At 38.3% G+C, this 68,139-nt stretch overlaps 11 protein-coding genes and 1 pseudogene across 29 annotated transcripts in view; 8 read left to right on the top strand and 4 right to left on the bottom strand.

The window, feature by feature from the left end:
* The window catches only part of ada2b (adenosine deaminase 2b), a 3,198-nt gene extending 3,017 nt beyond the window's left edge, over positions 1–181 (bottom strand). For both annotated transcript variants that reach the window (XM_055231595.1, XM_033989325.2), the window contains exon 1: positions 1–181. This exon is cut by the window's left edge and continues 153 nt beyond it. In XM_055231595.1, coding sequence (XP_055087570.1) covers positions 1–148 — 148 coding nt within the window. In that variant the 5' untranslated portion in view covers positions 149–181.
* An 899-nt stretch (positions 182–1,080) lies between these two features.
* atp6v1e1b (ATPase H+ transporting V1 subunit E1b) lies at positions 1,081–5,391 on the bottom strand. Of its 2 annotated transcripts, XM_033989755.2 has the most exons (10): positions 5,301–5,391; positions 5,123–5,181; positions 4,460–4,525; positions 4,068–4,177; positions 3,900–3,966; positions 3,730–3,819; positions 3,579–3,647; positions 3,405–3,499; positions 3,229–3,316; positions 1,081–1,769 (listed from the first exon to the last, which is right to left on the bottom strand). In XM_033989755.2, the coding sequence occupies exons 2-10, from the start codon at positions 5,153–5,155 to the stop codon at positions 1,707–1,709; spliced, it is 681 nt and encodes a 226-aa protein (XP_033845646.1). In that variant the 5' UTR covers positions 5,156–5,181; positions 5,301–5,391; the 3' UTR covers positions 1,081–1,706. The 2 variants fall into 2 exon arrangements, with proteins under 2 accessions (XP_033845646.1, XP_055087469.1); XM_055231494.1 differs by lacking the exon at positions 5,301–5,391 and having other exon boundaries at positions 1,082–1,769; positions 5,123–5,294.
* Positions 5,392–5,649: 258 nt separating this feature from the next.
* On the top strand, positions 5,650–7,531 carry si:ch211-214j24.14 (uncharacterized protein LOC559160 homolog). The gene is made up of 2 exons (XM_055231675.1): positions 5,650–5,809; positions 6,752–7,531. Exons 1-2 carry the CDS (start codon positions 5,683–5,685, stop codon positions 7,489–7,491), a joined length of 867 nt encoding a protein of 288 aa, XP_055087650.1. The 5' UTR covers positions 5,650–5,682; the 3' UTR covers positions 7,492–7,531.
* Positions 7,532–9,339: 1,808 nt separating this feature from the next.
* Positions 9,340–11,442, top strand: spic (Spi-C transcription factor (Spi-1/PU.1 related)). Of its 2 annotated transcripts, none has more exons than XM_033989941.2 (5): positions 9,340–9,377; positions 9,478–9,565; positions 9,725–9,828; positions 9,917–10,016; positions 10,459–11,442. In XM_033989941.2, the coding sequence occupies exons 1-5, from the start codon at positions 9,375–9,377 to the stop codon at positions 10,932–10,934; spliced, it is 771 nt and encodes a 256-aa protein (XP_033845832.1). In that variant the 5' UTR covers positions 9,340–9,374; the 3' UTR covers positions 10,935–11,442. The 2 variants fall into 2 exon arrangements, with proteins under 2 accessions (XP_033845832.1, XP_033845831.1); XM_033989940.2 differs by having other exon boundaries at positions 9,914–10,016.
* spi2 (Spi-2 proto-oncogene) lies at positions 11,325–13,180 on the top strand. The gene is made up of 3 exons (XM_055231539.1): positions 11,325–11,366; positions 12,409–12,541; positions 12,873–13,180. Exons 1-3 carry the CDS (start codon positions 11,325–11,327, stop codon positions 13,178–13,180), a joined length of 483 nt encoding a protein of 160 aa, XP_055087514.1.
* Positions 13,181–15,653: 2,473 nt separating this feature from the next.
* mybpc1 (myosin binding protein C1) lies at positions 15,654–36,659 on the top strand. Of its 16 annotated transcripts, XM_055231383.1 has the most exons (34): positions 15,669–15,895; positions 18,547–18,573; positions 19,338–19,439; positions 20,058–20,318; positions 20,950–20,997; positions 21,620–21,661; positions 22,030–22,071; positions 22,414–22,524; positions 22,618–22,766; positions 22,827–22,944; positions 23,017–23,068; positions 23,586–23,642; positions 25,211–25,377; positions 25,448–25,580; positions 26,502–26,510; positions 26,664–26,788; positions 27,108–27,213; positions 27,358–27,524; positions 27,608–27,773; positions 27,847–27,953; positions 28,040–28,176; positions 28,249–28,408; positions 30,477–30,581; positions 30,666–30,854; positions 31,384–31,518; positions 31,687–31,854; positions 31,959–32,047; positions 32,117–32,312; positions 32,420–32,559; positions 32,626–32,785; positions 33,452–33,588; positions 33,786–33,972; positions 34,813–34,851; positions 35,755–36,659. In XM_055231383.1, exons 1-33 carry the CDS (start codon positions 15,874–15,876, stop codon positions 34,830–34,832), a joined length of 3,834 nt encoding a protein of 1,277 aa, XP_055087358.1. In that variant the 5' UTR covers positions 15,669–15,873; the 3' UTR covers positions 34,833–34,851; positions 35,755–36,659. The 16 variants fall into 16 exon arrangements, with proteins under 16 accessions (XP_033845485.1, XP_055087360.1, XP_055087364.1 ...); XM_033989594.2 differs by lacking the exon at positions 34,813–34,851 and having other exon boundaries at positions 15,654–15,895; positions 35,755–36,658; XM_055231379.1 differs by lacking the exon at positions 34,813–34,851 and having other exon boundaries at positions 21,623–21,661; positions 35,755–36,658.
* Positions 36,660–36,918: 259 nt separating this feature from the next.
* Positions 36,919–40,400, top strand: chpt1 (choline phosphotransferase 1). The gene is made up of 8 exons (XM_033989008.2): positions 36,919–37,340; positions 38,511–38,658; positions 38,759–38,900; positions 38,981–39,065; positions 39,407–39,538; positions 39,626–39,784; positions 39,864–39,989; positions 40,071–40,400. Exons 1-8 carry the CDS (start codon positions 37,101–37,103, stop codon positions 40,185–40,187), a joined length of 1,149 nt encoding a protein of 382 aa, XP_033844899.1. The 5' UTR covers positions 36,919–37,100; the 3' UTR covers positions 40,188–40,400.
* Positions 40,401–41,614: 1,214 nt separating this feature from the next.
* gnptab (N-acetylglucosamine-1-phosphate transferase subunits alpha and beta) lies at positions 41,615–50,823 on the bottom strand. The gene is given in 22 exon segments (XM_033989006.2): positions 41,615–42,488; positions 42,685–42,775; positions 43,337–43,504; positions 43,588–43,686; positions 43,805–43,890; positions 43,972–44,085; positions 44,166–44,385; positions 44,458–44,657; positions 44,738–45,750; positions 45,820–46,035; positions 46,111–46,234; positions 46,353–46,523; positions 46,646–46,825; positions 47,174–47,335; positions 48,830–48,964; positions 49,035–49,099; positions 49,394–49,596; positions 49,751–49,801; positions 49,882–50,001; positions 50,165–50,250; positions 50,531–50,574; positions 50,577–50,823. Coding segments are annotated over 22 exon segments (3,735 nt in total). The 5' UTR covers positions 50,692–50,823; the 3' UTR covers positions 41,615–42,416.
* Positions 50,824–51,708: 885 nt separating this feature from the next.
* On the top strand, positions 51,709–53,555 carry dram1 (DNA-damage regulated autophagy modulator 1). Its single transcript, XM_033989723.2, has 7 exons — positions 51,709–51,965; positions 52,225–52,292; positions 52,368–52,510; positions 52,618–52,795; positions 52,917–52,942; positions 53,082–53,174; positions 53,260–53,555. Exons 1-7 carry the CDS (start codon positions 51,835–51,837, stop codon positions 53,302–53,304), a joined length of 684 nt encoding a protein of 227 aa, XP_033845614.1. The 5' UTR covers positions 51,709–51,834; the 3' UTR covers positions 53,305–53,555.
* Positions 53,556–53,597: 42 nt separating this feature from the next.
* washc3 (WASH complex subunit 3) lies at positions 53,598–55,714 on the bottom strand. Its single transcript, XM_033989737.2, has 7 exons — positions 55,572–55,714; positions 55,285–55,383; positions 55,140–55,205; positions 54,950–55,078; positions 54,739–54,858; positions 54,590–54,654; positions 53,598–54,511 (listed from the first exon to the last, which is right to left on the bottom strand). The coding sequence occupies exons 1-7, from the start codon at positions 55,620–55,622 to the stop codon at positions 54,418–54,420; spliced, it is 624 nt and encodes a 207-aa protein (XP_033845628.1). The 5' UTR covers positions 55,623–55,714; the 3' UTR covers positions 53,598–54,417.
* Positions 55,715–61,461: 5,747 nt separating this feature from the next.
* Positions 61,462–62,399, top strand: LOC117392171 (tetraspanin-7-like). The gene has a single exon (XM_033990189.2). The coding sequence runs from the start codon at positions 61,477–61,479 to the stop codon at positions 62,326–62,328; it is 852 nt and encodes a 283-aa protein (XP_033846080.1). The 5' UTR covers positions 61,462–61,476; the 3' UTR covers positions 62,329–62,399.
* Positions 62,400–65,583: 3,184 nt separating this feature from the next.
* Positions 65,584–68,139, top strand: part of LOC117391506 (differentially expressed in FDCP 6 homolog) — a 3,645-nt pseudogene continuing 1,089 nt past the window's right edge.

Here is a 68,139-nt window from a genome sequence, read left to right as displayed (position 1 = left end):
ACAAAGACATCTTGCCCCCTGTCTGTCGAGAGGCCTCATCACGCAGTAGCTGTTCTCTCCGAGCAGGATCTGGCACCCCAAAGCTGACCCTCCCAAGCCACAGGAGGGTCACACAGGAGGCAACGGCCCACCTCTGCCAAACAAACATGTCCTTCAGTAGATCAGGGAGGTGTAGCACTGATCATGGTCTTAGATTCTAGGAATGAAAAAAACAAAAACAAAAAAACTCTTAGTTTGACTCTCCTAACCAAACTGTAGTGATTACAAATTTAAAATGTACATTTGGTATTTATTAGGGCACATTTTATTGCATCAATTAAAAAATATATATTAATCATGATTAAAAAAAATATTGCTGCCCAACTCTTTTATTAATATTAATTTCTACAACAGTTTACCACACATTATATTAATAGGCTTCTTATACCTTACACTCAGGTATAAGAAGCCTATTAATTTAATGAAAATAGACTTACAGCTCATTGCTTTTAATACTTGTGAATACCTGTGTAAAGTAAAATAACTTATATTTCCAATTGGGTGAATAAGTGTTAATTGTGAAAAATAGTTTAGTAAAACATTGTAGTTAAAAGGGCACAAGCACAATTACAAATGACCCAAATTAATCTACAGTACTTTCAGCATTTCTAATCCCACCACTAATTTGTTAAAAAAAAAAACATTTTCTTAAAGTCAAAACAGACTGTAGCTCAGAATGGATTGTCAGGATGAACACAAGACGTTTGCAATTATAACCATGACATCTGAGGATAACAGAATATTGAATTACCAAACCCATTCATAGTTTAGACACAAATCAAAAAGCTTTCTAACATTTAAAGACAAAATACTCACCAGTAAATGAACTGTAGCGTTGTTGCCTTAGTCCTATCTCCACTTGTTTTCCACAGTGCTCTCACTTGAGCATGTCAGCAAAGTACTGCGAGTAACTGCATAATTGGGGCATTTTTGTCTGACAAAAAACATGTGATAAACTAATGAATAGGGCATGAATGGCCAGTGTAAGGGGGAAAAAATCTGCCAAAATGCTCAACAATAAGGAAAACAGCAAGAGGCAATAATGATTTACAGTTTTATTATTGTGTACATTTCCACATAATGACATTTAAGCTGAGACACCGTCAAAAAAGATAAAACAAAATACAACCACACATACATATAATTTAATCTGGAAAGTTCTTCATATCTTCATATACATATAGTGCCCTCTGGAATGACATTTAGCATGGAGGAAAAATAAAGCAGTCAGTCACTGCAACATCTACTAAACATATTTTGGATGTGATTATGTGTCGTTTGGTTACTACGGATAGGATATTTTCTCCATGTGACTGGTTGGAGTTGATATCCAGCAGCAAAACTGACTCTGGAAAAACAGTGTGCTGTGAAGACAGATCCAATTAGAGAGCAACTGTTAAACCAATTGTTAACAACTCGTCCCTGACTGAATAGTGTAAACAGAGACCCTCAAGGAGCAGCAAAGTAAACCAGTCATTACAACTGTGCACCGACCATGACCACATCTGTAAATTGAAAATCACGTCCCTTAATGCACAGAACAAAAATACAGCAATACATCACACAACACAATGCATCTTTGAGCTTAAAATAATTTCACAAACAAGAAATGGATATGACAAAATAAAAAAAATGAACATGGATCTTGTACAATAAAGCAGATGCTCTCAATCCATAAATTTGCGATTTGGATTGGCACCAAAAAGAGCCACTCGGATTTCAGGCATCATCTGAAAATACATGTTATGTTAATATGCAAATGTGTTATGAATTGTCATTAAGATCAAAGAGGAAAAGAAAATAAAGGCAAACTTCATTAAAATATTACAGTTGAAACTAGAAACTTACATACACTATATAAAAAGACATGCTTTTTTGACTTTTCAGACAAAACTTCATGTTTTAGGTCAGTTAGGATTACCAAAATTATTTCTATTTGTTAAATGCCAGAATACTGAGAGAAGACAATTTGGGTTAATTAGAGACACACTTGTGGATGTATTTGAAGGCACATCTGAAACACACTGCTTCTTTGTGTAACATCAAGGGAACGTCAGAAAAAAATCAGCCAAGATATCAGGAAGAGAGTTGTAGACTTGCACAAGTCTGGTTTATCCTTGGGTGCAATTTCCAGATGCCTGAATTTGCCGCGTTCATCTGTCCTCTCTCCTAAAGCCTATGGGAATGACCATCCATCATACCGCTCAGAAAGGAGGTTCTGTGTCCAAAGATAAATGTGCCTTGGTCTGAATGTGCATATCAACCCAAGAACAAAAGCAAAAGACCTGTGAAGATGCTGCTGAAGCTGGTAAGAGTGTGTCATTATCCACAGTGAAATGAGTACTGTACCGACATAGGCTGAAAGGACACTCTGCCAGGAAGAAGCCATTACTCCAAAAGAAACATAAAAAGGGGCAAGGGACCTTAATTTTTGGAGACATGTCCTGTGTCCTGACAAAACTAAAATTCAACTGTTTGGCCTTAATGAGTATCATTAAATTTGGAGGAAAAAGGAGGACACTTGCAAGCCTGAGAACACCATCCCAACTGTGAAATACGGGGAAGACAGCATCATGCTGTGGGATTGTTTTGTTATAGGATGGACTGGTACACTTCACAAAATAGATGGCATCATGGGAAAAAAACATTATGTGGAAATACTGAAGCAACATTTCAAGACATCAGCCAGGAAGTTAAAACACGGGTACAAATGGGTCTTTCAAATGGACAATGACCTGAAACATACTGCCAAACTGGTCACAAAGTGGTTTAAGGATAACAAATTAAATGTTTTGGAGTGGCCATCACAAAGCCCTGATCTAATTCCAACTGAAAATTTATGGACCTACCTGAAAAGGCATGTGCGAGCAAGGTAGCCAACAAACTTTGCTCAGTTACACCAGTTCTGTCAGGAGGAATGGACCAACATTCCCCAAAACGTTTGACTGAAGTTGCAGTTTATAAGCAATATTAATGAAATTTATGTAAACATCTGACTTTGAAGAGAGTAATGGAAAAATTCTCAAAAAATTCTCATTCTGGCATTTAGCAAATAAATCCTAATTGACTTAAAACAGTTTCCTGTTAGTCTGATTTCATGTCAGAAAGTGATGGAAAAAAACATGTATTTTTATATAGTGTACGTAAACTTCTGGTTTCGGCTGTATATGTTCTCATTTGAGCTTATACCTGTTGAGCCATGAGGTCCAGTCTGCTCTCCAACGTGTTGGACACTTTGATTTTGCCATTACCATTATAGAGCTCAATGCCTCCAGAACTGAAATAAATACCAAAAGTCAATTAGATGTAAAATTGTAAAAAAAAAAAATCAAACCACTCATGCAAAATGTGGCAGTTTCTCTTACATATCTGGGGAGAGGTAATTGTCCTGATCAATGCGCACTTCCAGATTAGTTTTCACAGCAGCTTTATAAATAGGGATATTCTTCTGAATTGACGTCTGTAAAATTAGTTAAAATATGTTTATTCAGTGAACCATTTTCAAATTGGTGTATATAAAAACGCACACACACAGTTACCTGAACCATCTGGACATCTTGCTTACGGCAGCGAATTGATACTTTTGGCTCCAAAAGTTGATACAACCCCTTTTGATAGAAGTGTTGTGTAGATAATGATACAATTATTAATACCATATAAAAATACCTCTTGACTAAATGACTGACCAACCTGTAAAATCAAGCCATCCATCAGAGCTGGATACCTGGCTGGATCCTTTGCAATGTTTGCAAGCCTCTGACGAGCTTCATTTAACATTTCCTAAAAACATTTTTTTTTTAAATTACATTATTCTTAAAAACAACAATGCGTATTTTTATAATTGTGTAAATGCGACTTACTGAGATCATGTCGTCACGAGCTTTCAGTACCTTCAGTCGAGCCTGGTTCATGAGGTTAGACATTTGGCTGGGGAAAAAAAGATGCATTTGTCACCTTGTAGTGTCTGACAAAACATCTGTATTAGGTTTTTTTTTTGGCTTTTCTCACATTTTGGAACTGTGACTCACATTTTCTTTTGCTGCTCAATCTGCTTCTCTTTCTTTTCATAGTACTCCATTATCTTCAACCGCTGAGTTTGAACCAATCGCCCTTTCTCAATGTTGAACTCTTCTTCGGCCTAGAAATAAATATGTAAATGTTCTTTCCCTATTGCACGTAACTCAAAGTGTAAAAGACAAAAATACAAGCGTTGTCCGGATTATATGGCATGTACCTTTTAATAGATAATACATTTAAAACATATAACTTAATGTAAAGTTCAGTTTAGTAAAACTAAATATATAGTAAGGCTAAATGACATCATGTTCCATTACAAAATACTTCTACTGGAAGCAATTTGAGTATAAAACAGCAAAGATAATAACACGTGTTTAATAAAGTTGTTTTTGTTGTGTTATACCTTGGCATCAATCTCTTCTGCTTTCTCATTGGCCTCCTGTTCAATGAAGGCCATCATGTGCTTGATCTGTAGAAATTAATAATAACATTAATAATTAATATGAACAAGAGTGGAGAAGATATGGGAACAATTTTGAATTGGGATGTTTTGCAGTTATGTTCTCACTAAGCTGTGAATGCAAAGAAATTGCTTTTAGCACTATAGTGGGACATTTTTTTTATTTATGTGTTCACTCAATAACTATTTGTGCAAGGTGCACAGGTAATATGATAAGTGATATTATTTTTTGCTAGATTCATTTAACTTTAAGATTATATTTCCCGTTCTCATCAGCAGTTCCTGTTGTAAGATAATGCATGTGTTCGTCATGTGATGTGATCCATCCATCTTGAAAATGTTACAATATTTTCCATTAAGAATATGTACAAACACACAATTTACCATTTTCTTTCAGGCATGTTTTCTAATCTCCTGTACCAAATAATATATATATATTTTTTTTACTGTTAGCATGTTGCTATGTCAATGTCACTTTTGTCTACATCCCTCTTAGACGTACAATTGGGAATCAAGCGTATATGTTCATCTCCAACAAAAAAACTCGCTTTGTACATACAGGAGGAAGCAGTCCCATTCCAGCTGGAGGTTAAAATCAACATTTACCTGCTTCTGTACGTCGGCATCGCTAAGAGCCATGGCTGCTGTCAAATATCCTGTCGGGCCTGTGGGGGGAAGATGAAGAAAAAACACCGAGATACACGTGAATGAGACTCACAGCGCGTGGAGACAAAGGTCTGCTGCATATATATGTCTATTTTAGCAATAGCAATTGTCTGGGTACCTTAAAATCACAAATGAGCCTCTATGAATTAATCGCAGCAGTTGGGTCGTGACTCGTAAAGATGTCTACGAAGGATCAGCTGATTCGCGAGATCACGTGATATTTACTTCCGGTCACACTATGCCACACTGCTCTTTCATAAAGATGTGAAATAGTCTCTACTAGTACAAGATTAAGACAGCACTATAATGGTTTTCATAATGCGCTTTGTGTGATTACATTATACATGTTTTCATCTTTATTTAAGTAAGATGCTGGGTTCAGACACTAGATGGAACCAGACCTTTTGGAAAGAGGGGGAAGGGAGAGAGAGAGAGAGAGAGAGAGAAAGAGAGAGAGAGAGAGAGAGAGAGAGAGCACGACTCGTTCATTCTGGAATATAATGAGCACTACCAGTTTGCAGAGTTTGCATGTGTTTATAGTGTTTGTTTCTCCCTTCTTCTTGACATTGCTTTTTTTCTCTGCATTTGACCAAACAAAAAAAACTTCTCTCCACTTTGAAGACTCAGGTATGAATGATGATTGTCATTATGCCATTTTCCTTTTCCTCAGTATGGTCAATAAGACTACAGTAGTATATGTTTAATAGCCTAAACCTAGGCCTCTGGGCTATATTAACCATCCTGTTATGGTGCGTTGTAAAAAGTGTGCTACAAAGGCTGCTGTCTTTACAAATTCAGTTTGACCTCTAAATAAATCTGTGTAAAAACAACACATTTTCTCCTCTCATATTAACATATTAGGCATAACATGGGTTTATTATGAATTACTAAAGTCAAATGAAGCCTAGAAATCCTAAATGAATAATAAAAAAAAAAAAAAAAAAAAAAAAGAATGGAACAATATTTAAATATTACAAAAGTTTAACACAGGACAATAATAAATACAATGAATTACACAGAGAAACAGGGATGAATACTAATATATTCATATGCATGTTAATATCAAAACTAAATTAATATGGATAAAAAGTTTAAATTTATCATGTTTAGAAACTTTTTTTTTTTTCCAAATTTGATTAAATTAAGCTTTCTGTATATCACTCCTTCCCTTCCCTAAGTCACATGTAATATAACTTGAATAGCTTCCACGACTCTAAACAGATGGGAATGTACAGTTACTAAAGATAGTAAAATATGCAGGCCAGAACTATAATTAGGAGTGAAAAACTTTTTCCAATCTCAGACTTAGTGCTGTCACTGGGACAGACACATAACAATAGAAAGCTATGTTTTACAATTTGATTTACCTGTTTGTTGAAATCTTTCCTTAACTGATGAATAGTGCAGTATCATGCAACTGAAAGTACATTGCCCTTTTTAGGGACTATTTCCTTTTATTTTTAATAAATTGTGAATTGTAGTAGATACTCTCGTAATTATAGGTAAAATAAACCTGTAACAATTGAACTGATCATATGATATAAGTAACAGTAACTTTGTGTATTGCAGAGATCATTCTGGAGGGGAAGCACCCAAATGAAACCAGGGAGGGCAGTGGAGAGGGTGAGGTTGGTTCATTTACTCCTCCGCCCTTGACACACATGGACAGGCCTGGTCCATGGCAAAGTGAGAGCTTTCTGGTCTCCTCCTGGTCGACAATGGAGGATGCAGACACTCAGAGTCTGGGCAGTAGTGACAGTGGCACTCCGGCTGCAGATGAGGATCACTCGTCCTCTGAGGCAGAGCCTTTGGGCCCCGAGGAGGAGCAGGAGCCAGAGAAGGAGCATAGGGATGAAGAGCCAATGACCAGTGGACTGAGCCAGTTCAGTGTGGAGTCAGAGGAGGACATCCAGGCTCCGCAAACTTCAAAGTTCATGCAGGTTGTTCCTCCAATGGCATTGCCCCCTTTGCCTATTTTGCAGCTGGACCCTCCATCCAACAGCTCAACCCCTGTCCTCAGCTCCTCAACTGGGGACCCTGAGGAGCTCCTCTCCACACCACTGGGCCTTCATCCTCCCTCTATCCTCGCACCAATAAATCCTCCCATAGTGAAAACTGCAGCAGACGATCCAGAGTCATCACAGAAACATTCAGACCAGGCATCATCGCCACAAAGAGAACACTTTAAGTCTAAACCTGCCAAAACACAGACTTTCATAGAAGTGCCTGTGCTGCTATGTGGAGGCGCTGCTCTTGTCGCAGTTGTAGGAGTAATGGCCTATGGAGCTGTGGCCCTTCTAAGAAAATAAAACCACTCTGAGAGCCCAATAAAACCTCTTTCAAATCAAATAGTTCCCACCTGTCTACTGAGCACATTTTCTTTTACAATATAATATAAATCCTTTGTTTTTTCTCTTTTCTTTTTCATATTTAATAGTTATATAAAATTGAACTACTTATACTCAACTAATAATAAAATTAAATAATGAGTTGACTCCATAATAAAACAGAAATCAAGTTTTTGGAGTAATTTTCCTGGACATATAAGTAATCTGGCATGATATTAGTTTTGTTATCTGGATTTGCGGTTAATGCTGCATTCTCTGTAATAGTCATTATCCATCCATGACTTAACACTTCTTGATTTTCACTGAGTGCCAGTAAATAGAGAACAATAGAAGCATTCTGTGCTGTGGTTAGCTGGCCTGCTCTGCATGCATGCAGCTATTGAATTAAGAAGAGGAACAAAAGTGCTGGTTTGTTTGGACAACCAGGGTAGCACATGAAAACATTTAACATGCTATTTGCATTACTACAATTGTATAAAAGTATACTGAAAAAACACCTCCAGAAACCCAAACAAGCTATTGAATAAGTATGTACCCATTAATTAGTATGTAGTGGACTTTTGGTATACATTTTAGCTAAAGGGTACACATTTTTTTGTCACTTTTGATACCTTATTAGGGCAATTCTTATATCCAACAGGACAGTACACTCCTTGTTTATGAGAATATAATTTACTAGTTAAGTTTACCCAGTAATCATGTAAGAGTTCAGCTGTGGGTCTCAGTTTAAATTTATGGATTAGATGTCAGTCAGCAGTAGGGAGAATGGAGCAGCATTGTGGTTCTTTTGTTTTTATCAGCACAGCCCAAGCAGGAAACACACCACCACACTTTCACTCCACTAACACACTGCCCCCATAATGGCACATGTATTATCCATCTTACTCACAGAACTCTAGTTAAATAAAGGTGGATGCACTCATTGAGCCTCAGTCAGGTTCTGTTCTGTTTGTGCCTTTGTTTTTAACTCAGTCTTAAGCCCTTACTGTCATTACCTTTTACCGGGACAAAAGAGGAACTTCAGTGCCAAGAGTCGGTTGATATTTAAAACGGAACGTCCAAGATAAAAAATTACTTCTCAAAAAGCTAGTGTTTATTTGTACAGAGGGATGCTTTCTGAAAAAAAAAAACAGGGCATGAGGTTAACAGTATTGACCACACCATTAACCATTAACCTTTATAGTCTTGGTAATTGGAGCTCAATATGTTTTTATGAGATATTAACTTCAGCACCAGGACAGCACCACCAGTCTGTATGCACACATGCATTATCACTCAAAGTGTAAAGAATGCTGGTTAGAATTAATGGTACTCTACATGTAACATAAAAACCCAAACAAATACTATTATAGTATTAAGCATTACATAACTATAAAATGATTATTGTCATTGTCAAATTAATTGAATTACTTTTGGTTAGTTAAAAAAAAGTAAATCTACTCCCTCTTTTATTACACAACCTTCAATAATAATAGCTGCTCATCAATGCCTTTGCAAAGGTTTGTTTAATTTAATTTACAGAAAACTGTTTTACCAAAGACCACAAATGATTAGTGTTAGATGATAACCCGTAACATGCAAATCCTGGGGTCACTTGGAATTGGTGGTATTATTAAGTGGTTAAGTGCACAATAAAAGAGCTTTGTTGTTTAAAGATTGTGATCTCCGGTGAGTGGCAAGATAGCTAGATGTGTATCTGATCTATGTTTTCAAAAAAGAGAAGTGTTTATGTAAAAGATGACGTTACTAACAGTAAACAGGTACTGTATATATATGACCCTGACTAAATAGTCCAACGCACCAATTTGAGCACAAGTGGTCCGCTGAGGGCACAACTACATAACATGGTGAGTCCAGCAAGAACCTTAACTATGTTCATATTTTATGTTTATATAACTGTTGAATATAGTTTCATATTTATCTTAAAGGCATTTGTGTATGTTTTAGAGTTCCATAGATGGCGACTTCAACCAGAACTTCCAGGATGCAATTGATGTTATTCAACAGCATTCAAATAATTCTTACTATGATTCCGGTATGCACAGAGCTTATCATTTGCAATTTAATATGATGACTGGATAAATAAATAGATAGGCAGTCAGATATAAGATAGATAGATAGATAGATAGATAGAGGTTTGCCACTTAACAAAAAGAAAAATGTCATATTATGTCTGAAAATCTGGTCATTTCAGAGTATTCCTATCATGAGACGCTGACCACAGTCCAACAGCCTTGGTACCTGGTCCCTCATCCCTCTGATGCAGCAGTCTCCACTAATGACTGGAGTGACACAGCTGTAAGGAATCTAATGCCACACACAGAACACAGCCAGTCATATTATACGATATTTTGATGAAAAACCTTGTTCTTTTGTCTTACAGCAGCAGCCATGGACCCCAGCTCTTCCAGATGTACCATTGAGCCAATCTCTACCCCCAGAACCGCCCCATTTCTACACAATCCCACCACCACAGAGCAACAAAGGTAACCCAATTGTCAACTAACCGTTACATAATTAATATGTGCATTATGTAATTGATCTGATGGAGACTCCGCCAAACAATGAAGGTGCTCCATGAAGGTGTTTTTGCTTTTTCCTGTAAAGTTTCACGGTATGACAATAAACTTATCCATATCCATGTAAACCAGCAGGTGATGCCACCAGTTACAGGTCAGACCTGTGGAGAGGCTACCATAGACCAAGAATTTGTAAGTTATTTTTATTAGCAATGCAAACAACTGCAACTAAATAATAATAAGATAGATACATACACGCCATACTGTGGAACCTTCCTTCCAAAGCAATAGCATCTCCATGGACATAACTGGGTCACCAAAAAGCTACAGAATGCCCCTTTAAGCATGAGGGCCATAAGCTCAATATGTAATTAAAATAACTAAGCTAAACTAACTGTTACCTTTTTAGGGCGGAAGAAGCTCAGATTGTATGAATACCTCCACCAAGCTCTAAACGATCCAAATATGTGTGACTCCATCCAGTGGACAGACAGCGGCAGTGGCACTTTTCACTTCATCTCAAAGAATAAGGAGAAACTGGCAGAGTGCTGGGGTCAGCGCAAAGGCAACCGCAAAACCATGACATATCAAAAGATGGCTCGAGCCCTCAGAAACTATAGCCGCACTGGTGAGATCATCAAGGTGCGTCGCAAACTCACATACCAGTTTAATCCGGACATCCTGCACCGTCTGGGCTCCTCACAGGTGAATGTGGCCCTGCCCCGTCAGCCTGCACAAGAGGAACACTGCCCACAGCAGCAGACCCATGGTGACCAGGCCTACGGCAGCTTCACATCAGGCGAAAGCCACAACTGGTACGGACACTATCTGATGTCTGAAGACTACGACCTGTGTCAAAGCTACACCTCACACATCAAGTCTTGAACAAAACATAAGTTAGATTAGTGATCTATAAAGCCTATCAAGTAGAGTTGAGGCATACATTTTCAATAATGATCTCATTGTCCACAATATAAAATATTCCGGTTACAACACATCATAAAAAAGAGTAAACCGTGTTATCTCACAATATGATACAAATATTCTGCATTCTTGCAGCAGGGATTGTGTCTACTCACAAATGGATATTGTGATATTTCAATATTCCATGTTCCTTTGCACATGTATCGTTTTCTGGCACTCTACCAAAGAGGAAGATCACATGTTAATAAACACACATTTTGCTTTTTAAAGAAGAGCAAACTGTTAGTATCCACACAATATTGCAGTGATAATCATACTGTGAAGTCAGATGAATATGATAAACATCCAACCATGGCACGAGGAAATCCTCACCATCTGAAGGTGACTTCTTTGGTAACCAAATTCTTAAATGTATATTTTGTATAATATAATGCTATTTTCTTAAAAGAAATACTGCTTAATTTATCGAAAGAGCCATATAATATTTATCAATTTGCTGTATATTTGCTTGGAAACAATGTATTAATATGTATGTAATATGTATTTGTGTCAATAAATTTCATTTGAACAAACTTTTGAGTTTTAAAATAGCTCTGAATAATTTTCCAGTGTCAGTGTAGCATGAAATACAACAAGAGGTAGGCCAAATGGCCTCAAGTTAGAACATATCCTGTGAGGAAAAATATGGCGGCAAGTGAGTTCTTCCTGAGAGTGTGACAGGCCGCTCCAGACCTTGCCTTATCTGCAGTAGTGGGGAGGATGTGGTCAGGACAGGGGTGCAATGTCGGGCCCCCTGTTGGCTTTGTGGGCTGGTGGTCATTGTTTAGTCGAAGTGAGGTGTTATGGAAAGTCAGACCTTACGGGGGTATATTAAATGTCTGCTTTCAACAGACACTCAGACTCAGTTAAACTCTTAGACTGCACCACTGTGGGAGAACTATATGATAATGGTACGTAACTATACCCAATGGATTTATCTGTGATAACAATAACTAACTGGCTGTGCACCTTTTCAGGACTCTCAGTCTGATTTGGAGGTGATTATGGATTTTCTAGAAGAGTGCTACCAAAGCTATAGTCCAGAATATTGTAAGTATAGCTTTAAGAATACTCTACATTCATTAGTTTTCATATATAGCAAGAGAACAAATGTCAAAAAACTACTACTATTAGCAAAATCCGCCATGTTTGTGTAGCAGTGTGCACAACATCTACAGAGATGCATTAGCATTTTTTTGTTGTTTATTTTAGTACAATGGTCCGCACCTGTTTCTTTAAATGAGCAGTATGTGGGTTCCCTTTCTCATCAACTGCAGCAGATCAACAATGAGTCACCAGTAAGTATTTCAAATTATTATCATTTAAATGTAATCCAACTCGTTCATCACTATAGCAATTTATACTTATTTTAACCATCTTTGTCATCTCATCACAGGATCATCAGCCTCTGCCATCTCATGACATATGTCCAGCAGAACTCACAGGCACATTACCAGGGTCGGTGCCAAACTTTGGATCAACAACGCAATCATCTCAGCATAAATGCCAGGCCAGAGCAACAGGGAGTGGTGAGTTCTGCTTTTTCTGGTCACTAGATATTGTTATTGCCTGCAGCTTGAGGGAAACAAAACCACAAAACAAATAAGAGCCCTTCCCTTTACAGTAAAGGACTAGAGCCATGCAGCACATCAGTCAGTAGTCTCATTTAACATATCACACTGATAACCATAGTGTTGTTTACACAGTCATTCTCACCATTAACCTGTACCTGATCTGAAAATAAGTTTTCTGGGAAAGGTAGGAAACAATTAGCAAGAACTGTTATGGTTTGGCACCACTCCCCAATAAATCCTCTACCACATTGCATTTGTTCAATTATAACTAAACCTCTGTTCACAGGTAAGAGGGTGCGGTTGTTTCACTTTCTATTTGAGCTGTTGGAAGATCCCACTATGGCCCATTGTGTTTCCTGGGTCCCATCATGCATTGGGGTTTTCCGCTTCTCATCCACCAACAAGGACCAGGTGGCTGCACTATGGGGTCAACGAAAGGGTAACAAGAGACCCATGACTTACCAGAAGATGTCCCGCGCACTCAGAAACTATGCCAGATCTGGAGAGATATTGAAGGTGAAGAAGAAGCTCACATATCGGTTTAGCCAAGACACACTGCTGTTGTTGCAGAAGAGCAGACACAGACCTTTCTGATTCAGCTCTTTTATCATTTTCTTTTAATTGTCTTATCTTGGTATCTGTTAAAAAAAATAAATAGCATGGTTTGTTCTGTTTGTATGCATTTACTATCATATATATATATATATATATATATATATATATATATATATATATATATATATATATATATATATATATATATATATACACCAATAACATCTCTATAGAGACAAACCTGTGGCTTACATGATGGACCTTCCATCAGAAAGGTTTCGTAGACCACCTTTAAGCCCCATTGAAAAGTGTATTATAGAGGACCTTTAATTTGAGTTAAAACCGGGGTCTGACAGCTTTAATTACCTTTCTAGTTCCAGGGACATAGAGATGGGACTAGAGATAGCTCCAGTAATAAACCAGACGGCGACAGTAGGCACATTCTGTGTCGTCTTCTTGGAAAGTACAATGCAAAGCTATTGGGGGATATATGGTTATTAGTTAGTTAGCATACATACATTGTATAATATACATTTGTATAAATAAATTTGCTTTTGTGTTATTGTTGTTATTCTTTTCTCTGTCCTGTAGACTGTTTTACATCAATCCGCCAAGGGACTAAAGATGGAAATTAGCCACGTTGGCTATAATCTTTACATATTATATATAATATTTACATTTGTAAATTTGTAAATATTCATTCACATGTGCTGTCCTTTAAAAATTAATAAATAAGAATAAGAATAATAGAAGTCTAAGTTAGTTAACTTAACTTAACTTTACTTAAATGGCTCCTCGCGCATCTCACTTGAGCCCAGTGCGGGCCATAGATTGTATAAAGATGCCCCACCCCGATCTGAAGCTCAAAAAGCTACAAAAAACAGGTAACTACATCGAGCTATTGGTAAAAAATATATATATATTGTAGGCTAGCAATTTTAAGATTGCCCAGTTAACTGTAACCAGGAGAGATCGTGGCAAAGGCAAATTAGCATCTAGCTTAGCTAACAGAGTCTTGTCTCCACAGAAATATCACTGTTAATACGTGCTCATCAATAGATTCCCTTACAAAAATATAGCTTATGCTTTATACATTTTAAACTGTTAACCTTGACTGTAAGAAGCATGCATGCGAATATCTTTGTTGTGTCCGTCTCCAGCCATAGGGGGTCAGTACCGTCTGCTCCAGTGGACCCCGGCCCTTATCCAACATGAGCTCATGGCTGAGGCTCCTGTGTGATGTGATCTCCTCGGGACCAGTCAATTCCAAAATGGTTTTGTATTCTTTGTAGCTGACCCACGCGATACTTCCCTAAGCCCAGTATTTACAGCTGGAGCCCTGTCCAGGTTATAAATGGGCCATTGTAGCTATGGTGGCCGTGGCCTGATACCAAGAAAGACCTCACTACACTGAGTTAAAATAGTCAAATAGAAGACAACTGGACATATCTTATGTTTAGCAGAGAATGTTATTTTTGTAATAATCATGCCTGCAAATGTTACTTATGTGTTTTGCAACACATGATGGCCAGCGGGCCTACCTCTTGAGTCAGGCCCAAAATTTGGTAAATGTGAAGTTACTTAGTACATGCACATGGCAAATGTATTAAAAAATTGCATACTAGAATGCAGGAAGTTCTGATGTGGTTACTGTTTGGATAATGTCAAAATTTGCATCTGTTCACTACTCTTATGTAGGTACATGTAGGTACCAATAATTATTTATTTATGTAACCTTTATTTTACCAGGTAGGTCGGTTGAGAACCCATTCTCATTTTCAACGACGACCTGAGATAAAGGTAAAGATAAGATAAATGATGTCAAAGCAATGAAACAAAAACAAAAATGTTTAGTAATTAGTAATCTTTGAAACTAAAATTTTCAAGTGAAATGTCAAAGTTTATGATAGCTTTCTAACTATAGGCAGTGCAGCTACTGCATCGGCATGTCTCCATAATTTATTTGCCAGCAGTGAAAGCCTGCTGTTGTTGGACAGCATTCCCCTTGGATTAAATGGGCATCTGACACTTGCCATTGATTTGCTGCATGACATAAAACTTGTATTTTGTTTTTCATAAATAAGGCTGTGGAGGAGCTTGTGTTGTATGAATAACAGTGCGAAAGGTGTTACTATTGGCAGTGGCACGTTCTTGTCTAAATCCTGCTTCTTTATTTGCAATTTAGGTCCCCAATGTCCCAATATAGTATAAACCTTAATTTCAAACATTAATTTTGAGTGGTTTTACTGCATGCAAATCTTGCATATAAATCTGTAACTAATAATAGAAAGAATATATATCGTTAGAATTCCCCTGTGAAGCAAAACAGCATACTGTGGACAATACCATTCTTTATTCAGAAAAATGTATTCAATTATTCTACATTAAATTATTCTATTAAAGCATCTGGATCCAACACTGATGCTGCAATATGTTTAGGGTCAAATGATTTCCAGTGTAGAGAGGAGGAGCATGCACCTCGGTATATAAGGCCTTTAAGCCTGTCCTTTTTGATCTGTCTCTGTTCCTCCTCCTCCACAGAGATTTACAGACTCCATCCCACATCACTGAGGCCCACTGGATCCAAGAAGAACTGCTGCAACAGTCCCACAATCATCATCTGCCACCAGAACGGAAAGATACGGAACTTTGTCTAATTGTCTGAAGAGAGAAGCTGCTCTGACAACATCTGATTCTTCTCTGTGCCTTTTTGGGGACAAGAGGGGCTCAAGATGCCAGAACCTACAAAGAAAGGTAAGAGTCCTGTCAAGAAGGGTTTGCACACAACCTCACTCTCAAGATGAACGTTAATTCAGTCCAACTGGTACTGGCAACCTTAATCTCTACCATGGGTACACTGTATACAACTAATGGCTAAACAAGTTAAACTATTTATCTTACTCCTTTTGTCTTCTGCTGCTCTAAGCTTTGACCTTGGAACGACAGCATCTTGACAGTGCAGCGTTGCTTATAATGTTGAGTTGTGTAGGAACTTTTATGGTAAAGGACAAGTATTGTGAGATTAGTACTGAGTGAAAAGTAATTACACTCTTTTAGATTCATCTAACTCAATCCCTATTTTATTATGTATGTATAATATTTTTCATCATTTTTTTGGCTCTAGTAGGCTTGTCCTCTGATTTTCCAGAAGTGACTTTGACTTTGGTGTTGTATTACTGATGCCTGCAATAGACAATTTTAATTTATGAACTGATACTATAGTTACATTGAGCTTGATAGCGGATTTGTATGCTAGTCATGCCAAGGATAGACAATGGTAGGGCCAAGGGAAGGAATGTTGACAGCAGTGGCTTGGCAGTGTGCAGATGGATCAGACCAGGCACTCTGGATGAGCTGGTCTAAGGTTAAACTATATAAGGGTTGATAATAAAGGTCATGTGACTGATCTTTCGTTCTCTAATCACAAGCCAAAAACACAGAGTGGATTTGTTAGAGAGCCAGCCCAAGACCACCAGCTTCTTCAAACACCTCCTAACATGGGTCTAAGCACCTCTACTCCTCACCTCATCAGTTAGTGAATTGTATTACAGTGTTCATCGACTTTCATGTTTAATCTGCCCATGTCTGTCAATAGGTGATGGCATTACTCTCGCTGTCTTGTTAGGTTAACTCTTTTGGCATTGACAAATGCTAATATAAAGTTGAGACATTTGTTTGTTTGTTTTTCTGACAGAAGCTGTTTGATTAGATCCAGGCATAAGGGAAGCATCTTTATCGACCAGTTATTTGCACCAAAGAATGCTTGTGTAACTCAGGCATGACAAACACCATTTGAGATTTAGATTGCATATGTTTGACACTTAGACATCCTGGCAAAACTCATTTTAACATTTGACACTGACAGAATGGGTACTAAAATAGTGTGGACATCATTACCAGTTGGCATCATTGACTATGTGCACAGCATAGTCTCCCGAGTCCTCATCCATTGCCATAAACATCTGATCCCTGGAGACAATGCAGTGGGGATAAAGATGCAGCAGATGCCAGTCTGGTAAAACACAGTCCATAAATAACTGATAGCACAGAGTTGCCAATAAATGTAGGAAGAAACATATTGTTCTTTAAATGTGCCTGAACAGCTGAAGAGAAAGAGGCCTCTGTTGTTTTAGTCACCCCACTCTTGAGCCCTTAAAAAGGCCCATCCAGAGATGACAGAGAGGCTGAGTTGTTCAGGGATCTCTTGGGGATGGGATTCTTGTCCCTGGAATAGTTCAGAATGAGTGCACTTCTAATCCTCTTGCCTTGTTCCTGCCATCTCCATCCTCTGCCTCCCCGCCCCTTGCACCCAGCGCAGCATTCACTGGATCATGGAGAGGTCACCCATCCACCTGTCAGAAATCTGACCTTGTGGCCTCTGTATCTTTTTTGTCTGGGCACTATGTTTAGTGATTCAGCGAAAAAGAAGCTTTTGTCTTCACCTGAACGCAAAAGCAGGAATACCCATCATAAATCAAACTTAGAGAAAAATACAATCAACTGTTGAAAGCAAGTTGTCACCATGAATTCATAGATTCTCAGCCATCCAGGGTTTCAAACTCCCAAATAAAGATTGGTATGAGAAAATAAAAGGTACGAAAACAGATCTATTAATACACAATAATCTGTTAAAAAGAATAGAAAGCTATAAAAGGGAAAGGAAGTTCACAAGCAGTTTGCCTCATGTCATAGCCTGTATGAGCCCCTCTGTCTACACGCCAGTGGGGCCAACAGCTGAAAATACCTGCACCCTGTCAGCTGCACTGGGAGAGCGCAGAGGTAAAACAAAACCTTTCCCCACTCTCATTATCTAAATGATGATGAGACAGTGAAGGAGCGAGCCTGCACTTCACCAGCCAGTTACATGGTTTTTAAGTGATGTGGAGGTGTCTAATTTGGACTGTTCAAAGGCAATCATTACATGATCAAGTGAGTGACAGGGGAAAAAACTGAGGGTGACTTCCAGTTCTTGGCAAATATTTAAGATAACTAATAGATTAGATTAGAACTGACACCTGACTGACACCTTTTTGAAATGTCACAATATTTTGAAATATCTAGAACTTGTAAACTACTACACTAAAGTGCACTTTGAACTCTTGAGCGTTAAAACCCAAAGAAAAAGAAAAACTGTATATGTTATGGCTAAATTTGCCTATTTCATAGCACAGTGTTTAGATAGAAAACACAGAGAGAGCAAGGAGATGCACTTGTCAAAGTGAGGGAGGCTGTATCTACCTGATATACTTTTATCATTATTTGACTTTAAGTGGTATGTTTTTGGGTTTTTTTCAAATGGTGGATTTACATAATGTTTGATACTCTGGATTTTTGTTGAACATATAGTGTAGTATTTTGGTACAATGTGTTTGTATTTAACTTATAATGTCTGTTCTCTTTTTCAGATGAGATGTCAAATGGGCAACCAGAAGGTGAGTGGAATTATTACACTCTACACTGTATTGTCTACTTAAATAATCAATGAAAGAAGGTTGCATTGAAGCAGCAGCACTTTTAGGCATTTTACAGAGCACCTTGTTAAACTGGTGCAAATGTGTAAACTCAGCTTTGTAGGAGTGTAAATGTGAAGGCTGCTGAGCTCAGAGAGAAGGGCCACAACAACCAAGTGTCAGCATCTATGACATTCCCGTGTCCAGTCGACTGATCCCAAAGTGTTGATTCAGCTGGCTCTCTCTTGTCCCCTGTGAGCAAGGTGTTGGCATGCCTTTGGGCTTCTGCTGCTCTAGGCTTTGACCTTGGAGCAGCAGCATCTTGAGAGTGTAGTGTTGCCTATAATGTTGAATGTTTTTGTAAAGACTTTATGGTAGAAAGACAAGTATCACGTGTTTAGTAGTGAGTGAAAATCATAAAACAGTAAAGCTAATTTTATTTAGCTTCTTTTTTCAATAGCACTTCTTTAGATACAACTAATTTGATTCCCTATATTTACAAATATGTTTTGTTGTGGTGGTTGTATATTCAAACCAAACTTAAAGTAGTGTTATAATAACAAATGATGAACAGATGTAGAACCTACACCAGGTACTACACCTGGTACTACACTGTGTGCGCAACAATAGTTTGTGGATTATAGAACATTTTAACTGAATGTATGCCTGTGAGATACTGAGGTGCTGTGATTATTACAAGCAGCTGGTGCATCCACAGTTATTTTGTATATCTGTCACATACCCAGAAACGGTTGCCCCCGAAACTGTTTCCTCTGAAAGTGTTCCCTCCGAAAGTAAGGATGCCCTGCCTATACCTGAGATTTCCTTGAAGGTCTCACCGCCCCCAGGTGGGTAACACTGGCACTGCCCGCTATATGAAGGTGCATCCTATGCACATACTCACATCACGAGTGGATTTTGTGGTTGTGGTCACAAATGTTTCTTAATCCACACTGAAGCCTGAAAATGCACTTTCCAGTGGATTATACAAAAATGAAACACAGTATTGAATAAATTAGTAAGTTGTGCTTTGTGACCTGATAGGAGGCTCAGCTGTCTCAAGGCATGATGCTGTCACTACTAACTGTGTTTTGTTTTCATGTGCATGATACGCTAAATATGATGCCATTTGAGATGGAAAGATTTCACCCACTTGTGTTATTGATTATCACACACACACACATGCACACCCACACACACACACGCACCCCCACACACGCACACACACAGATACACACACAAAACAAACACAAGGTGGTACATTCTTCCCTCTGAAATCCCTTTTCTGTATATTTAACGACCAGATAGCTGTCAAGAAACTAAACAATAAGGACAGTAATAAGGACATACAACAAAAATGCTATCTGGTCATTAAATACAAGCACAAAGCAAGCACTGTATTGCCATGCTGCAGTATTTTTGCTTGCTGCTTGCTGCTCCAGCTTGGCGCTTTGTCTGCTGTACAGAGCCCATAACAGAGGCCGTAACTGAAGCAGTAACAGAGGCCATAACCGAGACCATAACAGAGGCGGTAACAGAGGGGAAAGAGCCAGTAGAGACTGATGAGAGGAAACCAGAGCCCTCAGAGCCTTTAGTTGTAGCTCAGGAGCCAAGCCCCACAGAGAATGGCTCTGACCAGCCTCAGTGTGGTGTGAAGGGGATGAAAGAGGCAGAGGCTCCTGGCTCTGCAGTAAAGGAGGAGAGTTCTATCTCTCCCCCACCCATGGGTAAGTAAACCACTATCAGTCTCTTGTGTCTCCTGAACACGCATGTTTAATTTAACCGATTTCTAATACTACAATAAAAACTATGCTTGGCCCGCATCTTAACCATATCCCCTCCATTCTTGTTTAATGTCTGTCCACTAAAACCACTCACCCCTATTAGGAACCTTGGTGAACTGTATAACACTAATTTGGCTTGGGTTTCATAAAAAAATGCAAACATATAAAAACATATATGACCTTTTTCCCTGTTACTTAAAGCAAATCATATACCAAACTCATTTTTCAAGGTGAAAGATTGATTTAGCTTCTGCTCAAGGGTTGTTTTTACCCACATTAGGCTTTAATTAGGTTTAATTAAACCAGTTATTGGTGTCTCCCACACATCTGTGTACATGTGCAAAACATGTGTGTGAAATATTAGGCACAAGAATATGTTATTATGATGGCCAATAGCTTTGAATTCAGCTTTGAAGTGAGAGTTTGAACTTTTGAATGGTTTACTTAGTATTTCTGTGTGAGGGCTGCATGTTGAAGATTGTGTGTCGCATGTGTGATCAATGGGCCACATTCCTGTGTCAGCTATGGTGGACGTGTTAGGTGCGTCTCTCTGTCAATCAAACCTTTATTGCAGGTGATGATGCTCCTGCAGCCACTAGCCCCTCCCCAACATCCCCAGCAGGTTGGTACCAATACAAAACCTCCTATTGTGTCTTGTAACAGTACTGGGGGTACTCTTCCTTTTAGTGTAATAGACTACATCCCCCGGAATTTCCTCTGGTAAATGTTAAGGTTTGATGTATGTCGCCACTCAGGCATACATCCAAAGCATGTGTGATTTAAACACGCCAACAAGACTGTAACTTGCCTATAACAGATATGGAAGTAATTTCACTCCATATTACAATATGTGTGCAAAATACATACAATGATATTTATTTTGTGAATAATTGTGTGCTGATTTTGTCCTGCTTGCCCACCTCTAATAATCTTTTTACAGATTTCCTAAAGGTGTTTCTCTAAAATATTATCTATTAAGTTTTCAGGGCTGGAGGAATAATTTTGCTGACAATTTCAACAAATTTGAATGAAAATCAATCCTGCCTCTGTAAAGACTTAACATCTTTGTCGTTCTCAAGCCTTGATGTGAATAGTTTTAGTTAACAGGAAAATCTAATAAAAAAATATTCAGTGCAATAATTTGCATTTGAAACAGCATATATGCTCGGCTAATCCTATCCTTCTTCTCTTAAATACTCAAGTTATCGTGATTAACATCAATGATGATTTTGCTTTCTTCACAGAAGATGCCAGTTCAGTCAAGAAAGTGTCCATTGATCTGCCTAGTAAGAGCCCTCTGTTAAATCCTGGCACTGTTTCAGTACTTATCAACAAACTGAGCTACGCCTGAAACAACAAAACGTGTGTCTAGACCTAAACCAGATTTAGATCCGAGTTTTCATTTTCTAACCTGTTAACATGCATCGGTTGGAGACGTCTAAACATTCTAGAATCCTAAAAACCTAAACATAGTTCTGGAGTAGTTGTTAAATTTAATAAAATAAAACATTACCTGAATTTGTAATAACAGAATTGTTAGATTTATGAGAAGGTATAACCGCTTGAAGGTTTAACCCCACGAGTGTTTGTTTGCTTTAGTGGACTTTACAGTAATATTTCTTACAATATGCTGTAAATTTCTCTTTTTGTTTAGATGATAGTGTTCCTGTGCCAGCAAAGGAGAGAAAGGACTCAGGTAATAAAGTGGTAGTCAAACAGCGTATATATTTCAGGAGCGCCTTGGAACAACCACACCAGCTGTATTTTAATGTCATGGGTGATGCTGAAGATGAAGAAGTGTGTTTTTATTTTGAAGGTTTTCAAAATCATTCTGGTTTTTATATGGCTTTATGTCACAAAAGGTGCTGCTGTTCAATGTATATGAACCAAATGGGGTATTGTCATATTGTTTATAACTGTTGATTGAATTATCTTTGATAACATTTGCAGAAAAATGGCAAAGGTGGGTTGACTATTTTAATTGATATTTTGTACAATGTTGAGTCTTTTTTTTTTTTCTTTCTTTCTAACTGAGCAGTGTGGTCTTTGGGAGATGGCCAGGCCCCAGAGGAACTTGAAAAGCCCATCGACACCCCTCCTTTGTCCACTCTGCTCATAGAGAAACCACAGAGTGGCACTGTGCCTGTGGGTGAGTAGCAGAAGAAATGGTTACATACAATGTACACTACAATGTACACACTAATACTTTTATCTCCTGACAACATATTACATCCATCTAAAGGAGGAGACATTACCTTTGTTGCTAAAGTGGAAGCGAAAGATCTTCTCCGGAAGCCAACTATAAAGTGGTTCAAGGGAAAATGGATGGATCTCGCCAGCAAGACAGGAAAGCATTTACAGCTGAAAGAAACCTTTGACAGGCTTACAAAGGTACACCACAGAAATCACCTATGTGGGTGTTGGTTCAACTTAATCAGATATTGTTGACAGGTACACACATTTGAGATGCACATCATAAAAGCCAAAGAGAACTATGCTGGAAACTATAGGTGTGAAGTCACTTACAAGGACAAGTTTGACAGCTGCTCTTTTGACTTGGAGATTAAAGGTTGGTCAAGTGCATTAAAGGCAGTGAGATATTGACCTCCCTCACTCCTATTCACATGTGTTTCTTTTGCAGAAACTGAACAGAGCTCCCAAAACATTGACATTCGCTCAGCTTTTAAAAGGAGGTAAAATAAAATTCCTAAAGCCTAAAGCTAATGATAACTGAATAGCCCTTCTCAATTTTATAAAGACAAAGGGTATGATGTACAATTTATTGTGTTATTAAACTGAAGAAAGTAGTTGGAGCTATATAAATCAAGCCATCCAGTCAACCTAATATATTTTAATGAAAGGCCATCTCTTGCTTTTCAGATCTACCATCAAACAATGTGCATTTAAAACAATGCAAAGCATCCCAGTTTGGCAACATTAGCACAATGTTTATGTAAAGTAATGTTGACTGAACATTGCAGAAACACTGTGTAAAAATGTGACTGGGAGCGCTCTGAGTCTTACACAACTCACAGTTTCAGCCTGAAAAGACAGTTGCAGTTTTGTGCAAGCCCCAACTGTGTTAGCCTCACAAGCTAATGTACAGTTGATCTCAGAGCGGGTGCTTTGTGCTGTTCTTTAGACATTGTTTTGTAGTGCCTGTATGTGTCTCTGATTAAGTCTTCATTAATCTCTTCTTGTTAACAACAGCAGTGAAGGACAAGAAGATGCAGGAGAGCTTGACTTTAGTGGTCTTCTTAAACATAGGTGAGAATCACAGCCAGCTCTGAGTGGATTCTTATTTTTCAGCTATTTTGTTGTTTGTGTTTTTGTTATTTTGTCCTAAATACAATACACAACCAATGGTTTTTTTTTATCCTTAAATATCAGGTAGTTTTTTAACCATGTATATTATTGTAATGGTCTAAAGACAATGCCTTTCTGCAGAACCACATTTTGTAATGGCCCAATAGGTTTACTGTAAGGTTTAACTGACGACAGAGAAAGTTTAACCCCTTAATTATACATTTACTTTGGGCTTGTTTCTTCTTCTCCCCTACACATTCAGACATCAAAGGTTAGTAGAGTGAAAACCATAAGTATTTAAGCTATTAGACCTTACTGCGGTGAGTAATCCTGTAGAGTCCCCAGCATGACATAATGTAGCTGTAGCAATCGGACACGCAAGAGTGTTGGCCTCCTGTAGTACGGTAACACTTCATTTGGATACAGCATTCCTACTTGGTTTGCCCTCCACCAGAAATGATGCAAATGGACTTGTGTCATAAATGCTGAATGAACTTCATTGGATTATGTAGTTCAAAACATGTATGACACAGAGTGCACCATTTTGAATCACTACTGAGATGGAAGGACCCCAAGGAATGATGCTGTTAAATAGTGTTACTGCTACTTTGTCATTATTATTTCACTTTAGAAATGTATAAGACAAACCTGTTTGTTTTTCAGCTTCTTGACAATTGCCTGAAAATAAACAAATGAAACACATCAAGTCAGAACTAAGTTAGCTTTGTGCTTTTCAGCCTTCAACCATTTAGACATTTGGGAAAATGTCTAATTTTAAAGAGCTGAATGTTTTTAAACCAATTGTGTTGTGCACGATCTGTCCTCATTTTCATAACTTTGATATGACTAATGTAGTTTATGGATAATTCCATCTAACACTGTCAGAGCATTTCTGAAGTGATCACTCAACCAACAACAAACAAAGGGATGGGCCAGCTTCAAGAGCTTAAAAGACATGTCATTTTTTCATTTCAAATATTTATTGCAGGTTATTATTTCTGTCCCTGCATGCTACATTTAATTACACACACTTCCTGTATAACGATGTGTTAAATTGCACCAAAAAATGGTATCTGCTCATGTGTGCAATGATATGTTCTTGTCAGCTACACAAAGACCGACCTTAAATTTAAGAGAGCTGACCCATCATGCCTTCCTTTCATGCACAGACGCATGCTGTATCAATCAATAAACCTCAGCAACCAAATGTTTATTTATGTCCCATATACTTGTCTGTCCTAACCAGAATACCACAGTGGGTCTGTTTCATTAAATATTCATGCTGGAGAGGCATTAAAACAAGCAAAAAAAATTAACCCACTTCAAACATATTTTCCTCATATTTTGATCAAAGACCGCTTTCCATGCCCATCTCTTTGTGTGACATGTCCTGAGGAACAAAACTATTAATTTATATTTTAATTACTATATTACAATTTTTAAATATTGCAGAATAGTTCCACAGGACACGTCGCAAAAAAATGTAATTGCTCTTGCGCTCACACTCTGACCTTATTTGGGACCACCAGGGAGCCTAAACAGCAAGACGACACCCCAGAGGTAGACGTTTGGGAGATCTTAAAAAATGCGCGGCCCGATGAGTATGAGAAGATTGCATTCATGTATGGCATCACAGATCTTAGGGGTCTGCTACGGAGGATGAAGAAAATACCCAAAGAGGAGAAGAAGAGTGAAGGTACATGTTTTATATAATTTCTACCTATTGACTTTTCTCTTCCATAACTTTCCTTTTTTATGTATTTTAGCATTTGCAAAGAAGTTGGAACCAGCCTATCAGGTAGATAAAGGAGGGAAGATCCGCCTTGTGGTGGATTTGGCTGACCCCACGGTGGATCTGAAGTGGTACAAGAATGGACAAGAAATCAGACCAACTCCCAAGTATGTGACATAGTGTCAATATGTCTCTCACTCAACACAACGCAAATGAATGAACATTTTAATAAAATGTCATTCATTTATGGAGAAAAGGCAATGATCTTGCACTGCCATTAAATGTTTCATTTTGTTTCTAAAAGACAATGGTTCACATGTAAACAAAGCTAATGTAAACATGAATGTTTTACATATGTATTATATATTAGCCTTCAAACTGTTCTTCAGCACTGAAGCCACACATCCTATTTAATCTATTAATTGCACTGTGAATCATTGGTGGTTGATAACCAGTTGATGCTGGGTTTATACTTTCATAATGTTTACTTTATGTCCTCTTTTGCATAGGAAAAGGTATTACCTTCTTTACAGGTCTTTAACCAGGCTTGGCTTTGTGACAGTGGGTGACAAAATGGTGGTGGATAAATTTAGCAACATCAGTCAATGAATTCAGTGACATTAGTTATGAACTGTGGCTTAAAATGAGGTGTTACACCTTCATGATTTACCTATATCATTAAAAAAAAATTGAAGCAGCACACTTCTGGTAGTGGTAAACCATCAGTGATTTTGGTTTCACTTCATGGTCAAACTTTAAATGCCTTTATTATATTAGAACTCTGTAAAAACTATAATTTAAGAGGCCATCTATATAAGTATTAGACACCATCACCGTCTGCCACACCCTGTTCAAACTCATGCAGTGCTAAAGCCATCTGGGAGGTTTCTACTGTTTTCTGGTCTGGCCCTCTTTTATTCAGGGTTCTGCTTTTGTTGTTGTTAACCACATTCATACTGTACCCCTCCAGGCATGATGTGTTTGTCTTTTTGTTTATTTATCATATATCATGGTGCTCCTTCCTATCTGCCATAATTACTTCCTGTTCTCTGTGACCTGGCACGTTGTGGCTCCCTGCTGACTTAAAGTCAAAGGAAGTAAGTCCATCAGTATATTTCCATTTCCATGTTTGTCTCATATATTTTGTTATGACCTTTAGTAATTCATTCCATATGACTAACCTAATTACAATTTTATATAAATATTTTCTAATTGTGTTATGGGTGCACTCATAATTACATGAATTTTAGGTATATCTTTGAGCATAAAGGCACACAGAGGATTATGGTCATCAACAACTGCACCATGAATGATGATGCAGCCTATTCTGTGGCTGCAGGAGATGAGAAGTGTACTACTGAGCTCTTTGTGAAAGGTATTAAACTTTTAACTGTGATTATTGCCATGTACATGTAAAGCAAAGCTATGCATTCAATCAAATTAAATCAAGTTAAATTTTAATGGTGATTACTATTATTGATCAATCACAAAATATGATAATTGAAAAAACAAATAAACATTCCTCTTTTGAATGTTATGGGAGCTCATTCTGCAAACTATTGTAGCTTTTAAATTATGAATAATAAAACATGACTTATAAATGATAAGTCTGTGCTTTCTCGGCAGGCAACGTTTGAATGAATACAATAAATGAAAATGACTTGTCTCTTTTTTTCTTTTTTCTTTTTTTTTAGAGCTGCCAGTTAAGATCATAAAAAGTCTTGATCCTGTGAAGACTACTGTGAATGAGCGAATTGAACTGGAGTGTGAGGTGTCAGAGGAAGGTGCTCAGGTGAAATGGTGAGACAGATGGACAGTTGGGTACTTACAAAAATCACTTTAAAGACTTTATTTATGGGATTTATTCTGAAGATAGTAGAATCTGTGAACTGGAACCATGTGATATTTGATTTTTTTGCAAATTACATACTCTGTTATTATCAGGATGAAGAATGGTGTTGAGGTCCCAACAGGAGTGCGTTCCCGATATCGAGTTAAGTGTGAAGGCACTAAACACTATCTGGTGATTGATGATGCCTCCAGGGAGGATACAGGGACATACTCTGTCATGGCCAGTGGGGGCACTTCTGAGTGTCATGTACAGGTTGACCGTAAGTAACATCTATTTTATTTATATTTTATATTTACAAGTTGTAACAAATTCTTAACTATATTTTGTGTGTTTTTATTACAGTGAAACCCCTTAAGATCTTCCAGGATCTGCAGGATATAACCGTAAGGCTGGGGCAGCCAATTAAGTTGCATTGTGAGATTTATCCGGGCAATGTACCTGGCCGCTGGTACAGAAATGGACAACTGATACAGCCCAATGACCGCATCAACATTATTCACAGGAACAAGTAAATAATATTACAGAAAAAATCTCTTTTGCATGAAGTCATGTTTTTTTATGTTTTACTTTTTTCTTCTCAGAATCCATCGACTGGAAATTGAATCTTGCTCCTTACATGATGCTGGAGATTACACCTTTGTGCCTGAGGGATATTCTCAAAGCCTTTCTGCCAAAGTTCACATCATTGGTACAGTCACAAATGTTTTTCTTTCTAATAATACAGAAATATGTCCTGGAATTGCAACTACATCTCATTTCTGTTTTTTTTTTCAGACCCACCAAAAGTTCATCTGGACAGTTTGAATTTTCCAGACAACACGGTGGTAATTGTTGCAGGAAACAAACTTCGACTGGAGATTCCCATCAGTGGTGAACCAGCTCCCAGGGTGGTGTGGATGAAGGGTGAAAGGGTGAGGCCTTGTCTGTTTTTTTCTGAAAAACATTTTCAGTTTTGTTTAAATCTGTCTTCTTTGATAACATAGGTCATTCTTGAGTCTGGTCATCGTGTTAGGGCAGAGACTTATGGAGACCAGACCAGTTTGACAATTGATGTCACTGAGCGCGACGACACTGGAAACTACAAGATAGTTCTGCAGAATGAAGCTGGGGAGGCTACTGCCAGTGTCAAGATCAAAGTTGTTGGTAAAATACCATTATGTTCTATTATATAAAAGCCCAAGCAGCTTGTTTTTCCATCCAACCATCCATCCATTTTCTTCTGCTTTATCCGGGGCCGGGTCTCACGGGGGGGAGGGCATACTTCGCTCTCCAGACACACTTCCTTCAACTCTTCCAGGAGGATCCCAAGGTTTTCCCAGGCCAGCCAAGAGACATAGTCTCTCTAGCGTGTCCTGGGTCTTCAATGGGGTCTCCTTCCGGTGGGACATGCCCAGAACACCTCTCGAGGGAGGCATCCAGGAGGTATCTGGAATAGATGTCTGGAATAGAGCCTTAGCTGGCTCCAAGGGACATGGAGGAGCAGCGGCTCTACTCCAAGCTCCTGCCGTGTGACTGAGCCCCTCACTCTATTTTTAAGGGAGTGCCCAGCCACCCTGCAGAGAAAACTCATTTCAACTGCTTGTATCCGCGATCTTGTTCTTGTCATTACCCAAAACTCATGACCTTAGGAGTGGCTAGGGACGTAGATTGACCGGCAAATTGAGAGCGTCGCCTTTTGACTCAGCTCCTTCTTCACCACAACAGTCCAATACAGCAACTGCATCACTACAGACGCTGCACCGATCCGCCTGTCAATCTCATGCTCCATCCTCCCCTCACTCGTGAACAAGACCCCGAGATACTTGACATCAGCCACTGCATGCATGGACTCTCCACCCACCTGGAGAGAGCAAGCCATCTTTTTCCGGTCGGGAACCATGGCCTGGAGGTGATTCTCATCCCAGCTGCTTCAGATTTGACTGCAACCCGCCCCAGTGCATGTTGCAGGTCCTAGTTCGATGGAGCCATCATCATCTCCAAACAGCAGAGATGCAATCCTGTGGTCCCCTGCGACTCCTGACTGCTCCTAGAAATTCCGTCCATAAAAGCAAGGAAAAGAACCGATGACAAAGGGCAGCCCTGGAGTCCAACATGCACCAAGCTTCGCATTGCCAGCTTGTTTTTCGTCAAAGAAGACAAAATGTATGTGACAGTACTGTATGTGACTCTCAACAGACTGTATACCCATAATTGTTGGATATGGGTCAAAACACTGTATTTGCTTCAATTCAATTCATCATTGAAGCAATCATTATATGAAAATCTCATCCTCACCCTCTGCCGGAGGTCTCATCCTCTTTTCCGCGCTTCTGCGCAGTATCTTTGCTGTTCTTAGTTCTGCACTTTTCTGCGCTGACACAACTAATGCCATCACCTTCTAGGCCTTCTCCAGCTTGTCTTTCTCTGGTATTTCTCTAGTTTCTCATGTTCCTTTTTCCTGATGTTCCCATCACTTGGTACTGCAATATCCATCACAACGGCTTTGCTCTGTTGTTTATCTACCACCACTATGTCCGACTGGTTTGCCAACACCATTCAGTCTGTATCTGGAAGTCCCACAAAATCTTGGCTCGATCATTCTCCACTACCTTTGGAGGTGTTTCCCACCTTGACCTTGGGGTCTCCAGTCCATACTCTGCCCAGATGTTTCTGTACACTATGCCCACCACTTCATTTTGCCACTCCATGTATGCTTTCGCTGCCAGCATCTTACACCCTGTAGTTATGTGCTGGATTGTCTCAGGGGCCTCTTTGCACAGACTACACCTTGGGTCTTGTCTGGTGTAGATCTCCTGTGCAGCCAGGATGAGTGCCTCTGTGCTGTCCTTCAGACCAGCTCTCTCAAGCCATTGGTAGGGTTTCTTAATATCAGTCACAGCCTGTGGTACATCTGATGCAGGTGCTTGTCCTCCCATGATGGTACCTCCAGCACCTCTTCCTCTGCACTCCACTATCTGAGACATTTGCTGAGCATGTCAGCAGTATATTATATATATATATGTGTGTGTGTGTGTGTGTGTGTGTGTGTGGTGTGTGTGGGAGTGTGGGGTGTGTGTGTGTGGGTGTGCGGGGGTGTGGGGGTGTGTCTGTGTGTGTATATATGTGTATGTATTTGTGTGTTTATAGATAGATAGATATAGATAAAAAAATGTTATCTGGGTAAAGATACATTTAGTAACATACACAATTCATGGATGGTTCTCGTCCGCAGACATACCTGATGCCCCTGATGCTCCATTGGTCCCAGTTGTGGGTGGCGATTGGTGCTCGATGACATGGGAAGCTCCCAAGTATGACGGGAGTTCGCCTATATTAGGTAATAATACTGTAGCCTATTGGCGATAACAGTTGGTACCATTAAGAGGCAACTAATGTGCTTTTTATTTTATTGTATCCAAAGGCTACTTCATTGAAAGAAAGAAGAAACAGAGCTCAAGATGGATGAGACTAAATTTCGACCTGATCAAAGAAACATGTTTTGAGCCTAAGAAGATGATTGAGGGCGTGCCTTATGAAGTGAGAGTCTTTGCAGTCAATGCCATAGGCATATCCAAGCCTAGTGAGCCATCAAAAGCTTTTATTCCCCTGGGTAAGCAAAGGTTTGAAAAGGCTTAGCTGTCTAATCATTGATATTTTAAGCTGCTGATGTTCTGAGAAAATGCTCTATATAATGCCCCAGACTGCTTGTCTACTGTAGCTTTTGTTTTACAAGAATGTGCAGATTTCCATTCTTAATGATGGCTGGCTGCATGTGTGATCTGCCCTTGGAGCCCCAGCGACACAGCTGTTCATCAGCATACCGCACCATCCCAAACATTCTGACTGTGACCTCTACTAGGCAGACTGGAGCTTTAGGGGATATTAAATATGTCTTTATAATGGCTGCCAAATCATCTGTGGATTAGAGGTTTAGAAGAACAGGTCTGCCAGAGGCTCCAATAGGAGTTAAATATGATTCAGAACACTGGAATAGACAATAGGTTGGACTAATGAGATCTGACACAGTGACATACCAGCGAGAAAGATTCACAACTTTTTCATGTGTTCATGACATGACAAAAAACTGAGAAGTTGTAGGTATGACTCCTAAAAGATTCAAATCATTCTCTTATTTCCAGCTGTAACCAGTGAACCCACTATGCTGGTGGTTGATGATGTCACTGATAACTCAGTCACTCTGAAATGGCGCCCACCTGAAACCATTGGAGCCGCTGGTCTGGATGGATATTTAGTGGAGTACTGCTTGGAAGGAAGTAAGAATAATCTTTTGAAATGGGACCTATATTAAAACATATTTATATGTGTATTTATATTATTATTATAACTAATATCTACATAAGCCATGTTGAAAAAAAATTGATATTGTTAAATGGAGGTAGACTCATACACAAATATAATATTCTGTAATATTTCCTCTACAGCTGATGAGTGGATTGCTGCAAATTCAGAACTGATAGAGAAGACCAAGTACACCATCACAGGGTTAAAACCAGAGTCTAAAATCTTAGTACGTGTTAAGGCCATCAATAAAGCTGGGGCTAGTGCGCCGAAAACCATTCAGCACTCTATACTGGTCAAAGAGGTTATTGGTAAGTTTGTTATCTTTGATGATAATTAATATTATTTAGATAATTACATTTTAGAAAATATGTATATCACAAAATTGATAAATTTTTACGTTATCCTTTTTAAGAACCACCAAAAATCCGTGTGCCACGCCACCTGAAACAAACATACACCCGCAGGGTCGGAGAGGCAGTTAACCTTGTTGTTCCATTTATGGTAATGCTCATACCATATCTTCACAATAATTCAGATCAACTACCGTAACAAACTTAAATGGCTTCTTAGGGTAAACCCAGGCCAAAGGTCACCTGGCTAAAGGAAGGCAAGCCCATTGAGCCAACTCATGTCAGCATTCGCAACACTGACAGTGATAGCATCATCTTCATCCGCAAAGCGGAGCGCAGCCACTCTGGGAAGTACGATATGAAAGTGCAGGTTGAAAATCATGTGGACACAGCTATCATTGACATACAGATAGTAGGTGAGGAACTGAAACTGCCTTTATCAAAATCAGTCTTAATTGTTTATTTAAAAAAAAGTATTTATATTTAAATATTGTCTACTTACATTCGCTTTACTGATTTCTAGACCTACCTGGACCGCCTCAGTCTGTGATAATTGAAGATGTCTGGGGAGGAAATGTAGCTCTCATGTGGACACCACCAAAAGACAATGGAAATGCACCAATAACTGGCTATACTATTCAAAAAGCAGACACAAAAACTATGGTAAAATTTAAATATTTTCAAAAAAATAAACTCAGTTGGCTTATAGAGACTGTTTTTGCCTCACAGGAGTGGTACACATGCATCGAGCATTACCATCGCACCTGTATTACCATCACAGAGCTTGTGGTTGGTAATGAGTATTACTTCAGGGTCTTCTCTGAGAACATGTGCGGCCTGAGCGAATCTGCTACTCAAACAAAAAAGAGTGCGCTCATTATGAAAGAAGGTACAGCTCTTTAATAATATAGAACCAGCTGGTCTCATTTTTGTTGCATGTTACTGGGGATGCAACAGTACTCAATATGAGATCAAATAATTCTCTACGACTTTCACAATACAATACATGGGGCTATATTTTTGATACAATAAGAAAACTGCTCCATAAAGGCCTAACTGCTATATCCAAACAGAGAAGACCGGTGTAATTTAATAAAATGTTATGTTTATTGATAATTAGCATAACAATAATAGAGGATTTATTTATTTTTTGATCCAAAATCGCATTGATATTTTGACTCATGTTTTGAGATGCATCCCTTCATGTTACCCCCTTCTTTCCTTTTTTCTCAATGTGTTAATTGTGATGTAAGGCTTTTATTACTTTCAAAGTAATTGAGGGAAGCAATATTTGTTTAATATGTATTTGTTATTTCATGTTTTAAATATTAAGTCTTTTACAGCTGGTTTGAAGGTACTGTCAGTGATGTTTTCCACCCCGCAGTGAGTGTCAAGCAATGACTGACAGGCCCTTAAACAATGATGTTGCAATCTTGGCTGATAATGAATGAACACAAATCATTGTCTTTCCCTCATCACAAAGGGAGATTCCCACATGATACAGCTCAGCGCCAGTATCATGCACAACCCCACTCCTTTACCCTTCCCCCCACAGGCATGCAGCTCAAAATTCCCGAGTATAGCGACCGTGACTTCAAGGAGGCACCCAAGTTTACCCAGCCGCTGATCAACACGTTTGCCATCGCCGGATACAATGCCACTCTAAACTGTAGTGTCCGTGCCAACCCAAGGGTAGGTGGTGTGCTGTGTAGACCTCCAGGTAAACCCAGGTAACATCATAAAAAAAAAAAAAAATCAGTAAAATAATAAATTGCGTATTATTTATTACCTATGTAATCTACCTATATAATCATCAATGGGGATTGGGATTGGGATTCATATTTTAGTAATGATATAATGAATACTTTTAAAAATATCTTTAACTATAGCCCAAAGTGATCTGGATGAAGAATAAAATTACCATCCTAGACGATCCTCGCTACCGTATGTTCAGTAACCAAGGCGTCTGCACACTGGAGATCAGGAAGCCCAGTCCCTATGATGGCGGGATGTACACTTGTAAGGCCATCAATGACCTTGGAGAGGCGCAGGTTGACTGCAAACTGGAGGTCAAAGGTCAGTGCAAACTCAAAAACTGGTTCAGTTTCAGTCATTGTCATCTATTACTGAGACTGGTTTCCCAAATCCTTTTTTCTAGTTTTGACTTAATGTTACAGATTAGTTGCTTCATTCACATAAATATAAGGTATTTTAAGGTACTGGGAGTAGCAGGCACTCCTAATGGTTAAAAAGGGATATTACAGTTTGTTGCTCTTCCTTCAATGCCCATGTCAAAGCAGAGAAAAAAAATCCAATTATATAATGTGTCAAGACATCTGCACAATTATGAGTACATGATTTTATCATGCTTACTGTATCTGGAGACAATGCACAGGCACATGTTAAAAAGCTAAATACTGTACTTAGTACTTTTTAACTATTGTAAAGACCATATGATGAGTAGCCATACAAGACTAGTTTGGGAAAGCAGGTCTTAATAAGTCATGCAGTAGTAAACCAATGACGTGGACATACACTGCAAGCTGTGCTTCCGTAAGTATTGAGCACTATTGCACATATGTGTCATCAGTAATTTGTTCGTGTGTGAAGTGAACATAATCTCTGGAGGACCTTTACCACTGCAGGTTTATCCCTCCGTTTTCCAGCCCATCCAGTCATCTTGTCCATCATGACTACACACCACATACTGAATATTTGAGTCACTCCTCCATAGACATAACCTGTGGTGTCCATGTGTCTACTGTTAATTGCAATGACTCCATTTCAAATGACTGTAATGTCTGTGCACAGTAACTCCTCATTTAAAGAGTTCAGTAACTCAGTAGACTCCCTGGTGCACACATATAACACCATGTAAACATTTTGTTAACCCCTCTTCTCTTCTTTCTCCCCCAGTCCAAACTCAAGAATTGTGAATGTATGTTCTCATATAAGGTAAGCTTTCATATGGTCCGGGCATATGAAGCTTATGTCATTCATTATGCATTTTTCAATCAGAATATAACTTCACTTTCCCTGGTTGGTGGCAGCGTATTCAGCGCAAATGGTCTTGAAATGAGACATAAGATCTTAGTATAATCTTACTAATAATAAAATGTGCATGAAACATATTTAGCACAGCTCCTCACTAGCCGCTAACACTTCTGGAACCTTTGGAAACTAAACTTCTATAGTGTGGATATCAGAGACTACCTCATGTATTTTGTGGCACTCCTAAGGTAAGTCTGTTCAACCGCTAACATTTTCTTATGCACAAAAGCAGCCGCAAAGTTTTTGCTTTATAAATACATGATGAGCTAACACCACACTTCCCCTTATTTGCAAACTTATCAATCAGTTGTGAATGTTGATAAGTCATATCTCCATTCAGAGTTTGCTTGTTGTGATCAAATAATGGTGCTTTTTTTTTTTTTTATAGATTTGCCCTCTTCAATTGCTTTGCATTGCATATTAGTTAAAGCAGCAATATCTCATAATTTGCCATAGTTCTACAAACTGTGTCCCAATTCCATTTTCCCTACCCATTAAGTATAATGGTGAAACAAAAATAGAGATTTTACGCAATATTATTGTATCTGAACTAAACAAAACGGTAGTATACACATACATTGACAGTATTTATGTCTCAAGTATTTATAACCATGTGGCTACATGTCATATTGTTCGGAATTAGGACACGATTTGATTTAGCAATTGTGTGCATCTTCAGTCTTGAGTTTGTGCGATTTTATGCATCGAGTTTGTCCTATTATCTAGTTTTTCTTTTCTTTTTTCTTATTCTTCTTCCCAACTCCCTCTCCAAAATTTGTTTTATGATGATCTGTCCATTGTTTGCAGGAGGATTCACCTTTTATGAGCTCATGCATCGTGGAGTGCCACTACACTTGATCGACAAGTACATGAATGAAGCTAAGATTGTTGAGCAAGAGAAGTAGATGCACTGTGCAATTAGACACTTTGTCAACTCCTATTCTACCCCAGCAATCTCATTCAAGTGGATATCCCAGCATCCGAAAGTGATGAAGAAACAGGGGCTAGGCTGCATGTAAAGGGCTTCCCCCACCACAAGACTGTCAGACATCAGTCGTGTGCAAAACATAAATATTGTAAATGCTCTCAAAAAGCAAGAATGAATTTTGTTTACAAATGAAAACAATCACACTGTGTATGCCCCACTTAAATTATATGAAATTAATTCACAAATATTGTCACTGAAGATAATGGAAATGCTTTTGACTGGGATATGATTAGGTCAGTGTGGGAGCAGTGTAAGTAGGACGACTGGGCTGTGGTATAGTTTGCAGATTGTGTGCCATTTTGTTACCACTGCAAAAGTATAACATTGTTTATTGGCCTTTGGATTTTTTAAATGTACAAGTTCAGAAATGTATTGACATTTTCATACACATTGTAAGCTAAAAACCTGCACATATACCATTTGTGTGATTTGTTGTGGCTGACATGTAAAGTAAAGGTGATATGTATGAATATAGAGCTTTCTGAGAACTTCTTTAGGCTGTGTCAAATAGGCTATAGGCTGACAATGGGTTGAGTAATGTTGACGAATGAATTCCTTTGATTCTAATACTTGAGAATTAATATAATGAAAATTAAGATCTATCTCTATAAGAAATTATATTTTTCACAAATGGCAAAAGTTTAATGTCAAACACTGGCACATGAAAAAATTGCAATTATGTCATACGGATTACAATAAAATTGTGACGTACTTACACTACATGTGACTTCTGTGCATTTTGTATGTTTTTGTGTTTTTATCCTCAATAAGCCTTTAGGTTCGGTTCTATGTTGCCTTCACATATGCATTTTCAAATAAACAGGTTAAAATATAGTCTTAATTAATTGTAGCACATGAAATGTCATATATTTAATAAATTTGTTTGCCAGTCAGTTTGTTTACGCCGCACTTTTTTAAAATTACATCAATGATGAATTTGAAAGAGCCCGGTCATGTGGGGTTTTCTTCCGGTTGCTCACTTCCTGTTTGTGGAGAGTCGACTTTTTGGTTCCGCGGTGAAATGGCCTAGTCCAGAGTTAACTGTAAATGTCTAATGGGCCGCCTCTGCTCGGAGCTGGTCAAAACCATCGGATAGCGCCGTCGGTACACATCTTCCATGGGAGTTTGTTTACGCAGACTGCAAGACTGACGAGGAGGACTAATCATGGCACACTGGCTGTGGCCTGAGCCACTGTCACCCCCACAGCTCAAGCGCTTGGAGGAGCACAAGTACAGCGCCTCTGGTCGCTCCCTGTTTGAGCCGCCCTGCCAGATTTACTGGAACTGGTTGGTACAGCAAATCCCGACATGGATAGCCCCGAATACTTTAACTATTGTTGGACTCTTGGTCAATATCGTTTCTACTATGGTGCTGGTGTATTTTTGTCCCACTGCAACAGAAGAGGTGAGTACTTCAGTCAGTCTCTATAAAAAACAAACAAACCCCGAAACAAAACGCAATATGAGTGCCTCTAATAATATCAACTGAATTGTTTTTTACTAGTAGTTTATTATAAATCATCCTGTTGTGTCTGTCAGTAGAGTCAGTAGACTTTGGGGTTTATACATTTGACGTCTTGCTGCCGTCATGGAACTATTTGCCACACAGTGTCACGTGATATCAAAACAAAGTAACACCTTTTAAATCTCTGACCACAAGAAATGACACCCCAGAGACACACGTTGGGCTTAATTGAATTAGTATGGTTTGATCCTGATACACGTTCTGCTCAAAATAGCTTTCTAGGTGTGGCTACTTAAAATTCTCCAGTTACAGCAGAGGCTATTATTACACTCAGTTTAAAAGAACTAGAAAACACCTACGGCAATAAAACTGCAGACCTCATTCAGAGTCTTGACTGAAATTTGACCTTTGCCCCCTCTGAACCTGTTGCTCCAGGTTCACTTGCAAGAGCATGGGTGTATTTTATCTCTCTTCCACCTTTGTCCAGTCCAATCCTGAGTACTCTGACTTGAGGTCTGAAGTCTAAGGAGCAACCCAAGCTCTGTCAAATTCCTCACCGTTCAATTGATTGGTATTTGATTCTCCATCTAAAGCCCAGTGTCTGATCAAACATGTTTATTGAGAGGCACAATTTTGAATGCCCTGGGCAGGGATAAGTTATCCAGAATATCATGCACCAAACACAGAAAGAGTGCAAAGTATGATAATTTAGTTGCTATCTTTGTGTAGTTAACCCTATGCCCCCCCCCCCCCCCCCCTCTCTCTCTCTCTCTCTCTCTCTCTCTCTCTCTCTCTCTCTCTCTCTCTCTCTCTCTCTCTCACCCATACACACACACACCACACACACATTGACCACAGTGCTGGAGTCCAGATGGTCTGAAACCTCCGTTATTTGGTGAGAGGTCATTCTCCAGCTGGAAAAACACTGGTGTAAAACACTGGTTTCATCTTTGAGACCAAATATTTTTTTAATAAAAAAATAATAACAATCTAAATTTATTGCAAAGAAATGTTATAATATGTTATCAATTTTGTTTAATATGTTATCCATTTTTAAAAGAATTACTCTGGTATTTTGAAAACAAATTAATGCCTGTTTTTCTTATTCAGGCTCCTTCCTGGGCTTTTGTGCTGAGTGCCCTGGGCCTCTTCATTTACCAGTCTCTGGACGCCATCGATGGAAAACAGGCCCGACGAACCAACAGCAGCTCTGCTCTGGGGGAGCTTTTTGACCATGGATGTGATGCCGTCTCCACAGGTGCTTTCACAGTTAATTATATTCTCTCCACTGACATGCAATACTTCTGTTATAAAAAAAAGAAAAAAAGATGCACATTAAAAGCCTGTTTTCTTTGCAGTTTTTGTTGCAGTTGGAACATGCATTTCATGTGGGATTGGAGGATACTCAAACTGGATGTTCTTCTGTGGTTTCATTGGGATGTTTATGTTTTTCTGTGCACACTGGCAGACTTATGTGTCCGGGACCCTTCGATTTGGCCTGTGAGTCTTAAGTATAATGTATATTTTGTCCTGCATTGTCAATACTGACAGAGGCGTTTTTGTTGTTTCACCACCTCCAGGGTTGATGTGACAGAGGTACAGATCGCAATTATAATCATGTATCTGATGACTGCGTTTGGAGGTGTGAGCTTATGGCAGACCACGGTAACTGAGCTTTTGTGTAGTCATACAGCAACACTTTCTTCAGCTTAAATTAAAATTTAAAATCCCAGTTGTCAGTTTAAGTTATAGCCTTTTTGAATAGTCTTTGTTTCACTCTCACTGTGCTGCCTTTGGAGGCTTGAGTTAACATCACATGAATTGAGAAGGTAACAGGTCATCTATTAGATATGATCTGGCTTACACAGCTGATAATGTCCCACGCACTCATTTTATTTTATTGCTTTGCCCCTACATTGTGCTCAGCATGCCTGTAGCTTTCATATCTGCAACTGAAACGGCACAGTACGTTCACATCTAATCAAACTTTCTTATGTCTTCTTTAGTTACCAGTCATAGGACTGAAGTTCTATGCCTTCCCGATCATGGGAATTATTGGTGGAGCCCTCTACTCTTGTCACAATTACTTTTATGTCATTCTGAATGGTGGTGTTGGTAAAAATGGCTCTACTGTCGCTGTAAGTTTCCAGACCCTTGCATCTAACTGCTGTTTGATGTTTATTAGACTTTTTTAAAAAAAATTGTGGTTGTTCTGATTTTTACAGGACACTAGTGTTCTGACTCCAGGTTTGCACATTGGTCTCATCCTCACTCTAGCGTTCATAATTTTTAAAAAGTCATCCAGCCAGCTCTTTGAGCACCATCCCTGCTTGTACCTTCTCACGTTTGGGATGGTCATCGCCAAAATTTCAAACAAGCTTGTGGTATGGACAATGAATCTCATTTTACCATGAAACACAAAGTTACATTGCCTTTACCATTCTTTCTGTGTCTTATCTGTAGATTGCACACATGACAAAAAGTGAGTTATATCTTCCAGACACTGCCTTTATAGGACCGGGAATACTTTTCCTAAACCAGTATTTCAACAGTTTCATTGATGAATACATAGTACTCTGGATAGCAATGGTCAGTACTACTTGATGCATCCCATTTTTAGGTTAAATCATGATAATGGCGGTTTTAGTTATTATTTTTATGTCACTACAGGTTTTGTCCCTCCTTGACCTGGTCCGTTATTGCACAGGGGTATGCCTCCAGATTGCAGCACATTTACGCATTCGAGTCTTCAGCATCACACCTCCGGGACAGTCTCATCGCGACTGACATCTTGCCCGGCGGGAGGAGGCGGGGGAAGATGCTGATCTATCCCTGCTCCTGAAAGCAGATGACAATGAAGACCAATTTTTAACCCCAACCAGCCTTGATAAAGTGACCACTTCTAATTAAAACTTCAACAGTACTTCATTAACAAACAGAAAAAAAAAACCATAAGAAATATGTTCCTTGAGAATTGGCAGGAAAAAAAAAAAATATATATATATATATATATATATATATATATATATATATATATATATATATATATATATATATATATATATATATATATATATATATATATGTATATATGTATATATAAATAAACACACGAATACTGCAAAGTCAACGATAAAAATAAATCTATTTTAGCAATCTGCTTTTAAAAGCCTAAATACAAAATTATTGAGGTACAATATTGATTGACCAAATATCAAAAATGACATATTTTGAATACATAATTTCATTTTTTATAATGTTTCTTTTAAATGTTAATTATTAATTTGGTTTGAATTGGTTTAATGATAATCTGAATAATGTCTCCTAATGAAGTGTCTAAATCGATATGTGGTTGTCAGTGGGTTAAATGTATGGGGCTTTGTTAATGCTGACACTGCGGCAGTTTTTCCTCAAGGTTCACAACTTAAAAACCACTCCAGCCACAAACTTTTCTGGTAACTTATTTAATTCATCTTTACAACTATGAAATGGATTTTATTTACCTTGGACTGTGGGAATACTGTCAATTAATGAAGCATTATCAATGGTCTTGTTCTGCTTTCTCATTTCTTCTCCCTAAAGGGCTATGTTGTATAATTTTTATTGATTGTACAGATTTGAACTTGAAAGGCCTTAATTTTAGTAGTCACCGTTTATGTGAATATTTAAAAAAAAAAAAAGTTTGTATTTTTTCCACAGAAGTATAAAATGTGGTACAATGAGTTGTATGACAAGGAGTTTTCAATATCAATGCATACTGTTTGTTTAGGCTTTCATAATTCTTGTAAATTATTGGTGTAATTAAGTGATTTCCTTTTACTGCAGTTTTGTGTTGACTTTGTGGCACGTTCAAGTTTGGGGTTAGAAGGGATTTTTCTGTAATGATCATACTGTACAATGTTAAAGGAAATAATGAAGTTGGAACTATATTTCTGAGTTTGGGTGTTACCCACACAATAGGAGTTAGTCTTGAGCTACCTTTATGCATTGCAAATGTTTATCTGGGAACATTATGTTGCACTGTTAAATAATTAAAACACTTTTCTACTTGCACAAGTGGAAAGGATTTTAATAAGTTATATTTTATGCATTCAACTCTTGTTAGCTAACATAATGTAAGGCTTCCAGAGTACAATATAATAATGACAACTCATGTATTTTTTTATTGTCATTACAGCAAATTAAGTCACATTTTGAATGACACACCGAAAGACAGAGTGCGGAAACATTGACAACTATTTCCATTAAACGCTGTTTAAACTTGAAGCATTTATAAATGGCAAGTTTACCATCACATGATACAGTCATAAGTTACAAAACATGCTGAAAGGGGTCTGAATTTCAGACAGTAGCCTGTCGCGTCCCACAGGGACACACACACACACACAGGTGGTTAAGAGCAGACTGTGGGTATTCTGCTATCAATTTTATCTGACCCTACTTCCACTCATTTATTCATTCATTCTGGATAACACAAAACATGTTGCCATGTATCTGAACAACATTTACAAACATTTAAGACTAGACATTTTAAAAGCCCTCAGCATACAAGACCACATTCTCAAGAAGGAATGACTTAAAGATCAGGGTAAACCCCTATAAATACGATAAAGGCACTTCAAGTATTGATAACAAAATAAAAGTAAAAACAATTACTTCATGAATTAACTTTTGGTACCTCAATAATTTAAACCCATCTTGAAAATGCAACATGTTTATACATATATATATAACAAAAAACTACTTCAGCGGGACAAACATTGGTAGGACCAGACTTGAAGTACCTCAGTGTGCTGTATAAAAGAGCCCCTGAAAGGCAGCACTGTACCAGCCATTGTGCCTGTGTAATAATCACTGTCATCCATCATCTTCACAATGTGTCATCACCAGAACACATGCAATTCGATGCCCAAGTCACACTGATGCGACACGAGACCGGTCCCCCTGGCAGGACCTGCTGCTGTCCCAAGGTACTGAAGGAGTGTGTGTACTCATTGAAGAGGAGTGGGAGCCTCGTCAAACCCTCTCTGAGCTTTGATCCCTATACACTCTGCGTCTGGGAAAGAGTTTTCGCTTCAGAGCAACCAGCTGCAGTAAAGACAAAGTGTAAGACTAGCACTCCATATATTAAGATTTTAGTTACTTGTAGCACAAGATTATATAAGTTTATAAAGCTGAGGCCAAACACTGAAAGTGTGGCACACTGAACTGCAGAGGGCAACATTTTTCTGAGGAGACTGTGTATGTTGATGAAAGCTGTATTATTCATGTAAACACTACTGACCTGTTCAGCAAAAAAGGACATGACAGTAAAGATGACGAGTGCCACAAGAACACAGTGAGTCCAAAACTTCAACTTGTCACGGTATAGCCGCCTGAAAAATAAAAAAAGTGATAAATATCAATTTACTTACAGGCACTTGTTGTGTAACAGGAAGTCTCAAGTAGAGCGGGCAAATGGCAACTGGGTGACAAGGTGACATCACCTAACACCTTACGTCTGTAACATTACAGACCCCATCACAGTTTGGCTGTGTTATGATCTTACAAGTATCTTACAGCTAGCGGCTGATCTGAAGTGGATGATCTAATTTTAAAATCTCTTTGCGAGTCTGGAATCCTCTGGCTGTAGCCCGCTGAAAGTAGAAACAAGCTCTCGAATAAACTCCATTTAAAACCCTCAGGGATTCCCACAGCTGCAGCCAGGCAGCACTTCATCTCAAGTGATGACAGTCACAAATGCTTCACTTAAGTCTGTTTTGGAAAAAAAGTTTGATGAATTACAGCCACATGTAGAGTGTCGCAGTAGCTTTGTATTCATAACTCTGTTATTGCAGTGACAATGAAAATACATCAAGCACAAATTCATTACCAAAACAATAGTAATAAGACTGACTTCTCAAAAAACAAACAGCTATAAGATGGCTATATCTTACCATTCTTGTAGTTCTTCCATGTGTAGAAATCTGTTGCGATATTCTCTGGGCAATTCAAACTGTGAGGGCAGGGGAAACATGGACTCGTAGAAATCTCTCAAAACAGCCTTCACTGTAGCTGCATCTTTATGGCTGTGATCAATGTTGTCATTCAGACAAACAAACTTTCTATTGAGATTAGTAGAGTATAGTGTTAGATAGACCTTAAGGCAGCATAAATAACCATCACACAAACTAAAAAGTGTTCTCACCTTGGGTTTTTTCTTATGTCATCTAATTGGCCAACCACATGGGACACATTGGTGCGTACCATCTTGAAAGCAATCTCCTCTTCCCCCATAATCTCAAACCTATCCAGAAATCATGGTTTAGAGGTAAAATGTTACACAGAAATACTTGCTTGTATTCACATATTATTTATAGAATAATTAAATAAAAATGTTCAGCAAATTTGAGAAGAACACTCACTTATATTTATTCTGGTCTTTAAATGCCTTGTGTATGCGATCTGTGATTGCTTTGCAGTGAATAACCAGGCCTTTTGTGACAGATGGCTGTAATTGAAAAATTAAGACAATAGGACATTTACCGATGAAAATTTACACAAAGTTTAGCATCTTAAATAAACATCTCACCATGCTGGGGTCATAATATGCCTCTTGTGTTGGCTTCACTAAATGAAGCAGAGTTAAATTGGTCGGCAGTGTTTTAGAGCAGTTTATAAGCATCTGTTCCAAACTGGTCAAATCCTATATTCATAAGCATAAAAAATAACTATAAGAAATAAAATCAATTGTAAATAGTATCTTAATAATAATGTTAAACCTACTTGGAGGCTTAGGGGTAGTTCATGGATCCTTGTGGCAAGAGTTCGAATCTCCCGATCAGACAGAATTCCTGAACGATCAGTATCAATTTCATCAAACACATCAGAGACATTGAGCTGCTGCTGTGCACTCATCAGGAAGTAGAAGTATGAGAAGGCAAACTGCATGTCCTCTGAGTGACGGACACGATGGCCAGATGTTTTGTCAAACTCTTCAGGGAACCTAAAAAAGACAACAAGAATTAAGATATATTGATGTGATATACAGGCCAAACATCATCACAATGACACATACATATCTTGCAGCTCCTGCATAATGAATCGATCTATCATGTGTGGCATGTGTGCAGGGACTTTGCGTGACGTAAAACCAAACTGACTGTTGAGTAGTTTATTGACGTAACGTAAGGAATCGGCAAAAGTGTCTTGAAGTCTTCGCCCTGCAGCAGCACCATTGGCCTTGTACATTAGTTCTGTTTGCAGGTGCTCCTCTTCCTAAAAAAAAAACAAGCAAATACAGAAGAGGTTCAAAAGACATAAATAAATTAACATAAAACAAACTCAAGTCAACTCACTTCTAGAAGGCTTTGAAAGAATTTCCTTCTCTCCCAAGGTAGGAAACCTCTGTCTGCTGAGGTAAAATGTTGCAATCTCCTCCCTACTACAGTTCTGTCCGGTGCACCACCTTCTTCCGGTAGATTCTGCAGACTTTTGACTTTGGAATTACCATTTAACAACTTTGAAATTAAGGGCCTTTCAATTGCTGCTCTTATAGTGTAAGTGTTTGGGTCATCTTGAAAGTCATCATTGATGTTGACTGGGATAGGAGTAGTCGTAGGCTTTGTTTTGCCTCGTTCTTGCCGTATGTTTGTTTTGGCTTGTTTATCAGCCATTGGGGATATTAACTTATCTTGAGATTCACTATCCAGATCTTTTAATACCTTTGACTTTTTCTCTGAACTTGCCTTTGTGGGGGACTGGTTTACTTTGAATGGTCTCAGCAGCTCAGCCTTGGTCAGGTTGTAGCCTTTTAAAGTAATGTCACCAATTAGGAGTTTCTCATCAAGTTTTTGAATCTCAGTGCGCACGGAGGCTGGCAGCAAAGAAACATTAACAACAGGAACTTCTATAACCATCTGCTTTTCTGCTGGCTGCTTTTTGATAATTTTGGGACCCTGGTTTTCTTCTGGTACGTCGGAGAACGGTAAGAAAGTCTCAGGGGTGGGAGTGGGCTTTGAGTCTCTGTTTTCGTCCTTACTTATAGTATGAGATACATTAACATGAGGGAGCTCACGAGTGTCAATGACTACACTAAACCCCATGATGAACTCTATACTGTCATCCTTTTGAAAGGTCATGTTGTAGTGGATTTGTGTCCTGTTGTGGCCAGCGTAGAGCAGCAAGTGAATGGTCTTCCACTTGTTGGCAACAGAGGTGTGGCGCACTGCTGCATTTTCACTGACATGGGCTTCTGAGACTCTGTGGGCTATTTGCTCAAAGCTGAAATAAGGTTTGATCTCTCCCACTGGAAGAGTATAAACACTTTGATTTCTTATTAAGGTCACTCTATACAGCTCGTCAAAATGCTCTGCAACAAAAAAAATGTGTTAGCCTTCCAAAACACAAGCACAAGTACAACAGTACTAAAGGAACTTACCTTGACCACAGTCTCCAACATCGTACCCACAGGGAAGAACATTGCAAGCTTGGTCACAGAACTTGTCTGCCAGCCAGGAGTTGGCACAGCCTTGATTACAATAGGACGTTCCACCAAGGCCTCCGACGCCACCTGCAAACTGCCACATCTGTGCTCCAGCTCCTCCTGCCCCTCCTCCCGGGATCCCACCTGCAAACCGTCCTATTCCACCTGCTCCTGTTCAAACACAAACAGCCTCTTATACACCCATGAGATAATTAGGATGGGGATAAAATGTGTTGACGTTTTTACCCAGGCAATCTCCTCCATCCCAGTCACATGCTGAATTGTTACAAGCCTTATCACAGTAGCCATCTTTGATCCATGATCCAGGACAGCCCTCGGCACAGTTAGGAACAGGCCAAGTTAGATACACCTGTTGGCAACATATTGTATTTGAAGGCTTTTATAGTTTGAGTCAATGCAAAGCTATCTAACGAGTAAGCCAGTCTTATTTCAACAAACTGCACAAACATTTCTGGATAGGTTTAGACCTTCTGTCCCTTTGAGTGGGTGTAAAAATCATCTGGCCAAACATCTTTGCCAAACATCACATCGTCGTTTAGATAAATGAACTTCTGGGAGAGGCCGGGGATGCGGTGGATGTGGGTCTCAATGGAAGGAGAGCTGAAAGTTGGCAGGTGGCTATGGTTCAAAAAGATATCCTATAAGTAATAAAAAGCAAGTAAGTAAAGTAATAATGACAAGAAAATGATAACAGTGGACAGAAGCATGGTCTACAGTAAACATTGACAATGAAGCACTAGGTAAAAGATGGAAAACCTACCTGATGTGTAACAACTGAGACTCTAGGATTATCTAGGTTAAGCCAAGAGGGAATTTGTCCATTAGTCACAATGAAAATGTGGCGCACCCACGGGGCATGTTTCTCCACTGAGCGTAGAGAGTAACGAAGCTCCTCATTGTCTTCAAATCGACTGGCAGAGACATCCTCATCTTGTTTGGACTTAATAAATACAGAATAAAAAAATTAATTAAATGCAATAATAATTAAACTCTATTAAGCTTTATTGCATTATGGTATGGTAGGTGCATTATGTAACTTTTCTGGTGGAGGGTATGCCACCTGCTTGTTTCCATGAAGATGGCATTAAACTTCTATCCCTATTAAGTCAATTTGATTCATAAAAATACAGGCAATTGAATGAATAACAAAACAGACTTTTAGATTTAAGGCAAAGCAAAAACAGGTTCTGAATCTTCCACCAGAAAAGTTGCACAGTGTACCTTTAATAATGAACTTGAAATAAAAGGTAGGTAGGTAGGTAAAAAGTGTAGTAGTGTGATGCTTTACTTGAGAGATGGCTGTTAAGTCCCAGAAAAGGTAAGTCGGACTGATGTTTAATTCCTTCCCATCAAGAGTTAGATTCTTTTTAGCCTGTTGTGTCAGATCTGTAAAGTCCTGTGAGCTTTTCAAGTAAAGCAAAGCAATACTGGCCTCTGAATATAGCTCAAACTGTGGAAATAGAAAACAACAAAACAACAAAATTGAAATTAAACAGCAAGTAATAAAAATACGGGGCAATATATTTTAAACATAAAATCATATTTGTTACTCAGTCTGTAACTGTGTAAACAAAACACACATCATCAAGCTTGTACACAAAAGGGAAGGGCAAACTAGGCAAATGATACGGTAGTGAGCTACCCCAACACCAGCTATAAATACCAGACATTTCTTACTGCTCACTCCAGCTTTCACAGAAGGAACACCAGGAACACCTTTACCCTGGGTATTATCACTCAAACTATGGTTTACATTGAGGCACACTTCTGTTAAAAGTCTCTGCAAGCTTTAGAAGACATTGTATTGCAGACGTAACCTGCTCCAACAGGGTCGTGGGGGTAGAGAGGGGTGCAGAAAAGGTCATTAAAATCCTAGTGACCTTTTCACTTATAGGCTGGCGCCACTCCACTCTAAACAGTTGCTCTAATGTTAAACCCTTCACGTCTATGGTTTCACCAGCAGCAACAATCACATGACCAACAGGACGCACTACACCAAAGTGAAGACAAGCGCATTAAGTATAAGGATGATGAGGTCTAGGTTATATGCTGCTAACCTATATATTACCATAATACAAGGTGTCAGGGCTCAAATCTAATTAACAACAATCCAATTTTTCTTGTGTAAAAGAAATATATTAGAATGCATTTAGGTGCTGGAATATAACTAAAACAGTGACCAGCAATTGTCATTTCAGAGTTTTTCAGATTTATTTTGATTATTACACAGCACAGTGGCATCCATTTATAATATACCTTATAGTATAATCAACAGGTAACGGACAAGTCCCTTAAGTTTATTTTCTAAAATTTGATATATTCAGATGGAGGGCACGGGCCAAGATAACTCTGTCAAATTCACTGCATTTGAAAGAAATATACAATCTTATCATACACAATTACCATGATAATACATATTACCATATACCACATAAATCTTATGGCTGAACGTCAACAACAATCACGTTATTGGGGTTGAATGACGGCACCACTTTCTGAAGCTAATAATAATTTAACTTGATTGCAACTGAACAAAAAAAATACATTGAAATTTGGGTCAGTTTTGTTTCATGTGGATGGGCCAGGTAATTATAGAGATATTAACAATAAACCAGCACAAAACATCTACAGTCTGACAGTTAAAAAGCAAATTCTTGCATAAAACCTGACCAGCCGTCCATCTCAAATAAAACTATGGCAATACAGACAACTATAAGGATTCTAGAATGCTGTGGTGGTGCCATTAATTAACCAACAAAAAAAAATCAAAATCAAATTATACATAATAAAATGCTTGGATATAATGGATATTAAAATGCATCATGTTCTATAGACATATGAAATTTGAAAGGAAAATTTGGTTAGGCATCAGTGCTGTCTGCTCCTGCGAAGGATTATTCTGCCATCTGCTGGTGCTTTAGTAGGAAAGAAGAATAGCAGTTACCTTTTTGATCTTATTGGTAATAACAGAGGGTAGTTTCACTTTTAATTGTTCCGTTTCTTTGTAAGATGCTGGAAAGCCACTCAGGTAGGCCAAAGTCTGCATGCGGATCAGACCTGGGGCTTCTTTATCTGTGGTCTAAAGGATATCAAATAAACTCAGTTATTGCTGCTTTTTTGTTTATTCAAACTGAAATGCAAACACTTACCAGGTAGCATCTAGAAAGCAAAAATCTATGTTTCTCTCTAGAAGAAGTAGAATAGGCCTGATCAGCTAAAAAAGAAAGAAATTCATAATGAGAAGGAAGTACCAACAGATATGGAGGCAAAAGTAGTCATTTACTAAATGCTTAAATCAGCCAGCACTAGGGGTAAAGGTAAACACAATCACTGACAATTTTGATTATTGTAACAGCACACATAAAATGCTCATGAATATAAATTTAACAAGTAACAAAATGTGGTTTCCCATTTAATGTACATATGCAATGTTTCACAACAGTATTTACTGTATATCAAATAATATACTAATCGCAAGTGGAAGATGGATGGTATGTTATCACCTTACCTTCAGCCTGAGAGTGGAAGACAACTAGAGAGACAGCCGTGGAGGGATGAGAAGGCTTGTTCATGAGCAACAACTCCTTGGCTTCAGACAAGGAGGGAACAACAGATGGCAGGTCTTTAACTGTAATGTTGGCGGGCAAAGCAGGGTCCAGAGCGAGTATTGGTGCTATGATGCAATGGGAGAGCAGGCATTCTGGCTTTAAGCTAAAAAAGAAAAACTGCATTAACATTTCCACTGGCTGTGTTCTTGGATCGCACTACAGCTTGACAAAGTTGCAATTGAATTACAATATTTTCTGAAAAATTTTATCTTACCGTCTTAAGTAAGTACTCACTATCAGTGCACTTGATCACCTACCTGTCTTTTGGCACATCACTTGTGTCTGTTGCATTTTTCCCTAGGCGTTCCCTAAGAAATTTAATTAACATTATAACCACAACATGAAAACACAGTCCTCCTTTGAAATAAAGTGTAACCTTTTTTACTACCTTAGAGCTTTTTGTTCTTGCTCCAACTGTTCTTTGACAGTCTTTAGTTGTTTAAGAAGTGCTATATCTGTGCCATTCACCCATGTGTATACTACATCTATAGGCATTGGCAAACACAGTCTGTAACAGAAACATATGTTACCAAGTGAGTTACAAAATAACAGTTATAGTATGCTATCAACAAGACCATAAATAGACATATCCTCGTTTTAACCAGTGAGTGTTGTGAATTGTTATTACACATTAAATCCAAGGTAATAATTACACAATAGTTATGAGTTACCTGCTTTGAAAAGACTTCCCACCAACATTGTCCCTGTAGGAGTCAAACAGCACATGATACTGATCACGACTCCATTCCATCGCCACCTTCATAAAAGAACAGATCACATTTGAATGACAAGTGTACCTTTGTTTTCCTTAGTCTTTAGTGACAGATGATCGTATGGGTACAAATAATGCTACTTTTTACACAGGGCAAACATTGCTCCTAAACAAACTATTAACATGTTTAAAATATCTAAAGGCATACTTCCTGAAGACTTGCAAAGGACATTGATAAGTTACATGCTAGGTTAACAAGGCACACCCACATATAACCAGTGCTGCAAATGTACCAGTCAACGGCCGTGGAACTACATTGACTCACCTCTCCAAACTGAAAGGCAGAAACTATCATAAGCACGATGCCCCAAAGCATATGTACAGTCCATACCGATGAGATAGGCAGGTGTATGTTTGCCTTTGTACCAACTTGAGCACCGAGTTGACGACAACCATGGTTCTCCTCAACGAAGCATGACGCGGCATTCATTCAAAACAGAAAGGTAATAGCACTAACTACGGAATAAACATAGCAAACAAGTCGTATCAGTCAGCTGACTAAAAGCAAGACAGTACAACACATGACCGCCATCCCCCAGTCTTCTGCTGCTGTGATGAGGCTGTGATGTTCCGTGTTAAGCGCCTCCTGCAGGCACGGAGCACAAAAGAGTAGTGAGGGTTTGGGCCACACGAGGGCGCTACTGCTGCAACGTTTGAAAGTGGCGGGGCGTCTATGGGTCTATTTAAAAAACTTAAAATAGTTCTCCAGGTCTGTCTGAAACAACAAAACATTTGAATATATTGTTTACTTGTAAAAGCATATATTTTTTTGGAATTTGGAGGAAATAAAGTTGATTTGCTGCCACATTTTTATATCAACGTGACTTACAGTTGACCACAGACCATAGGTTATAAAGTTGACTAGCTTACAAACGTTATTCAGCAGTTATACATAATAATAAATGTAATACTTCAGTGGTTTCACACAAGAAAATAAGTTGCATTATCGTATATAACCCTTCTTTATAGTGAGACAGCACGCAGCGGATTTTTATTTGCTTGTTTTTATTTTTTGAAAAATGGCCACGTGACATTTTCAACTCAACATGTAAAGGCCCACGTTTTTGACCTGCATTTAAAGCATTAAATACTGGATAATACAGGGTGTAACGCAAAGGTGCACGAATCAATCAAAATACAAAAATAAAAAGTCTGAGTAAACTAATCATGATGAGGGATTTATATAATGTGATAAAAACTTAAAGAGTATATTTTACAGTACACCAATTGTGACAGCTGTTAAGAGTCAAAGTGCTATGATCTTAACCAGGTTGTTTTGTGCACTACAAACTAGGTCAGATGAATAGATTTTAATTTTTGTAACTCACAATTAGCAGACAAAGATGTCGTAAGTGTTAATGTTGCTCAATTTGGAAATGATGGTAGCTTCATCCGCCTACAATACGCAAATTGTAACCAAAGAATCTTTTTTTTTACGGGGGCGGACCAAGAGCGAGTTTAGGGAAGTTCAAGTTTACATTTACGTGGCTATATTCTTTATTCTGTAATTATTTTTTATGTATTATTTGTTTTTGGACTTGGTTTTACGCACATGTATCCCCATCCAATATGTTTTGGTTCCAACAAGGACTATGTATTCTTCCAGTGATTTTGGTCACCTCGTCATCTGCCACCTTTATTATTTCTTACATTATTGCCATATTGAGACGTGATGTTGATGTCTTCCTCCCTTACATAAGGTAAGTAACATCGAATTGTTGTGGTTTTATTATGTTAAATTTTGATTCAAATTGCGACTGTGCTGAATGAAGGAAGTATGTAGTCTATCTTTTTAGTTTCACTTTTTAAGTTTCGTTTTTCTTGACTAATCTGGGCCAGGTCATTTCTTTGTATTCTACATTTCTAGGTTAAATAAAAATGTGAAATAGTATTATTATTCTCTGTTTTGTGTGACGATAGAAGCAACACTGATTTAGATTTTATTTTTCCTTATTTAAGCGACACAGGTAACAGTCCTCCAGAAAGTTGTATTTTTGGCTTGATGACATTTGTTTCTGCCTGTGCAGGTAAACATTCTTAAAATTAAGAAACTAAGAAGTAATGAGTCTGCATATGTTAAAAAGACATTTATTATGCATTAGGTGTGTCTACCATCTATGCCATGTACAAGTTTATGGCAAAGCTGGGTGAGGACACAGGGACGATCAGCACTTGTTGGAACAAAGCTGCTCTTGGATTTGGGCTCATCTCCTGTTTCGGCATGTGTGTTGTTGCAACTTTTCAGGTATCCCTGTAAATATTATTTAGTTATTGATATAAAACTGAAAATTATGCCAAATCATATTTAAACGAATTATTTCATTAATGTTTATAACGACTTTTGTATTTTAGGAAACTGCTGTGGAAACTGTTCATCTAATTGGAGCACTTCTTTTTTTTCTTTGTGGAGCTTTGTACATAAGTCTTGAAACTTATTTATCATATTGCTCCTACCCCTATGGATCCTCCCTTTTTATATGTCGTGCACGTTTTATCATCAGTGTAATTTCTGTTGTGGCATTTTTCCCCAGTATCCTTTTTTCTTAACATTATACAGTTAACACATTATACAGTTTTTTTTAAGTAACAGTATGGTAATGATTTAATTTTCATTTACCTAAGATATACATTTTCTTAACTGAAAAAAATAGCTGTAATTTGTAAATTCCTTGAAAAGGTAGGTTCTTTTGATCTGTTACAGACTATATTGATCCACAAAGGGAATTACTTGGACACAGTATATAGGAAATGCAATATAATAACAAAATAAATGGTAATGACAAAATTCTAAACACTTTTTCTATTTCAATTTACAGGATCCACTTCTCCAAAAGACAAGTGCTGGATGTGAGTGGATTGTTGCCTTCAGCTTTATCAGCTACTTTTATACCTATGTTCATGACTTCAAAGTAAGTAACAGAAGAAAATGGTTTACTTTATCGTTTATATTTTTAGATTTTTTGTATATGACCACCCTTTTCATTTTTTTTCTAGCAATTTACACTAAAATTCAGAACTGTGTGTCGAACTGGTACCTAACAATGGGCCCAAGAATGGACTGTACTTAAGTATTATTTTGTGCAAATAGATGAGCCATTATACTCATTAAAGTTGAATCTAAATATGTCATATTTGCAATCATGGCCACTTGTTACACATTACACTCGTTAAAATACTTCATGATAATTGGTATATTATCCTTAACAGCAGCCTACATTGCTAACTTGAGTTCAAGTAACTTAGTAACTTTTACTACAGTATGTTGTAACTGTGACACCTGTATGTTCAAACCATCCATTTCATTTTAGATAAAGTAAAATAAGACTTGTAATAAATGAAAGTGTATTTATCCTTTAAGAGTTTTGTTAAGTTTTACACATTTGTCACATTTATCATCACACTCATCTTAACTTTGTTTAGCAATGCAAGTATAATATTATAATAAGCACTTTAGGTAAAGGATCACCACAGGATTAATATCGGTGAAGTAGTATCCAGAGAATATCCAAATTCTTATCCTGAATGTCCAAAACATTCCAGAAAAAATATATTTAAAAAAGTAGACCTCACTTCCATCAGCAGGTGTCAGTGTCCTGACTAAAAAATAAAGTAATAAACAATGAAAGGTGTAACTAACACTAATTATTATTCAATATGAAAACCTCTTCTGATGATAAGAAACTGTCCTTATATTTGCCACTTTTAAATGATTGATTGGTTGAGAGTGACAATGACACCAGGCCCCACTATACTGTCTACTCATTATAAAAAGGTACACACTGTTTAATGTCAATTGGGTAGTTGATGCACCTCTAAATATCTTTTCTATATAACTAGGTGATATACAAAAAATATTTCCTTGTATTGATCAATTTTCTATTTGATATTATTTTATCTTATTAAAAACACATACTCATGGTTTCCTTGAGTACTCACACATTTGTATCCAGGAGAAAAAAGCATTCTCCTCATAATAAATAAAAGTCTTCTAAAATATATGTGTTGTCAAAAACACACACAAAAAAGTATTAAGGGGTGAATTATACATTTGCATTATCTGATGATTGTACAAAGACAGTTCTTAACAGTCATTTCCTTTGTACAATCTGCATTCCTTTTTGTTAGTTGCTGTGACATACACCATTTTGGTAGTTAGTCACTAAAGGACGATTCACTATCTGAACTATTGACATCTTGATCATCAGTGCTCCCAGAAGCTCCACCAGGCAAAGGAGCATTTGGCGTGCTATAACATAAAGAAGTCAGTTTAGTTATGAACATTTTACATTGCACAACATAGGTATTTGGACAGTTTTGGACTCACTCAAGAAGACTGGGATCTAAACCCTCCAAGACCATTTTGTTTTTAATAGCCATTACAGGAACACCCTGTGCAGAAAGGCATTGTTGAATTGATACAGCTGTACATTTGAGCTATAATTTTTTTAATTATTATTATTTAATTAAACTTACCACTTGAACCATCTTAAGATAACGAGCATATTGTGGATCCTTAGCAACAGTTATCACATTTTCTGATATAGTCTCTTCGGCTTTCTGTGCAGTTGGCGGATCAGGTTCATTTTGAACAGCCTGTAAAACATACAATTTTCATGACATTCTTAACGTTTCTTAAAGTTTATTCATTTAGCTTTTTGTAGGTTTTACATAATGAAAACACAACCTCTGTGGGTGGTACACTTTCCACATTTTCTGTCTGCATGTGACTGGCAGGAAGACCATTTATGTTTGTATTTTGCCGCACACGGACTTCATTTGCTGTTACATCCTCAAGTCCAGGGATAGAGGAGAGCTGCACACAAAATGTGTTTAAATAACACAGTACTACACATTTGGTGAACATACAAACTTGCCTTGGCCTCCAAAATGCACAACGTTGTTTCTATCTGTTGTACGCGAAGAGAGATGTTTGCCAGTTTCTAAAGACAAAGTAGATAACTTAAATAAAATGATAATAAACCTTTGTTTCCAAGAACTGGAGAATAATAACCCACAAACCTCCTCACAGACCGTAGAAAAGCGGTTTAGAAATCGGACAGTGTGTACAATGAATTGATTGAGAAAGGCAATGGTTCTTCTTTGTTGAATAGCAGGAACCTTGGAAAAGCACAATTTCAAAGGCTTTACAGAAAATGTTAATATGCGGCACGTAGGTCTACTTTATAACCACCAAATGTCAAAGATAAATTATACAAGTAGCTCATATAATATTGTCTCATGTGTCTTCAAAACAAATGCACACAAAATAAATACGGATCCCTCGCTTTTAAAAACACTAGACACACCTTTGTCAGGTCAACACCAGAGCCAACTATAGGTAGACCGTCTTCATCCATATTTTATAGTATGATCATCTAGCGAACATTTTGCACACAAAATAGCAAGATTTAGGATGTAAGTCAGAAACGATTGATTTCACGTGACTACAATGTTGATGACGTTGTCTTCTTCTGGTCTTTTCCGGTCAGCTGGTGTGTTGTTACGTTGTGCTCCCTCTATCGGTGTGGAGATTAAGATGATGCACGTCTAACAGAAATGTAGAGCCCTTCAACATACAGCTCTGTAGGCAAACTATTGTTCCACAAGAAAAATACCTGGACTGCGAATATCTTCATTATTTTTATTACTATAATGTATATAGTACCAACAAAGTTATATCTTGTGAGTTGTACTGTTGCACGTTTTAAAATTTTGCACTGGTCAAATAAATTAAATGGCTTTATTTAAACACAATTTATCACTGAACACTTGAAAAATATTATTTTTGTAATGTAAGATAGTAACTGAGGTAAATATTTAGCAGTTTTACATCAATCAAGCTGCAGTTAAAGGTGGAAAAATAATTCATCAGTACACAAAAATCCACCCAAAATGGGACAATGCTTCTTTTCTGTTATGTCCAATCAGAAAGTAACATTATTTAAAAAATGATAAATTGGGATTGGCAAAATCATGTTAACTACATTTAAAAAACTGTTTATGGACTTTGACTCTTTTAATTCAGGGCATCTAGTTGTGACTGCACTTCTGTCAGGTGGCAATTCATGTGGGTTTTCAAACAATGACTGAGAAAAAGCTTTGTCGCACTGTGTACACTTGTAGGGTTTATGCCCAGTGTGGGTCCTCATGTGAACATCCAAGTGGTGCTTACACCCATATTTATGCCCACACACTGTACATGTAAATGGTTTGATACCTAGATGGATTCTCATGTGACAATCAAAATGAGCTCGTGTTCTAAATTTCCAACCAGTTGGACGGCAGGTATCACACTTGTAAATCTTGTTATGGCTTAATTCATGTTCTCTTAAAAACTTGTCAGAAAAAATCTTTCCACAGAGCCAACATTTGAAAGGCTTATCAATTTTGTGAGCATTATTGTGGTTTTGGAAACTATAAAATGACAGAAAAAAGTATCCACATGTTTCACAATAATGGAATTTTTGATGAATTTGCAGATATTTTCTTAACTCCTCTGATGACTCCAATTGTTGACCACAGACTCCACAGATGGCTTTTTGATTATCCAGATGACATACAGAGTGTTTAGTTAAGATCGCCGTGGACCTGAATAAAACCCCACACACTTTACAGATACAGCCGCTGTTGGTGCACTTCTCTAGGGATGGCTGTGGTTTTCTTCTTTTAAAATGTTTTCTAATGCCTATATAATGAGACTTGGCAGCATTGCTGTGTTCTTCCTTCTCTTTGTTCTTTTCTGGCTTCCAGTCCTCATTCTGGCCATTGTCATCTTCTTCACTCTGGGAAACAGAGTCCACCACAAACTTGTTGTCCAGATTATCTGTTGGATCACTGGTTTCTGATGGTGGTTCTTCAAAATGACTAGTGGGAAAAAGATCAAATATTAAGATATATTAATTACAAGAAATAATTTAAGTTTTAAAATCTAACCTTGTAGTGGACTCATTATGTGATGATGAACTGAATGTTGCCAATTCACCGGTGTTGTTATTGTCCTTAAAAAAGAAGTGAAATATGTTAAGTGATACATTTTTTCTATTAATTAAATAAATATTAAATATTTTCTTGCAGGATTTGAAGGCTTGATAAAGCTTAACCTGAGTTACCCTAGTTGTTAACTTAGCTGATCCTTTGCTGTCAGTCAAAAAGGCCTCAAATGGTTTGTTTTCTCCAAGCTCAGGAAGAGTAGACCTGAGCTGACTAAAGAAGGCAGACCCACATTGATGGCATGGACACATTATTGTTTGAACTGGACTTTCAATCCTAAAAGTTGAAACTAATGACAATGCTACAAAATAAGTACAAGTTTAACACATCAAATTTAATGTTGTACCATTACTTGTTAGCTCAAAGCCAGGGACGTTCTGCAACAAACCAGTCGCAAGTTTCATTAAAGGTTTTCCCTTCATGTTTGAAGGCAGAAATTCTTTATTTTCATTTGGTTTCCATTCCCTATCACTGTCATTATGTTTAATCCATCTTTTTGGCAACCACTTGATTCTTTTGGTCCTAACGTCTTTCTTTGTACATCATTTATTTTATCATCATTGTGATGCTGCTCTCTGTGAGCAGGGCTGGACGCCCCTTGGCAGCCTCCCTGGCTAGTTTTCTTCTTGTCTTATTATCAACTTTGTCACTGTTGTGCCATATTTTCTCCACTTGATGATGACGGTCTTCACTGTGTTCCATGGTATATCTAATCTTTTGTAGCCTTCACCTGACTGATATCTTTGAATAATGAGATCCCTCTGATGCTTTGGAAGCTCTCTGTGGACCATGGCTTGTGCTGGAAAATGTGGGTACAAAAATGACAGGAAAAGCCTACTAGAACAGCTGATCAGAGACACTTTAATTCTTGACAGGTGTGTGCTGACTCCACTTTAACATGAGTTTGGATGTAATCGGTTAAATCTGACCACAGCCACACCCCCAGTTATAAAAGGGTGTGTTTTTACTTCACCTCGCTGAAAGATTTCTGTTTGTTTTTCAATCGCATTATACAGGTTATAGGTCACATAAAAAGTGGAAAATTTGTGAAATTATTTATTTTGATGTAATTTTTTTATATGACAAAAACCTGGCATTTGAACAGGGGTGTGTAGACTCTTTATATCCACTGTAAATGTCGACACCAACCTTTTCTGTTGAGGTTGACTTGAGGCTGCAGAATAGATCTTAGCTTAGACGAACCAACTTCTCCTTCAACGACGAAACTTTATGTTTACGTGCAGCAACGGCTAACACCACCACTGCCAATATTTCCCATAACATGGTCGAACATGGTCTCGATTACCATCTCTCTCAATATTTTTACTTCAGATTGGCTGCTCTCCAACTATACAACAAAATCTCCAGCTGTCTCTAGGTCGCAGTGATTCATTCGAGGCTGTAGGATCGCGTCTTGCTGTTTCCTCCTCCCTTTTTAGCAACAACATTTCATTTTCATGTTCATCTAACCTCCGTAATATTTCAGCTTTAGATGGTTGGCTCTCAGTCGCACCAATAAATACCTTAAACGACTCCATTCCTTTATGAATTTGCACTGTCTGCGGTCTGTTTTGAAACGTGTGTACTGTCTATGGAAACTCTTCTTTTGGCTTTAATTGGCGATTGGCAGCAAACTTAAGATTCGTCATCGCCCCCTTCTGGCCTGGAGTGGGCAGCACTCAGTAGAACTATGCAGTTTATAGTTTGGCCCTGCGTGTCATCTACTACTGCCCCTCAGCACCTTTACGCTGGGATGATAGATAACTGCGTGACACTGACAGCAAAAACGCATCAGACAAATCCTGGATCAGAATGCAAATACAGAGGCTGCTTAAGTAGGTGCTATTAAACGTATGATTTATTTACTGAAGGTGTAGGCTTTGGTCAACCACAGAGAGCTGCTTATTGCCGTGTGCACAGCTGTAGACTAGGGGCATGTACCTCAGTCTGTGTATGAAGAAGGAGACTCAAATCCCTCTCCTATAGCTCCGAAGTGAGTTCACTCAGCCATGGACGTGGATGTGGAGGACGACAGGAGCTTACAGCGCTGACACGGTCATTTCAGTGCTCCCTCATGGCTTGCCATTGGTGATGAAGCCTTGTTATTTACGCACGAGCAGTAGTCCTACACCCAGAGACATTACTACTACTACTACTACTAATACTACTCTTACTATTACTATTACACTACTACTACTATTACTACTACTACTATTACTATTACTAGTACTATTACTATTACTATTACTACTACTACTATTACTATTACTACTACTACTATTACTATTACTATTAATACTAACTGCTGCTGTTGCTATGGCTATAATTCCCCTTTTTACATATCATGTTATTTCATGATAATTTCTTATTGTGAATTTTCATGATCATTTTGTATAATGTTTTAACATGAAATTATCACGTAATTTCATGATAGTGTCACGTTAAAATGTGATTTTTCTAAGTACAGAATGGTATTTCTATGCCGCCGTAGTTGAACACACTGGCCGAACAGAACAGACTAGGCTAGAATACAAGAACAGAGCAACTGTGTAAAGCATTCTGTAAAGCAAAGTGCTTTATAGAATAAGAAAGACATTAAAATCACAATACAATAAAGCAAAACATAAATAATCATAATAAAATCAACAGAAAGAAAAGAGTGCAGAATAAAAACCTTACAGTCATATGCAGAGCTAAGGAGAACCTGGATTTAACATTGTCACAGTAGAGGCCTGTTTCACATCTTCAGGAAGTTCCAGGTTTTAGCTGCATAAAGCTGAAACGCTGATTCCTCATGTTTAGTCCTGACTCTGGGCACCAGCAGGAGGCCGGCCCCCGAAGTCCTCAGAGTGTGAAATGGTTCATATGGCACTAACACTAACTGTCAGAGATGTACTTTGGTGCATGGAGAGACTTGTACACAAATAGAGCTGTTTTAAGGCCTGTTCTTTGTGACACAGGAAACCAGTGCAGAGACCTGAGCACAGGACTTATGTGCACGTACTAGTCAGGAGTCTAAAAACACTTAAAGTGTTTTATGTAATCTGCATTTTATGATTTTACTACGTTTAATTTCTTTCAAACATAGTTAACATGATTATATTTAAGATTTGACTAAAAATCTTAACTTTTTTTTTCTTTTTCTAGTTTTGTAGTTTTGGTGAAGTTTTTAATTTTACTTACTGGTTGGACATTAGCAGCACACATGCATGCAGCAGGTAGGACACAGGCATATGTGGAGGTATGTTACCTAAGCTTAAATGCACTTAAACCATAGACATCGCTTCGCAGATGAACCTGTGTACAGGTGTAAATGTAATCTTCAAAGCGGACTATGCGCTGCAGTCTGTGTATGTCCCCTCGCCCAAGTTTATCACACATGATGGAAGAGGCAAAGATAGACTCAGCGATGGACATGTAGAACTGCACCATCATCTGGCTTGAACCCAACCCAGTGTAAAACATGTGGTCATATTCTCTCATGACTGATGTCAGACAACACCTGCAAGTCTTTGGGTGAAAATGTTTTTTGATGATTTTTCTTTTTGTTTAATATTAGTTTTTTATTATTGTTTGAGTGGTTTGAAATCAATATCAGTATCATAAAATGTTATGTTGCCCATATCTGATGTCGCAGTTTCACAGGCTGGCATACTCTTACTTGGATGTCCCCTCAATGCCAAGAGATGGCACACATGAGATCCATCCACTCACTTTATATTTTGTACAAGAACACAGCAGCCGTATGCTTGCTGGTATAAATGTGTGGCTGTTATCTTTGAAATTTGCTCTATTGGAAACCATGCAAGTGGAATAATAGCCCAAACAAACAACTTATAGCAAGACAGCTGCGGATGCAGATAACTGAAGAGCACACACCCATCATCCTGATTTACAGGGTAGCTGAGGTTGTGGTATTGAAAGCAGATTAATAACAATCCATAAAGGATGGTGAGAAGTGTGAGGACAAGAAAGAAGGAAGGGATAAAATAGAGAGAGAGCTTAATTAAGGCAGAACCATCAGCTCTGCAATAACATCCAAGCCCATATCTGCATGTCCAAGCCCCAAAAGCCAAGCCTTAGATGGGTATTGTGAACTTGCAGTAAAAGGTTATTTACCTTTCCTTCTCTCTCTCTTACAGACCTTTGGCAATTCATTATTTACTGACAACATATTGCAAACAGGAGCACCCTCAGCTCCAGTAGTGTCTCTCCTTGTCTATGGACTCCTCCCAGGCTTTGCTGGCACCTTCTGTCCCTTCATCTTTTGCCCCTACACCCTCTTGTCATCCACTGGGAGTCATGCATTTTCTTCGTCTGGGACTCCTGGCTTTTAGCTGTCTTTTTTGGGCAGCTGGTTTAGCAATTTTTACATTAGGTGTTTGGGCTCAGATTTCGCTGTCTGACTTCATGCTGCTGTCTGCTAATCGCTACCCTAATGCCCCTTTAATACTTTTGTCCATAGGGGCTGTTGTTACTGCGTGGGGTTTTCTTGGTTGTCTTGGAGTGGCTGCAAACTTGCCCTATCTTCTTAGGGCCTATGGATTTTTTCAACTTGCTGCGCTTATTACAGGATTGACAGGTGGACTCTCTGGCCTTTTCTATCGTGAAGACATTGCTGGAGGATTTCGGAGTGGCTTACAGCTAGCAGTGGCCGGTTACACAGAGGATGAAGGTCGAGCAGACGCTTTGGATAGCCTGCAGAGAGCCTTGGAATGTTGTGGAGCCGAGAGTTGGCGTGACTGGTTGTCCTCAGACTGGGCTATTCAACATGTTGCCTTTCCATCTATTGAAAACGGCACCTCTGTTTCCCTTCCAGATAGCTGTTGCATAAAGCGTAAAGGCTGCAGGAACCGTCCTCTGCCGTCAGGTGACACTGAAGGAGTAGTTTCTGCTGGAATCCACCCTCATGGCTGTTTCCGTAAAGTCTTCAGTTTAGTCAATGATAATGTGTTCCATATTGCAGCTTCTGTTTTAGGACTGGCCCTTACCCAGATAGGAGGCATTGCTTTAGCTTGCATGCTGGCAAATAGAATTAAACCACAGCAACATGAGCGAGTAATAGGACACTGACACATTCAAAGCAACAGATTACCAATTCTGTAGATAATATTGCCAGTATCGTCATGTTGGCTATGTGATTCTAGAACATTTGCATGAGTTGATAATATAGATTTAGACATGTGAACATATTACATCTGAGACAGTAGCATGGCATTTAGAAAAATGCATCTGGGTATAAACATTTCCAAAGTTCCTGTGTTTTGTATTGATAAATGTGTGGATAGTTCTTTCCCAGTAAGAACTTAACATGTGAAGGAACATTGTTTGGCCAAATATGTTTTATTTCAAAATAGTGTGAGTGTAAATTTGCATTGTAAAATCTATCTTATGTACCGTTACATGAATGATGTCTTGAATTTCCTGTGATGTAATCCTGATAGAAGCTGACTGTTGTTTCCTTATGGACAATCTGTGTAGCATGTCATGTTTTTGAAAGACAGAATATATTGTAGGAATAGGAATTGTAAACATTATTAATAATTGCAAATAAATTGTACAGAATCTTTTATAGATGTCACTGTAAATGTTAACCATTGTGTGTATTTGAACTAATTTTAATTTTAATTCCTGAATTGCCATGCAGTAGGCCACCTTAATCTAATTAATTACCATGTCAATTGTAAAGCTAATATTGAAACCAGTTTTCATCAGACCTACTGTGTGACAGCTAAACTACGCTTGCATTCTCATGACCTGATTATTCTATTGATTAGCCTGCAAGGCATGTGGGTCTTTGCTGTGTCCTTGGTTAATGTACTTTGCTGCCAAGAATTTTAAACGCACTGAACGTATGAAAGATCACAAACAAGCTAAGTATTGAATCCTAATCAAACTTGGGAAATAAGATGACCTCAGACCACCTGTTCATCTTCAGGTCGTTCTGTACAACCATTTGCCTTTGTGCTTGGTAAAACAGAAATACAAAAGTTAAGAACAAACCTGGGATAATAATCATATTAAAGCCACGAGCAGCAATGTTGCACCCACCATGGTCTTGCGACTGCCTCTGTGTCACAACCGCCCTTGAATCGCAACTGCCCCTGAATTGCAATGCCGACTGCCTGGGATGCCTTTCTCCCTTCCTCACAGCTACCCAGGCCACTATCTGCTCTTCACCCTATTTCCATAGTGAAGTGTGTCAGTTGAGGTATACTGGTGTGGTCCAGGGATTGAACCAGCAATCTCATGCATAATACATGAGGTTCCACTGGTGTAATTGATTTTTTTGACTGAAGTGACCTAAATAATGTCTGTGTCAATTTTGAATCACTTTGGACTTTGCGTTTGTGATTCATAGAACCATAGTTACATACGTAACTCTCATTATACTAGTGGGATCCATGGGTTGGAACTAGTAATTTTGTGCATAATAAAGCTACAGTTTAATTTACTTTTTCAATTGGCATGACCTAAATAATGTTTGTGTCATTTTTCAATAACTTTCCATAAAATCATTTCTGTCTCTGTATATAGATATAGAAGTCAAATATGAAATAGTGGATGTTTATGTTCTCACAGCCAAAATGATGAAGAAGAAGGGGCGGAATAAGGTCAATGTGATGTTTGACTGTTTGATATAGAGTATTTAGAGTATTGCACCAATTATGTTTTTTGATTATCCTCATGTGTGCCACCACTAGTGTAAATTTCATTTTCCTAAAACAAAGTACATGCATCTCTCATCCCATAGAGGTCACTTAAAAGGTGGCACTGCAGAGCCAATTTGAGTGGGCCATGTAAAATATTGTTATGAGAATTAACTTTGCTCTAAGCTGGTTCACTCTGACAACTTTGGTGTTTCTCCTCTCTATTGCGTGATTTGCGTGAGTCAGAGTGCTATTCATTTACAAAGGGAGCTTTGGAGGGCAAAACTATACAAAATGGGGCATGGGTTTCATGGACTTTTCTGATAAAGTGCACGTAACAGAATTAGAATTAGAAAGTTGTTTTTTTTTTTTTTTTTTTTTCTATTTTCTCATGCATTTGTATAGGTGACACATCAACATTGATCATTGTGTTTAAATGATGTGTGATTCCAATTTCAACATGGTTGGACTAAGCAGATGCATTTTTTTTTCGAGTCTTTGCGCCCCTGCCGGCCGACCTTGAAAAATGTCCCAATACCCCAGGCTGGTCGATCCTATACCTCCATGTCTCTTCATCGATGTTCAGGGAGCATCATTGGCTCGGGCCAGTAAAGCCTACAGCTCTAAACTATGTAAAACAATTAGACTCTGCAACTAGCAGGCCTACCTGAATATAAAAGTATTTTCTGGCCATCTGCTTGTCCTCACTGGATTAATATTGTTTTGCCTGAAATGTTCCACTTGGCATTTCACTTGTATACCTCCAAGCTAGTGACACCACCAGGTTAGGTCAGATCTGTGGAGAGGCAACCCCACTCACAGTAAGAGTGCTTGTTTTTCAAGCTAAATTCTTAATCAGTAGGAACACCTGTAATTTACTAAATGTAAGTGAGAGTTCCTCCATTACACAGATTAGTGCACCTTTAAACAGAGACCTAGACTGGTTTAGAGCTCAAAAGTACCTCATAAAACAGGTATTCTTAGTGTGAGCAGGCTTTTCTCCTTAGAGATATTACGTTTAAGGCCATACTGTTGAATATGGCATAGCATTAACATCACCACAAAAGTTTTGCATTGCATCTTTAATTTATAGGCTTTAACCAAGAAGGATCACAACGTTTGACAATGGTGAATAAGATAGATTATAATGATCTGACAGTTCAAAATATGAATTATATGAAAAGGCTATCGTAAAAGAAAAATACTAACATTACAAACAGCCTAAAATTGATAGGCAACGTGTTTGTCTACAGATTTAGTTCTGACTTAAAAAAAAAACAAAAAAACAAAAAAAAAAAAAAAAAACCTAAAAAAACAAACAAACAAAAAAAACAAAACAATAAAGCAGTAGCTTGGCTACAGAAAGCCCACATCGGGTAAAAAGCGACTTGGGGTCATTTATGAATGCTTTTCGGCATGTCTAGCCTGAATATCCTCCTAATCCCTCCTACTGCATGGATTTTGTTTTATGTTGGGTAAGGTGTGGACTCCTCCGCCCTCTATCTGTCCCTGCATCTGTATACTTTTGGCGTGTTTGCAGTCTGCACAGCGCTGCTCTGCCCCTACATTTAGACCATTAGGCAATTCTTACCGTGGCCGCTGAGGTTCGCTCACCCATATGACCGTGTCAAAAGCCCGAGCGCTCCGCTATGCTGCTGTTTTTTGCGCACGCCCACTGTCTCCAAATGGATCTAAAATCAGAGCTTCTCAAATCCATCTGGTACGCGTTTACGTCGCTGGACGTTGAAAAGTGTGGAAAAGTGTCCAAGTCACAACTTAAGGTAAGTATTGTGATTCATTTTTCTCATTGCTTCAACATATTGTGTTTGCAGGATTTGCATGTGGTTTACTTGTCCCATCAAAGACTCCATTTGATTTTGGAAATCATCTGATAAGCAGCTATAACTCATGCTACCAAGACAATAATGGGACAAGAACTAGATTGACTGATAGAGCTTAAATCGAAATCGAAATTAAATGTTTAGCCTTAAGTTTAGCCTTTCTGTAATGTGAATGGTTTTATAAGTTTGGCAGCCAGCAGCCAATATTTCAATTTCTCAAATATTCAAATTCTCAAACCTGCTGGCAAATGCAATCGTTCAGCCCTATATTGATCTGTCAGGAGAATTTCAGATACCCAGTAGCATAACATATTTGTCATTTGTCAAAATGAGCTTGTGTTCAGTCCCTACATGCCTGAAGAATTTAAGGAAAACTGTCTTGACATGCACAGCTGAGGCCCACTTGTCTCAGCCTGAGAGTCTACATTTAAACATAAAACAAAGTAAAATAAAGATTGTGGTCATTTTGAGTTGTTGAATTCTGTTTGTTAGGTCCTTTCCCATAACTTATACACTGTCCTGAACATTCCTCATGACCCTGTGGCCCTGGAGGAGCACTTCCAGGATGATGATGATGGGCCAGTGTCTAATCATGGCTATATGCCCTATCTCAACAAATATATCCTAGATAAGGTAATTTTCATTATTGACTTGGCGTAATACAGGAGGTAAAGTCACAAATAGGCTATCATGAAGTTTGACTTAAAAAAAAATGTTTTTCAGGTCAAAGAGGGAAACTTTGACAAAGAAAAGTTTGATGACCTTTGTTGGATGATGACAATGAAAAAAGAACTTAAGAGGTGTTTTTCATGGCGGACTTCTATCTCAGAAAGACTGCTTCAAGCTTTTCTGTTTATTCAATCTACTGTCAGAAGATCGTTACCCACTAGTCATGATCCCTGAAGAGGTAGGCCTCCGAACCAGTCACCTCTACTAAACAGCACAGTAATTAAAACACTGTGATTATGTATTTGCTGATTAACTTATTATTATTATTTCTTATTGGGATTCTTCTTCCAGCACTTCCACTTCAATGTTTAGTTCTTATGATCAAAACTAAAATAAACTGCTTCCAGATTCTTTATAATATAATCTATGGTCATATTTAGCTGGAATATCTGCTGAAGAAGATTTCAACTGCAATGAATCAGGAGTGGGATGGGAAGTTCTTTGAAGACTTATTATCCCAGGACATAACTGTGCTGGATGAAGGCATGTCTGTGTGGGCCTTCCTGGAGCACATGAGTAAAGGGCAACTGCTCAGAGTGACCAGTAAAGAGGGCTTTAGTCTGGCTTTACATGAGGTGTTTTTGGAGATGTACCACAATGTCCTCAAGCGGGTCAGTGTTTTTCCTTATTTTTTATATGTGCTTTTTGTTGCTTTTTGCTAAAGTTACGCTCTGTCCTGTTTGTAGGGTTACATGTGGAAAAAGGGCCATGTTCGCAGGAATTGGACTGAGCGTTGGTTTGTGCTGCAGCCTTTCTCCATGGCATATTTTGTCAGTGAGGACTTAAAAGATAAGAGAGGCGAAATACTGCTAGATAAAGGCTGTTTAATTGAGGTTAGTGAATCATCTGGATGTTGTATGTTTTTTTTTAGTTTCTAAAGAACTAGTTACTTTACTGTACTGTAGCTACTCAAACATGTCCTCTGAACATTCTGATTCTTTATGTTTTTAGAGTATTCCAGACAAAGAGGGAAAGCGCTGCTTATTTTGTGTCAAAACCAACAATAAAAACCTTTGAGATGAGTGCATCTGACCAGAAACAGAAAGTCGAATGGACTCAAGGTGATAATGACTGTACACTCTAACTTTTCAACTAGCTCAAATTTTATGTAGTTGATTACACTGTTACGTCAGTGTAAATAAGTAGTTAAGAATAATAAAAGAAAGCCAATAGAACATTAAGACCCAGTTGCACCAATGCAAGAAAGCGAAAAGAAACATATAGATATAAGACTCATTATATGATGTTTCTCATGTACATTTTTGTGCAGCCATACAGACTGCCCTGCGCCTCCAGAATGAGGGGAAGGCCTCTCTTCACTTTGAACTGAAGCTGAAGAGGAGAATTCAGCGTGAGCACAGCCAACAGCAACGGAGTCGCAGCGCCCGCAGCAGCTGCAGCAGCAGGAGCAGCCAATCAGATGAGTCTAATATCCAAGACATTGAAAAGATGGACAAGGAAAAAGACAGGCAGGATCTGGAAATAGAGAGCATTATTAAAGTAAGAAAGTGTTTCAGTTTGAATATATATGACTCAGGAATTGGTTTGAGTTTCAGGAGACGTTTACATGAAAGTCTTTGTTGTGTCTGGTAGCATGCCCGTGAACTGGAAACCAGACGAAGAGAGGCAGAGGAAAAAGAGAGAAAGAAACAGAGGGAAGTTCA

This window comes from Periophthalmus magnuspinnatus, chromosome 23 (genome assembly GCF_009829125.3).
Source record: "Periophthalmus magnuspinnatus isolate fPerMag1 chromosome 23, fPerMag1.2.pri, whole genome shotgun sequence".
NCBI lineage: Eukaryota > Metazoa > Chordata > Actinopteri > Gobiiformes > Gobiidae > Periophthalmus > Periophthalmus magnuspinnatus.
This window is presented reverse-complemented; position numbering and strand designations above follow the sequence as displayed.

Coding starts and splice junctions, on each gene's coding strand:
- chpt1 (XM_033989008.2), top strand. CDS start 37,101: ATGGCACACTGGCTGTGGCCTGAGCCACTGTCACCCCCACAGCTCAAG. Junction 37,341..38,510: donor GTCCCACTGCAACAGAAGAG/GTGAGTACTTCA, acceptor TTTCTTATTCAG/GCTCCTTCCTGGGCTTTTGT. Junction 39,990..40,070: donor TAGTACTCTGGATAGCAATG/GTCAGTACTACT, acceptor ATGTCACTACAG/GTTTTGTCCCTCCTTGACCT.
- spic (XM_033989940.2), top strand. Junction 9,829..9,913: donor ATGACTGGAGTGACACAGCT/GTAAGGAATCTA, acceptor TTTGTCTTACAG/CAGCAGCCATGGACCCCAGC. Junction 10,017..10,458: donor ACCACCACAGAGCAACAAAG/GTAACCCAATTG, acceptor TTACCTTTTTAG/GGCGGAAGAAGCTCAGATTG.
- dram1 (XM_033989723.2), top strand. CDS start 51,835: ATGTTTTGGTTCCAACAAGGACTATGTATTCTTCCAGTGATTTTGGTC. Junction 52,293..52,367: donor ATTTGTTTCTGCCTGTGCAG/GTAAACATTCTT, acceptor ATTATGCATTAG/GTGTGTCTACCATCTATGCC. Junction 52,511..52,617: donor GTGTTGTTGCAACTTTTCAG/GTATCCCTGTAA, acceptor TTTGTATTTTAG/GAAACTGCTGTGGAAACTGT.
- washc3 (XM_033989737.2), bottom strand. CDS start 55,622: ATGGATGAAGACGGTCTACCTATAGTTGGCTCTGGTGTTGACCTGACA. Junction 55,206..55,284: donor TTTCTACGGTCTGTGAGGAG/GTTTGTGGGTTA, acceptor CTTTGTCTTTAG/AAACTGGCAAACATCTCTCT. Junction 54,859..54,949: donor AAAGTGTACCACCCACAGAG/GTTGTGTTTTCA, acceptor TATGTTTTACAG/GCTGTTCAAAATGAACCTGA.
- si:ch211-214j24.14 (XM_055231675.1), top strand. CDS start 5,683: ATGAGCACTACCAGTTTGCAGAGTTTGCATGTGTTTATAGTGTTTGTT. Junction 5,810..6,751: donor TCTCCACTTTGAAGACTCAG/GTATGAATGATG, acceptor TGTGTATTGCAG/AGATCATTCTGGAGGGGAAG.
- spi2 (XM_055231539.1), top strand. CDS start 11,325: ATGGCACGAGGAAATCCTCACCATCTGAAGGTGACTTCTTTG. Junction 11,367..12,408: donor ATCTGAAGGTGACTTCTTTG/GTAACCAAATTC, acceptor ATCTCATCACAG/GATCATCAGCCTCTGCCATC. Junction 12,542..12,872: donor GGCCAGAGCAACAGGGAGTG/GTGAGTTCTGCT, acceptor CTCTGTTCACAG/GTAAGAGGGTGCGGTTGTTT.
- atp6v1e1b (XM_033989755.2), bottom strand. CDS start 5,155: ATGGCTCTTAGCGATGCCGACGTACAGAAGCAG. Junction 3,967..4,067: donor ATTGAGCAGCAAAAGAAAAT/GTGAGTCACAGT, acceptor TTTTTTCCCCAG/CCAAATGTCTAACCTCATGA. Junction 1,770..3,228: donor TGGACCTCATGGCTCAACAG/GTATAAGCTCAA, acceptor ATGTATTTTCAG/ATGATGCCTGAAATCCGAGT.
- mybpc1 (XM_033989594.2), top strand. CDS start 15,874: ATGCCAGAACCTACAAAGAAAG. Junction 22,072..22,413: donor AAAGGAGAGAAAGGACTCAG/GTAATAAAGTGG, acceptor CTAACTGAGCAG/TGTGGTCTTTGGGAGATGGC. Junction 28,409..30,476: donor TGTCAAGATCAAAGTTGTTG/GTAAAATACCAT, acceptor TCTCGTCCGCAG/ACATACCTGATGCCCCTGAT.
- LOC117392171 (XM_033990189.2), top strand. CDS start 61,477: ATGGACTCCTCCCAGGCTTTGCTGGCACCTTCTGTCCCTTCATCTTTT.